Source organism: Seriola aureovittata, chromosome 18 (assembly GCF_021018895.1).
Source record: "Seriola aureovittata isolate HTS-2021-v1 ecotype China chromosome 18, ASM2101889v1, whole genome shotgun sequence".
In the NCBI taxonomy this organism is placed as follows: Eukaryota; Metazoa; Chordata; class Actinopteri; order Carangiformes; family Carangidae; genus Seriola; species Seriola aureovittata.
Window position 1 is genome coordinate 4,079,657 of NC_079381.1, and position 61,171 is coordinate 4,140,827.

Sequence of the window (61,171 nt, forward strand, 5' to 3'; positions counted from 1 at the left end):
ACAGTGTGACTAAGCAGCTGTTGATTGAAATATGCTGAACTTTTTTTTCTCAGATTCAGTGCACTCAGTGAGTTTCACATTTTAACTCCTCGTAAGCACTTTGAAAAAATTAAGTTTTGCTCAGTTAAACATATTTGTGGCAGTGAGGAGTTTCTTTCAAGATGAACTTGCTTACAGAGTTTTACAGTGCAATGTTTACAGGTGCTGAGAGTCGAGCTTTCAAACCCACCAGCTCCCATATAAGTAAGATTTGAAGGGACACCTCTGTTACACACAGATTTAGGTTTTTACACCAAATACCAACAACGGAGTGGCTTAAGGGCGCTTGGTCTGTGACTTTAGGTCAAAAACGGACGATGGAGGTGTCCTGTTGGAGATATCCAGCTTAAGAAATGCTTTCAAGTAGAAACCTGCTAAACGCCACTGTCACTCTGTGACTCACCAGTGTGTGTTGACGGGAAGCTTAATGGTTGCTGTCAAAAATCACTAATCAGACATGGCAGATAGATGTCGCTGTGCAGTGTCAACCTGCACTAAACCCAAGATGAACAATTACAGGAGCATCTGGCTCCAGTTATGACACTTTCCCTGACATGCATGGTAACCTGTAAATGTCAGTGTCATTTGGGAACAGAAGAAAAGCTACATGTAAGAGAGTTTGACATGTTAGATTTCCAGAAACTACAGAGAAGAACTACAGCAGTGATATTCCCAGGAATAAAATACAAAAGCTATTACTTATACAGTATGTCTATGTTGTGTAGCTACCGAGATGATTCTGTCTTTGGAAACACAGTAGTGTCATGCAACGGACCAGCTAAACAATTTGCAAAGTTTTAAGGATCTGCACATAATTTCTTGAACACATTTGATTTTGTAAAGCTTGTCCCTGCAGAGCGGCTCACAGCACGACAGCAGAGGAAAACATCCAGCAGTGCAATGAAACGGCAGCTTTACAGTTGCTTATATAGAAGCAGAAAAACAACTGAACGAATGAGATTCATCTTGAACAAAAGGGTAAAAAATGAAGTAGCACAGGGAGAGATGCTGTATAAAAACAGACCCCGGTAGGGCTTTATTTTTTCATTTTCCTCTCCTCATGGAAAAATATGACTCTGTATGTTAGAATTCAGCAGAGAAGTGACATTTATCAGGCAGAGGATTGCACACAGCCTACAGATATCAACACTTCCTGACACCAAACAGCTTTATCCTCGTCCCAACACGGAGCTGTGGGGACTCACCGCTGGCTGAAAGCAGATATGTAATCATGCCGCAATCTGGGCCAGGTTTCTGAAGATGCTAGTAGCCAAAGAGGGGGGGGCTTCTTTATCTGACTGTGAAGGAGAGCTGGTAGTCCACTCTCTTTCGGATTTTAATTCTCTCAACTTAGCCCTTAGAGATAGCGGAGGCGGTTCTGCTGTGATTTAATATCACACCAGACTTCTTCATCTTGCCCAAAATGAGCTATAACCTGCTTGCGATGGTTAGAAACACAACACTGAAACATACAGTAGGAATTACAACACATTTCACTTAGAAAATAAAGAAAGCAACTGCAAACTTGCCTTCCCTCAATGCACCCTCCTCCCGTGCTGACTAAAACCAGATGGAAGATGAGAATGGTTTGATTTTCCACACTGAGGATTTTACCCATTTTCATCAAAAGAACTGAAATCTATCTAAATGTCAGGGGAAAGAAAACAAAACATGGACGAGCACATCACAGTTTGATTTTATTACTCTGTTCAGTGATCGGTTGGGAAATGTGCTGTGACCTGTCTGTGCTCTAACGGGACCTGAAGCGCTGCTCAGCTCCACAGAGAGAGGCACTCAAAGCTTGTCACACTCATCTGGAAATATCAGCCTCTACACATACCCACAGTCCACAACGCACAGCATCTATTTTTCATGGATTATTTCTACCAGGACGTTCCTACTTCTTTAAGTATAAATCTTCCTTGAACTGTGAGAAAAGCTTTTGAAGAACCGAAACTGTGTGTTGATCAGTCTAATGAGCAGTTAAACCATGTGACATCACCATCAGCCTAATTAAAGCCATTGAGTAATCAGATGGAACACTCAGCGTTTATTGGCTGCTGTTTCCTGACACCTCTCTCTGCTCCCACCGTAGCGAAGCGCCTTTATCTCAGCCAGTTCCAATACCTCGACTCTGTATCTGCTGATACTGTGAATGCTACTTTTGATATGTGATTCCAAATTAAATAAAATTCAATCATTCATTCATTAGCCATTCCACTTATCCTTTTAGGGTCACGAGGGGTTTGGAGCCAATCCCAGCTGACATCGGGCGAGGGCGGGGTACGCTCTGGTCAGGTCGCCAGTCTATCACAAGGCTCATATATAAAGACAAACAAGACTTCAAGCTAACATTCACTCCTACGGACAATTTAGAGTCACCAATTAACCTGAACCTGCATGTCTTTGGATTGTGGGAGGAAGCTCGAGTACCAAGAAGAAACCCATGCAAGTACAGGGAGAACATGCAAACTCCACACAGAAAGACCCAATTCAAATCAATTTAATTCAATTCAATTTTATTTGTATACCAACATTATCTCAAGGCACTTTACAGGGTAAAGGTCATAAGATCAAGGTCATGTGCCGTGCAAATATCTGGGATGTTTTTACATCTCTTGCTGCAAAGAGTGTTCACCTCTTCCTTTTGTCTCTTTGGTCTGTGAGTTTAGTCCAGGCACTTGTGTCTTGTCAATCCGCCAAACGCTGGTGTTCGAGGTAAATGTAGGCGCCTTTCAATTAGAGGCATCACTGTGGCTTTTCCCCAGCTCCTCCAGGAAATGCTTCTTGGTGAGTGTCTTTTTCAGATTCCAGCTTAGATTCACCTCAATCCACACTATAAAAGCTCTGCAGACTCACACACCTAGGATGTCGCAAAAAAAACCACCACCACCAGAAGTGCAGTCATTCTTTTCCAGGATTATGCGCCAATAACATGTGTTGATGACAGCCAAGTCAGGTTGGACGCCTGATCAGGCTCTGTGTGTCATAAACAAGTGGTGGATTTATTTCTGGATCTGTGTACATGGGTTTACTTGGATATCTGTCTGGTCTTCTCTTTGAGAACCTGCGTCCCCCCATATTGTTTTGATTGGCTCTGTCAGGAACAGTTCAATCAGGATTTGATGTGATCATTGTTGGATATGGTGTATCTCGTTGGCCCTGGGGTCATCCTGATAACATTCTTCTCCTCTCAGATGGGGATGAAGACCAGGACAAAGTCCCATACTTTGACTGAAGGTTACAGGCTCAGCAGGACCCTCCTCCCCATCACTTGCTTGTTCCTCTTCAGTTGTCTCACGGTCTGGATCATATCCTGCGCTGTCTTCCTCCCTGAGATTTGACAACCAGTCACAGTGGTTGCTTTCTGGTGTCTGGCCACAGGGGGCAGTAATGAACTCATTATGTCTAGATAAATCGAAGAAGATGACAAACTTAGTTGGACTACTACATGAAGCTATATAAAGATGAGATTTATGCTTTATTGTCAGTGCTTTCTAACATCACGTTTGGTGTAAGAGCTAGTTAGTTAGAGTGTTAGAGGTGTTAGCGGAGGAGATGCTCTCTGAAGAGATGAGGCCTCAGGAGATTCTGGAAGAGGGGCGCTGCTGTTCTGATAGCAGTTTTGTAGCTTGTTCCACCACTAAGGAACCACAGATGAGAACAGTCTGGACTGAGACCGTGCTGCGTGCAGGGATGGAAATACTAGACGATATTCCCTGGAGGAAAGCAGTGGCCGAGAAAGAGCATATGGTTGAATGACTGAGTTCGAGTAGATGGTGCAGACCCAGAAGTCACTCTGAAGGCAGCATTAGTGATTTGAATTAGATTTGCGCCATGGCCATGGGTAGCCAGTGTAGTTTGAGTTTCTAATAATCACTGCTGTTTTAGTTTGTGTCCCATTTCCATACTACAGTACATATTAATTGTGTTAAATAGTACTATATGCTATTCATTATGGTATGCTGTTGAAATGAATGCAGTGTGCACATCTAACACTCAGTGGTTTGAGTTCTCTGACAGAGGCAGCAAATAAAAGTCAGAATCACAAATCAATTCAGTGCTGAAACAATTTGCCTAGTGATTGATTAGTTGATCGACACCAAAGTAATTGCCTATTATTTGACAAACAGTAGGTTGTTTAAGTCACATATTAAACTAAGATTCTCTGGTTCCATTGTAAATGTGAGGAGGGAAAATGTGTAAAGCAAATATCTTTGGGCTTCGATCTGTTTATGAACTTGTCACGTTGGGCTCTGGGATCTTCTCAGTCTCTTTTTGTCTATAGAGCCCAGGTGAATGGCATCAGCTGATCACCCTCCCATGTCAACCAGTTGCCTGCTGAGGGATCATTAATCAAAAATAATCTAAATCATCTATCTATTATATCTATCTGGGTTACTAGTGTAGTCTTACTCAAGTCTTACAGCTGTTGTGTTTGTTTGCTGCTGAAACCTTTGACTTCTTTTTACACCTTGAAGTTCAGACATGGAAATTTAAAAAAAGAAGACAAAACACCCAGAGGCTCTAAGTAATCCTTTATACATTCTCAACATATATTCAGTAAAAAACAATATATTTACATTTTTACAGACATTTTTTTTTTTTACAGTACATACAGCATTTACATATAAATATAGAGAGATTTACAGCATTAAAGTCAGTGCTGTATAAACTGTATTTGCAGAATGTCAACAAAGAATAAATCATTTCGCTAACACACTGCACCAGTAATGGTCTGATTTTATTTCATGTTTATAAGTAGATGCTGTCCACCTTTTCAAGGACATGCAAAAACTGCAGAATGATACTTTTAAAATTTCTATTTTACAGTAGGAAAAGTACAACGTTATCAAAAAGCCCGAATGTTGTACTGCTTCTATAAAATGGACATTTTTCAATAAGCATTCTGCAATGATTCAACTTACACACAGTTACAGTTTTTTGGACACTGCACCTGGACAGGAAAGATGTGTGTGTATTTTGCACATTAATAATGAGATGCTGCCTGTTAATTACACAGATAACAGAGGTACAACGTCTATCTGCGAAGTCTCTGTGTCATTCGGTCCTGAAAATGGGCAGATTTGATTCGTCTTGGGGCCCAAGATGAGAAGATGAGAGGCCGCGGGTCTGTCCCAGGGCTCACACTTGCAGTCTTGAACATTTAAGCGGATGTCACGTGCCACCAGGCGGTAGACAGGTGTGTCCCAATGTCAACGTGGAGTTCACTTGATGCACTTCCTTGCCCAGTTATTGGCAGTGATGCAAAGCCTGTTAGTTTGACGACTGATGATTTTAAGACATGTTGGATTCAGCTTGAAAATAATTAATGTCCAAATAAATAAGCACCGACGCTCCACAGAGAGTTATCACTTAATGTCAAAAGAATATTCATCTTTAAGAATATGGCAGAATAATGGATGTCTGACATTGTAAAAAGGAACATTAGTATCCTCTATCAGACATAAACCATTCAACATAATAGCATATGTGTGCTATATATGTGTTTTATATACAGTAGGCTGAATGCCTTGGTTGATCCTGATTAAATGTTCCACATCTTCCGAGTAGGGACTTGACCTGCAAGTGTGAGATTTGGGAATCACAGGTAAACACTTGATCATGCCCAGAATCCTCTGTGGTATTTTGTGTCACAGCGCCCCTCTGTGGACAAAATACATCACACCCATCTGACTGGCTCTTGGATCGTGCTTCATCATTCTATCACCATCTTCCCACTGACTCTTCACACTTCGTATAAAGCAGCAGGAATGTTTCAAAAACAGAGCAGATGTCTGATTAATCAATGTCTATTGGTCCATTACCACATATTCTATTAAATCCATATAAATCTATTTTTTCTTAAAGTATGTTAAATAAATGTTTCATAAGCAAACAAAATACCTGGTGTCAGAATTTTAGAAAAGTTACTGTCCTTGCTGTTTCACATGAAGCTTTGTGGTGCATTCAGGTGCAGCAACAGGTGAAAAAATTATCTGTTGTTTTATCCACTGAATAGTCAGAGGTATGATCAGTTTTAATATACTGTGACAGTTATTTCATCTGTGGGAGTTTATCTCCACGTGCTGTTGACAAGGATGGATTTCAGTCGCAAAGACGCCCTGTCTCCTTGTTCTTCTTCTTCTGGTTTCAGTTGTATTTCTTTGACTGTTGCTCAGTTGCCTTAGCTGTTTGTGAAGGGCTTCTGCAGGCAGAGCGAGCCATGGTGAGGAAGAGGATGGCTGTGGTAGTGTTCAATCAGAGCTGACAGAGTTGGGAAGTTCACGTCGTTTTCCAGAAAGATGGAGGCCTCCTGTTAACAAAGCAACAGTGAACAGGAGACTTCACTACTGCCACACTGTCATTATGCCTCATCTTTATGCATACTGTAGATAATTATATGTTTTTTACGTATAAAGTCAAAATATGATGGAGATCAGCAAGTTTCTCACCTCTTCAAACAGTCGGTAGTTTCTGGCTTTGCCTATACTGACATCCCACACCACAAGCACCTGGATAACACACGTTATTTAGTTTGTCTTAGTTATTAGAAATCAGAACAAAATATCAGCAATATGACTTCAGTATGAAAAATAATGGCCATTTTTCAGAAAATAAACATTATTTAGACCCTGACGTGAACATAAATAAAGAGCAGGCAGTCACAGCTCTGACACAGCACAGATTAAAACGTGAGACGAGATACTGTATAGCATGTTAGTATTGACATAACTTGTATCTTGTCTTTCCACACAAAACTATTCCATCATAGTTAAGTGAATGTCTTCTTATGTTTTACCTTGGAGGTTTTGGTTCCAGAGTTTCTGATGCCGTACAGTCCGTCCTCTGGGGGGACGAGGCTTTCTCTGAATAACCTGCAGGTACAAACATCATCACAGGTTAAATATTGTGTCAAATGCATTTGATAAAATTTTATTATATTTTTTATTTTTATTCACAGTTACTTTGAATACATTATTGGTTTGAATTGTAATGAACTGCAGCTGCAAACACAGGAAATATGAACAACTCATAATACAAATGCAAATCAGGTGTTAGTAAAACATAAACTGCTTCATAAACAAGGGGAGACGCTGTCAATAAAATAATTGCATGACATGAAACCCAAAGAGAAAGCTGTTATGTCTTTTGCCACTAGAGGGCAGAAACAAACAGAAAGTGTAGGTGTCATACTTCTCTACAAAGCTGGTTTCAGTCGTGTCGATGAAAACCGAGTCTGGCAGCTGCACCTGAGGACAGAAACAACACGTTTATTGGAGCATTGATATCAGCTCAAATAATGATAATTATACAGTAAAAATCTGAATGAGAAGTTTGTCAGTGTGTAGAAAAGATTAATAGCTGTAGAAGATGACAACGTCTGAATAAAATAAATCTATATAAAATAATATCAATGTTCTGCTTTCATGAACATGTGACTACAGTTTCAAAGCAAAGAATTGTGTGGAACTCAAAGTTCCCACAGTGAGTGTGACGCTGAACTGACACTGAACACATGAACACACATTTTTAAGTTACAGGTGTAATCTAACCCTGAAGTGTCTGTTAGTTTTTCCTCTGGTTTACAAAGTGCAACAAGCTGATTTCACAAATATAAAATCTCATTGATTCTTATTTGAGCCAACACATTTTTTAAAAACTGTTAAAACTGTTTCCCAAACATCATGATTTACAATCTGAATAAATAAAATAGTTCAATCGTCTGAACAATGTGTTTTAGGAAAGGTTTTCTGTTAAATATATAAATATTTCAGTATTATTTCATCTTATTTTGAAATGAAACGCCCATTGTATTTCTACAGTTGAGGAAAATTGAAAAGGGGTTTATAAAGCCTGATATGCAATGTATATAAGCATGTAGGAGTGACTTGTTTCAGGTGTCAGTGGTTAGAGTAGACTGCAGTATGGTGAAAGTAGATTTTAACTGAGCAAAGCTGGTCTGTGTTATCACATGTGTTAAAGCATCTTCATTTCAGTCTCTCTTACATTCTCGTAGTCTTCATCGGAATCGTCTCCTCCACCACGTTTGTCTCGTCTCCCCCTGAACTCCGAGGGCGTCTCGTCTCCTAATGAGCGGAAGCTTTGGCCTTCTGGAGATGCTCTTCTGGTGGGAAAACGTCTCAGTGAGGCAGCTTCAACCACTCGATTCACACTTTTTTACAGACAACATTGTTTCTGCCTCTTGAAATGAATTTCACTCCAAAAGTTCTAACTTTTGTTGTGTTGATGCTGTGGTATGTAATGAATGAGATTTTTTCCTACTGCTTTTCTACCTTTCTATTTCTAGGCTTTTTAATAAATAACACACACCTTGTAGATCAGGCAGTTGTGAAGTTGTTGAATATTTTTTCAGTTTTGAGGGAGCTATGCTAGTCTTTGTGCTAAGCTAGGCTAAACACTTGTCTCTGTATTGCACTACAAACAATAGGATTTCCTAAATGTTGAATTGTTTATAGAAGTATAGATATAGATTTTTTTGAGTGTTTGAGTCCAGCTTACTGAAGTTGGGTTCCTGGCTGCTTGGACTTGATTGCAGGCAGCTGGGGTTTGACAGTTGGCGGTGGAGGTCTGGGGACTCCTGACTTATGTCCCGTTTTGAGTATAGGAGAGAGTGGAGGGTGGATGGTGGACCCTCCAACATTTGCAGAATGAGGAATCGGCAGCTTGCTGCGGAGGTTGCTCACAATCCCGTGGTGGTTGTTGCCCAGTGACTGGCTCCCTCCAGAATTAAGTGAGCTGTGGGCGGGACCATTTAGGACCATCTCTAATTTGTCACAGATGGGCAGAGTGGCAGGGGATTGGACTGAACTGGCCAGCAGAGGCCTCCAGTCTCTCTTGTCGTTCCCGAACTCCCCAATGAATGCTGTCCTGTTTGGAGGATTTCTCTTTATGTTGGGCGGAGGAGGTGGAGGGGCGGGATACGAGGGCTTTTGCAGGTGGGGAGCGAAGGGGAGAGGAGGAGGTGGGCCTTTGTTGGGGTCCTTTAGTATGGAGGGAGGGGGGGCAGAGGGAAGGGGTTTTTTGGGGAGCGGGGAAGTGGGGATTCTGAGTTGCAATGGGATGGGAGGAGGCGGGCCTTTGTGGAAACCTGCACTAGAGTCTTGACGGAGCTGGAACGCTGCCGGCACTGGGGGAGGAGGGTAGGAGGGGGGTGGTCCTGTGGGTCGACCTGAAGAGGCAAGACAAAGAGAAATCAGAGGGATGTCTTGTTTTAAGTAAAGTTTATGTTGTGTTTTGTTAATGTTTGTTTCCATACCACTTTCCCTCAAATATAACTACATATGAATGATTTTACTATAAACTATATAAATTAGTACAAAGAAGGCTCCAAAAGGTTTACATTTGTTTTCCAATATTCACTGAAAAATCTTCCAACTGTTTAAATGGGGATCAGTTTCAACTGATTGTCATTTGGATTTTATGTGTACAGTTTCGACAGTTTTGCTAAGGCCCTCTGGTGGTGGGGATCGCTTATGTGCCAGAGTCACTCAAAATAAAATAAAGTTAAATTAAATTAAATTAAATTAAATCACAAAAAAAAAAAAAAATTTTTGTGTTGCAAATTTGATTCTTATTCAGAATTTGATTTTCTTTTATATCGTTTTTTCACCCTTTTTTGAAAAAACATACTTTGATAAACCATAATAAATTACAAGATTATTTCTTTTTAAATTAGAAAACAAAAAAGAACCATTAAGATATCAAGAAGAATCTAGTGTCTTTATGTGTGAACTTCCAGTTGCCAGACTTATCCTTGAACTTCCCTTTATCCTCTGTTATCTGCTGCTTCCTTCAGCTTCATCTTTTCCCCCTCTTCAACACTTTCTCCTCAGCTGTATTTCATTTCCCAGCACTTCTCGCTTGTATGATTAATAATCAGGGACAATGACACTCTGGCGTCTGGATCTCTGCATGTGACCATATACACAGGTCAGCTAAAATGGAGCATGTGGTGGGTGGTGTTACCTGTAGACGTCTGCGAACAGTCATTGTCTGGCTTCAGATAGTCTTCCTCATCGTCATCATCATCCTCCTCAACATAATCTACACACAGAAGGAAGAGTTACAACAGTTTAAAAACACATAGCTATATCATGTGTGTTTGGTATATTCATTTATCAAGGTGGCCTTACCGTCCTCTGCGTTACTTTCAGTGTGTTTAATATCCATGGGCTTCTCAATTGTGCCATAGAAACTGTCGGCATCTGAATCCGAGTCACTATGGCATCAAAGAAAAAGTTTTTGTGAATGAACAACATGTAGAGATGTAGAACATGCTCTAAATTTTAGCCTATATAAGCTAGTTTTTAAGTTATCTAGTTAGCTGAACTTTCAATATTATGAATACTGCCATCATTTACATTCATTTAAAGACGATTTGATTTTTATTCTTACAATTCTTAAGCTATTTTTTATATCCTAACTTATTTACTGTCCCTGTTTCCCAGCTAGCATTAGCCAAAAGCTAACATGCCCTTTAGTGTTGACATGTTTAACACTATTTCTGCCAATAGAAATCTCACAGCCATGAATTTGTAATATTTTGGCTACTACAAAATGGAAAAAACGATGGTATCATACCCTGCTTCATGTTATATTAGTATAACCAAATTGTATTTTTGTCAAATTACTTCAAATAAAATGATTTTCTCTAAAGTTAGAGAAAGAAACCAGACTTTGTTTTCATTAAAGTAAGTACAAATTTCCTGTGAAACCAACACTGACACTCACATAATGAAAAGCTGTTAAATCAGCTTTTCATGTCCCCAGTCCCAATAAGAGAATGTGGTCTGAATAAAAGACAATTACAGGCTGGTAACTCACTAATCAAGACCAACAGGCCGTTTTAATTACCTATATAAATTATAAATGAACCTGCAGAATTAGCTTCAAACTTTATGTTCCATTAGCCTGCTGGGAGTTGCACTGGCTGTCGTAACCTACACTGATTGGTTCACACTCTAACATTAAAGATGACTAAAGGTCACATTGGTACAGGCTGTGAGAAAGCAGAAGTGTGAGTAGGGAAATAATAAAGAATGACGTGAGCTTCTGGACTTACTTAAATAGACTTCTTCCATTGCATTGTTTCAGATAAATCGTGCTTTGGGTTTTGTAATTTTTATTTAAAAAAAAAATAATTTTAATGCAACTACAGTGTATGTATTAAAGATATTCTGTATTCAGTAGAGATTATTATTATTTTTATGTTGTGATCTGTGATGTGAAGTTACCTGGGAATGTGGGACTCGTTCCGGTCGTTATAGTGGTCTATCTCCCTCCGCAGGTATCGCATCCATTTCTGTAAGACAGCAAAAACAATATGCAGCAGGTGTCTGAGTGCATGTGAATCGTGTTGATTTGTTCCCTACTGTGAACAGCTGTTTAATCTAAGAACAATACTCTGACAGTTATACAAACCAAACAACAGCTGGGCTACTGGGTTTCAAACGCAGTTTCAATATTACAATTACAAACTTAAATTCAGTGTATAATATAAACATACATATTCGACATCAATATCAAAATGTATTTTGGTTATTAAAACAGTGTGGTTGTTCTCACCCTCCTCTCGTCCTCACTGGCTGCAGAGAAAAACCACGTCCTGTGTTTCTTGCTGAAGTGGACAATCTTGAAAGGAAAAACATTACTAGACGTCGTCTCCTCCGCTGCCCTCATCACTCTGTGGAAGCGGAGAAATGTAAAAGTGAGTCATGCTGCAAGAAAACTACGCTCATGAACATCGAGTGTTGCCTGTAATAGAATAAGGAGGTATTTGCTGTTTGTTTTGAGTCATGTCATTTTTCAGTCATTGGTATTGTTACATCTGTGGTATCAACTGGCGCTTTTGTCTCTCTTTAAAGCCCCATTCACACATATGGACTTAACACTGGGGTTGCAAACATTAATTGTGAATTGAACCTTGAAAAACATTTTTGCTTTGCCCACCACTACTTGAGGACTCAAAAGCCACCCAGCAGTGTGACATGGTGAACTTTGAGACGGGTTCAACTTTATGCAAATGTCCTCTGATGCACAGGAGCAACAACCTGGTAACAGCCAATTGCATTCATTTAAATGTAAAAGAACTTTAAAAAATCTAATGGGGGAAAAGCTTATTGTCATGGTCGTCCTTTCCCAGTTGCTGCTACTGCAACTGCTGCTACTTGAATAAATAAAATGTTGGATGGAAACACATCACTCTGGAAATGAACTACTTCATCGTGTTCCAGTCTTGGCAGCGTGAGGAAATAACTACCAATTTGGAGCTGGGTATGTAAATTAGGAGCTGGATCAGGAGGTAGAGTAATCATCCACTAATCGCCAGTTCCAGCTGTCCACATGTCAAAGTGTAATTTGCGGTTGCCTGTGATGTTGAGTATGTGAGTGAATGAGAGGAAAAACATATATCTGGATAAAAGTAAGGAAGCGGTGGCGATCCTAGACACTGGGGGAACAAGTCCAACGAAGCCCATCGACCCATCTATGCTACAATTTACAGATGTTCCCTGAATGCCTCACATGCAGGCAATGGTTGGACTAGCTGCAGCACACATCATTAGGGCCCCACTTGAGGGGGCAACAGCAGTGCACTGCACGGTGTCATTACGGGATGTTCAAGGGGGTTTATATTTGTCATCCCAAAAAAATGTTCCAATGTAAGGGGCCATCAGGGGCCATTTTTCCCATTTTGGGGCCCCAAGCGTTTGCCTGTTTTGCCTCTCTTGACAGTGCACTTCTGTAAGTAAGTATGTGCTGTATATGCAGTCCATCCAGTCCATTTAAAGCAAACACACCCTCAAGGTTCAGGCTTGTGAGACCAGTTCTTGAGACTCTTGTGCATGAAGATTATGTCAAGTCAAGTCAATACAATACAAATACGAAGAAGAGTGTGTATTTTTTAACATATATATACAGTGGACATTCTCACACAGTTTTTCAGTAATAACTGCTCAGGTCGTTAGTAAACTGTGACTCTGGAGAACGTGCTAAAAAACATCAGAACTGACTGAGGAGTCCCAGCAGGTGAAGACTTTCCACTGACCTGTTGTAGCCATTGAGAGAGAACGCCCCCTGTGGTGCCGGAGAGGTACTGCTCTTAAAGTAGTACACACAGCCCTTATGGATGATGATGTACCTCAGTGGCCCTGCGAGACAGGTAACACATAACAAAAATGTTTCTATCCATCAAGCCTTCCTCTTATCCTGTTCACTCACACGTGAATCTTTTTATCAACTCACATTTCATGAGGCTGAACTGACTGCCTCCCTTCTTGTGGAGGTATCCCGAGGTGGAAACTCCTCCCGGCATGGTGAGGAGGTTCTGAGCCCCGATGGCTCGCATCGGCACTGGCCAGCACACCTCTGGAGACGACATGGTTCTACAGTGGAGGAAAGGAGGAGGAGGAGGAGGAGGAGGAGGAGGATGAGGGGAGATAAGAGTGAGAAAAGAGTGTTATTATTGCGCCATCATGTTACAGATAACCTGACAGTTAAGATTCATCACAGGAGTTGGGCAAGATCATGGGAATGTGGGCTTGGATCCCAGCAGAAACAAATAACCAATGTTCATGTTCAGACTCATGTGGAAAGATATTTTATAGTATTTTGAAAGGAGAAGAAGACTGATGTGATATTTAAGGATTCAGAAAGGATTTAAAGCGACAACCTCCCAGTTACCAAACCTGCTTCCTAACCAGCTAAGCTTTCAGGACTTTTTAAGCTACACCAGCGCTCACACCAGGAGCAAGGAAGCACCCAGAGATCCTGATAGCTCCATAAAGGCTGCCAAGCTCTCTAAATCAAAGCATACACAATGATCAACAATTGGGGGATACTTTTTCATTTAAACGTTTGCACATGTTCAGGAGAAAGTAGTAAAAATCTTTTTAAAAACACCCATCTTACAGTGCTTTTTTAAAAATGGTCTGCACCTGGATCTACGTCAGCAGTAAAAATCACCTTGTTGCTTGTTCAGCATTAACCATTAAATATAAATAACAAGAAAGACGATTTTTTTCAACCAAAGCACAAAGACACTCTCTTCACTATAAAAAGACACTCCTGTAGACAGGCCTGTAGTTGCCAGAATTGGATGTTTCATCAGACTAGTGAAACAAATAGTGTAGAGATCATCTATCACCATGAAAAATAAAGACTGTATGAGTTGCGAATTCTATTCTCACTGAAGCAAAGAGCAGATACTCAACAATGTGATTCAGACTTTATCTGCGTTGTAGCTTCTTAGGCTAATCTACATTTGCTGGCCTCACTGGATTAATTAGGCCGTTTCATCTGAATCCAAACACCATCAATGTATAACTCGGTCAACTAGTTAGCAATCCCTGCAGTATGAGAAGCTATTCATGTATTATGGGCTAAGGAAAATGACATATTTTTAATTAAGAACTTCTGTATGAGTAAGCGTGCAACGCCTCTTTAAAGCCTCTTGTACACTGGGCCATGTTGGGCTGTCCCACATGGAAGTTAAGGGGCTATTTGTAAATTTTCTCTGCCGCCAAAAGTGGTCTCTGGAGTGGTGGTGGTGATTGTCGCTTTACAAGACCTCTGGCTATTGTTGTGTTTACGAGACAAGAGGTGCTACGCCTTCAGGGCAGATTGGAGATTACAGTGAGTCGCTATCGGAAAGTACTGTGACAGGCTGGGGCTAGCTGGTTAGCATGCTAACTTGAGTAGAAGAAAAGACGTGATAGAGACATGAGTTAGCATTGGCGTCGCTTTCCACCTCTGGAGACAGCTGTGGGTGAGTAAAGGAACGAAGTTTGATGCTGAACTCGCAACGTTCCTGACTGCTAGGTAAACAACTGTTAATGCTAATGTTAGCTATGTAGCAATAGCAAAAGTTACAAATAGCTCCTTTAGCTGTGACTGCAACTTGATGAAACCTTTGACTGTCAGAGTCCTACATCTGAGATCACAGCGTGAGACACATCTGTCAACAGCCCAAACATAAGACCAAATATAACCTGCATCAGAATCCTACCATTGCACATCATCATCATCATCATCATCATCATCAAGAATTCTTCCTATCATCTTAAAAGTGGAGGAGTAAACTCCCCTGTAACACCGTCTGTGTGACAGCCAGGTGTTACCTGCTCAGTCAGGTGTTGCCTACCTCCTCTTGAGCCTCCTGCTGATGCTCTGAACAGCAGCGCTCTCCCTCAGCAGGCTGACTGTGGAGGCTAACGTTGGCAGGAGGTCCATCACAGAGAAGCCAGACTGGAAACACAACCGACCGGACTGACTCACAATGCCCCTCTCCGTCCCTCTCACTCTCTCTCTCTCTCTCTCTCTCTCTGGCTGCCTTTGTTGATTTCCATCTCGCTTGCTCTCTCTCGCTCATACACACACTCAAGCTGAGATAATGCACTAATGAGAATGCACACACACATTTCTACATGAACACACACACACACACGCACACATTCAGCGCATACACATAAAGTCCTTGTCTTTTTTACTGGGGTTCAAGAGACAGTGGTCAAAATAAACATCCCAAGTGAAGTCCTTCATCCTCTAATCTGTTTATATGTAACTTCCAGTTTATCAAGAGCATCTGCAGACCGCAGAGAGAGAGAGAGAGAGAGAGAGAGGGAGTGTGGGCAAGTGTGTGTGTGTGTGATGTCTAGAAATGAAATGAAATGTCTTTCTGAAATCCACTGAGAAAAAACCTGCAGTAATAGTTGTGTGCCTGCTCACTTAAACAAAACTGCCTCCTCCACACCTGTTATACACATGTCAAGAATGCCTTTGAACGGCAGTTACTGGCATTAAGTGGCACACTACTGATTTATCATGTTACAGTCAATTAGCTTCGGTATGTTTCAATCAACCGGGTCTTTAGGGCGAAAAGTAGAAAGAGGTGTAACATGCTGACTCCAACAAAACAACCCACACTTTCAGACAGTATTTCCTCGAAGGCATTCATGCTGAGATGGAAGAGTGGAAAAAGTGAGAGCTTTGGAGAGAAGCTCTGAATGATACGTTATAAAAAAAAAATTGTCAGATGCAGTATTGGAAAAGTGGTTTTGAGATGCTGTTAGAAGATCTGACCAGCTCTTTGTTTGAAGCAAATACTGAGGCTGCACCACCCAGCCTGTGAAAAACAGGAGCTCTATCAAGTCTGGAAAAATAAGTGACAGGAAACTTACATTACTCAGTAGGGAGGTTTTAACGAAAAGACGAGCTCAAGCTGCATTATGGGAAATGTGGGTTGTATTCTTCTTGGAGCTCGATCCAGACTACAATTCATAATTAAAGTGAAGTTTACCTATTGAAGTTCTGTGGACCGAAAAGTTGTAAAAAGAAAAAATCCCAAACAAAACAAAACAAAACAAAACCAAAAAAAAGTTTGTACAGTGAGTGAGTCAAAGTTTTTAATGCAACGCACCAATCAATATAAGACTAACTGCTGTGCAAGGCCTGTGTTGATTGTGTTCCATACTAGGAAGTAAAAATCATCATTGTCATCATATCTCTGCTGCCGTCATTCAACAGTTTTCTTGTAATCCGCCTCTCACAAGTCTGCCAAATCAATGGAAGTGCAAAGGTCTGGGCTCAGAAAAATCTGAGCAAAAGCAAGTCATTCACCAAAACCATTAGGAATAACCGCCCGGAGACTATAAATATTCACAAGTTCATAGGAAATTTGTCCAATAATGGAACAAAATAATTGTGTAAAAAAAATCCTTGGCTTATAAAATCTATGAAAGTTCATGAAAGCCAGTCAGTAGTCATCTCTGTAATTTGCTGTGGGTCACATTGTTGATAAACCATGTCACCATTCTAAAGATTTTCAACCAGAAAGTAACAACTTCAGCTAAAATGTTAACACCCTGTTGGAAAAATGAGCCTCATTGAGTCAGGCTTCAAGAATGAAAAAAAAAAGCAAAAGAAAAAAACCCCCAAAAAAACAACATTTGAGGCATCAGAGTCTGGACTGAGGGAGGGAGGGATATGGAGAGCTGATAAAACATGGAAGGGAAAAGCCTTCCTGAGACACAATATCTCACCAGGCTGGAGCTGCTGTTTGTTTCAGACCTCTGAGTGCCCTGCTGTGTGTGTGTGTGTGTGTGTGTGTGTGTGTGTGTGTGTGTGGTGTGTGTGTGTGTGTGTGTGTGGGTGTGTGATATAGTACTTGTTTTTCTGACTGTCCAGTGTAATGTTTACCGATAACCAGCCGACACAGATAAACTGTGACCGTTCAGCAGTTACTAAACTTCATCTCAGTCTGGCTGAGGTCAAAGTTCACCAGCTGCTTATCATCCACATGAGGATTTCCTGAAGTCCTCGTTTAGCTATACATCAGACACAGACACACACACACACACACACACACACACACACACACACACACACATACACACACACACAACTGGCAGACAAAACTGAAACAACATAACGATGTTGGGATTGTGTACTCAGCATTTTCTTGTTCTCTACAGGAAGTGGCCTGAAAGTTTAGTTTTCGGAGGAGTCGATGGGGGAGGAAGCAGGGGGGTCGGCTTGCCTTCCAACTGACGCTTCAACTACTTACAGTGCATACACTTTAACCATCTCTGGTGCTTCCACTGACATTTCAACTGCTTTCTTCTCTTACTCCACAAAAACTGACACCTTAAATTTAAACTTGAACCTCGCTGCAGCAGGCCCCGGTTCGAGTCCCGCTTCGGACAGCCCTTTGCTGCATGTCATTCCCCCTCTCTCTGCCTCCCCATTCCCTGAAAATAAATATGTTTTGTCAATTTTGAGTTTTGTTACTCAAATATTCTGGTATGATTTGCAAAAATATATATTTTTTACCACATAAAAATATACATAATTATAAATACTTAAATAACATCAGAGCCATGTAATGAAAAATGGACGGGTGAGATCCTGTAGATTCACACTGTTCTGCTGGCAGATCACTGATAATGAAATGTTGACATGCAAAACTATCTCTCTCAGCAGGGCTACAGGATTTCTGGGTATTGAAGATTGGTTTCCTCTCATGGTAACATGCAGCTACTAACATACGAAGCGGCAGAGTGAGAGGTCCCATTTATTTCTCCTAACATGTGGCTCTTACAGCGTGAATCTCACAAAGATATTACTGTTAATATGCTGAAAACTTCACTTCAAGGTTACTTATCAAAACTGTACCCGTTAAACTTTTGTGCAGGTCCTCTTCCAGCGTTATTCCATGAAACACAGTGCGGCTTGTTGAGGTTTATCTAAAAAGAACAGGAGTGTGTTGCAGCTTTGAACCCTCTCACCCTGTTACTGGTTTTCAAGTTCTCCATCGTGAACTCTGCTGATGCTAATCAGAGAGCAGCTGTTTGACAGGAAGGGAAGCACAGGAGCTGCTTACATACCAGACTCATTCAAACATGTTTCCTCCCTGGATACACACACACACACACACACACACACACACACACACACACACACATCATAAAACAATGTGATTTAAACTGCCGCTCGTTTTTGAGGTTGTAACTGTGTTTTCAGGCCTTTGCAGTGATGCTGAAACTATTTTAAGGAAAACTATAAGCTTTATGCGCACAGAGCCGTCAGCTACGGGTCAAATGAAAGAAGATCTGAAAAACTTGCAAAGCTGTAATCTGCAGTAGACAACACATGTTCATAAATGTTCACTGTCTGCTCCCAAATTGTAAAAGGAGGATTTACACACATTACTGTAAACTTCAAAGTAGATGACGGCTCATCAATGGTGTCTGATGGCTGGAAACATGAGAGCATACTCTTCTGGGCTTTTTACAAAATGCTGTGATCATCTGAAGCGAAGAGGAAAGAGAATCTCAGCCTCAGTTGCTGACAACATGTGTCCAGCTCTAACAGTGTTTCTGAGAGGCTTTAGAGCCTGCAAGATCCTGCAGAGGGCATAAAGACAGCCTCTATTTGTACTTTGAGATTTGGAGAATGATCCATACTCACACATTTTCTATTTGAGTGCATGAGTGCAGTGTTTGATTTGGGACAACACTACTCTGTCTGAACCCACACGGTACACAGTGGACTTCATGTGAACTGTAGTGTACTGACTGAACTATCTGATTTGACGCAGCTTGAGTCTATTTTGAGGAAACATGTGTCAACCTCTTATACGTGACCGTTATGTCTAAGAAGAGAGTGGGCTGTATTCGACTTACAAGAACAGCCTGACGACAGCAGCCTGACCAAAGTCAGAGTTGGTTTAGAGAAACTGAAAGTGAAACTGGTGCAGCCGTGAGATGGAAAACCCCTGATCGATGAATGACATCAGTGGATGGTATTTTTCTTTATGTGTCCTTCTGAGAGTGACAGGGGAATACTAGACAATGCAATGCAGTCTCACTGTAGGTATCAGGGCTTTTTTTTTTTTTTAAAATTTGTCTCAATCAGCAAGCATTTTAAGATTTAAGTTCTGACCTTCAGCCTTAATTTCAGTGAGTTAACCTTGATATACACAGACGGATTGTAACTGAGGATATTAACATTAACTTTAAGCTTAAATAAAGTCATTAAACTTAATATTGGTGTCAGTGACTGAAGTCTGTCACCAACAGACATGAGGAGTCTCCCCTGCCGTTGTTCTGCCAGGCCTGGACTGCAGTCATCTTCAGTTCTTGCATGTTTTGGGAGGCCGTGTCTCTTCAGCCTGCTTTGCAAAATATAAAGGAAAGGCAGCAGGAAAAGAAAAGAAAAGATTCTGCAGACCGTCTTCACAAGTTCCTCCAATCAGAGGGTTATGGTAGCCTGTGTGTAGCCTGACAGGCAACTCCCAGGGCAAAAAGAGTCTACATCGCACTCACTGCTGCTCACAATGCTCATTGCTGGGAGGTAGAAAAGAAGTTATGCAGTTTGAAAAATATGGATGTGAAAACCTTCATATTCAAGCTGAAAATCAGTACTTCCTCATACTGATTATTTCATTGTGTGTGTGTGTGTGTGTGTGTGTGTGTGTGTGAGGCAGAAGATGTTTAGATATTTAGGTTAGAATTGTTCATAGTTTTTAGAAAGACATTTAGGTCACATATAAATATTGTTATTTATTGTTATGCAGCATTAATGTTCATTCCAGAAGGCCTGAAGGTCAATGCGCAGACTGTACTGGATATCCCACTGAGGTTCACTCATAAAAACTAGACATGTGCAAATGTTACATTTCCGTCTTTAAAAAAAACAAAAAAACAATTTTGGCATCAAGACAACAGTACCTTATCCTGTTGATTATGACTGATTTTCAATTGTAGCAATACTTTGAAAGTTTACACACAAAACATGTAGTGGAGGGATCCCTGAACAGAGTCTGCAGATTTTCCTAAACAAGCTCCACCAATCAGAGGATTAGTTTAGCCATTAGCCGAAAGGGCAAAACCTTGGTCATAAAAAGTCCTTCTGATAAAGCTTATTGCTGTGACTGCATGGTAGTGGTTGACTGTGACAAGGACATGCTTTTTAGAAACTCAGAGAGGGACTGTAACTGTAAAAGTCATGAGGACAGCAGCATTGTGGACAGTAACGTGATTCTGTCTGTCATGTGGTTTGTAAAGATGACTTAAGTCTCCTTAGAAAAACCATGAGTTCATGAGATTTATTTCTGAAACACCATGTAACCATGAGCAAAATCACCAAGCAACAGATCCATCTCCATGACAACAGAGCAAACTCAGAAGAAGACAATGTGATATGGCTGAAAGCTCTCGAAAAGTGAGCAGCATTGGAAATCCCAGCTGTCATAAGTTATTTCACACTTGTATTGTATTGTTTTCTTATTGAGCATAACTGATTTTCTGTAATGGACCAAAATGATTTTCACATTGACACATGTACATGTGACAGAGCATCACCTGTGATGGAACAGCACAACAGCTGCCAGGTGTCTGCTGCAGATATTTGTGCGGCTAACCAAACCTCTGTCTGTGCCGTGAGCACAATGTGTGTTTTAGATTCAGATGTGATCATCAGGCCCCCCGCTGCTTCCCCGAGACCTGCACATATACATAAACCCCCCCGACAGATGCAAAGGTTAGAGGTAAACCGCTGTCCCATCTACAGCAGATGCAGAGAATCGTCCGTCCTGCCCAGGAAACAGATACTGTCATTCAGTGCTGCATTACCTACGGGGATGTTTCCTGCCCCCCCCACCCCACAACCCTGAGGACCGACCACAGCGGTTCTTACACTGGTTCAGCTTCACATTATCACTGCACTTTGGGTTTTTTTTTGTCTTTTTCTCAGGGTGTATGATTAACAAAGCTGTGAAAGAGTGTAGAGTGTAAGTATTGAAAAGGTCACTCTTCCCCCCGGGGGAGCGAGTCTGGACTGATAAGATAAGAGGCATTTTCAAATCACATTCTTCAAACACTGATTCATGATTCACTAGACTCGGTATTTGGTTTCAAAAATGAATCGTTTTTTTTTAGTCTAGCTCATGCAGTGATCTTTTTATGATCTTATCTAACTGTTTTGATAATGTTGTTTTCCCCATTATGATATATTAAGAGGTATAGAGCTGGTACGCACCATAGCAACAGAAAGCTCCCAGCACTACTATGACTACTCCTGTTTGATATTTCTGTTGATGTTACTGTAGCTGAGCCCTCTTTTTTTCTTAATATTTTTTTGTCTTAAATACTTTCCCTGTTTTAACACCCTTTCTCTTTTATAGTTGTCAGAGCACATGCATCCTGTGCATGATAAGCGCTATATAAATAAACTGTATTATTATGATCATTCTTATTATTTTTAGTACATAAGATGGATTTTTTCTATTTGATATATGTGATCTTTGACTGTTCTCATTGGTATATCTGTACCAGTCAGTAACCTATCTTGCTTTAGCTGGTTTGTGTCGTTTTTAGCAACATAATGTCCTTGAATTCTTCTCCTGTGGTGAAACTACTTGGCTCTCTCTGTGACATTTGAAAACATGCTATCTTTCTGTACAGTTTGAAAAGCTCATTGACCTTAAATCCAAAATTCAGATGTAAAAAATTCTATGTTTAAATTTTGCACAGGACGTTAGTACACCAGGCGACACCAGGAAAAAACTGACAACTTTTTTAAATGTAATTTTCTATTTCTGATCCATGTTTCCATCTCTGCCAGACTTGACAAGTGTTAAACATTCTTTATGGTACATCATTAATTAAAACCCTTAATAAACTAGATCCAGGATTCTGCTGCTGGGCTGCTCACTCACTCCAGCGAACACATCACTCCTCATGAGAACCTTCACTGGCTTTCTGTCTCTCACGGGATTCAGGACAAACTCCCTCTCTACACTCACAGACCCTCCCTGACCTCCTCCACTGACTCTCTCTCCTGTCCTCACTGTCCTGCACAGGACCTGGGCTGACAGGGCCTTGTCTCCACCCCTCCACCCCTCCCTGTGCAGCTCTCTCTGTGACTGCACCAAACTCACCTTTTCAGAGCGGCTTTTAATGGTTGATTTAACGTCACGCTCTTGGGCCTTTAGTACTTCTGTTATTTTTCTAGGATAATTTTTAACTTATCATGTAAAGTATCTTGAAGATAGAAAAGGTATTAATATTATTATTTTGCTTTTTAGGCTTCTTAACAATTGAAAAACAGGTGATGATTTGATGAAAGAACCTAAGGTTTTTATTTGTTTACAGGGCGACTAAATCTTTTTTATGTTGTATATGAGAGGCAAAGACTCTCCCTGCTCCTGTTTACTGTATTGCCGTACATTTGGATTTGGTGCCTCTGATTGGTGGAATCTTTCTGATTGACATGTATACATGTACAGTACGGTGCTGGTGCTATTTGACTGAATGAATTTCACCTGATGAAGGTACAAGAACCGTTAACAAAGTAAGAAGTGTGTTGGCCACACACACACACACACACACCACACACACACACACACAGCTGCAGCAGTGGGCTCATAGAAAGCTAAAATAGTAAAACCATGTCCTCTTTCTCTACCTGTGGCTTTAATGCATGATCATCACTTCCTGTGTCCAAATATGGCAATGCCACTCCACAGGAACTGTACCACCGTCACACTTCCAAAACAGTTACAGGAAGGATTCCTCTCAGACTAATGCACACACACGCACACACACACACACACACACACACACACACACACACACACACACACACACACACACACACTCACACACACACACACACACACACACACACACACATACACACACACACACACACACACAAACACACACAAACACACAACTGTGACTTATTTCAAAGCTTAGAAATCTTATTGTAGCTGTGTTTCCTTTCGGAAGTAAAACACACAAAGATGACGAAAATACAGAGATAGTGAGTTAGAGAGAGACACAAGGAGGCGGGGGGGGGGGGGGGGGGGGGGGGGGGGAGTGCTGAGATTTGGCTCTGGCTATATGCCCACCCTCCTCCCCCCTCTCCTTGACACAGAACTGAAAATTTTAAGACATTTCCTGTAAATGTAGCCTTTTCTCTTCTCTGAATCTGACACTAACCCTACTGAGGAATCATTGCGGCAACAACTGACAGCTGACATGATAGGAGCACTAGCTTATCTCCACTGGAAAATCAAATCAATTTGTCTCTGAGGAGACAAACAGATGTTATTTGTTTTTGTCGCCTGCATCAGACTTTGCTTGGATTCGAGTTTAAAATAACCAAAAACAGATGAAAACTGGGCCGAAACAAGTCCCATTTGTACATTACACCATGATTTGGTCTCATAGTGTTCTCTATGCATGATCTAATTAAAAAAACATTTCTATGGTTTCACAGATAAACTAAACTGTTATTTCCTCTACAGCAGATACAGTATTTTCTCTTAGTTGCACTGCTGCACTAGTGGAAAGTAACAAGTACATCTACTCAAGTACTATGATTAAGATTAACTCTGAGGTACTTGTACTTTGAGTATCTCCTTATCATGCTGCTTTATACTTCTACCCCAGAGCTGTGCTCCACTAGCAGCTTATTACGACCCACAGTTATGTTTTATTGTGAGGCGACCTCTAGCAGGTGTCATAATTATGACCGGAGCTGGGGAGGAAACTCTGGGTGAGGAGGAGGTCGGGGTGGGTGGATGGGTCAACAAAACACAGGACTTCCACACAGGACGCCGCTGTTTGTTTCCTGTGTGAAGCTGAGCTCATATATTGTTTATTTTATCCATGACCTTTCAACACAACCTCCATTTTTTTTGTTGTAACCATGACAACAAAGATCTGATATGCCTGCCGCTGGTGCGTGGCCATGGGGCGTATATGGTGGTTTAAGTTGGAGGAGTTATTATTGTACTTTTTGCATCACCATATTTACCCACAACAGTAAAATGCTACTTACACATTGTTGCATCAGCATTAACTACAGACTGGTGACAAATTAAAGGAAACATGAAGTGTCTTAGTCAGGTGTTGAGCCTCCGCACGCTGCAAGAACAGTTTCATTACTCCTTGTCTCTGACCTCTACAGGAGAGATGGAGACCATTCTTCCAATAGATATTCCCTCATGTGGTGATGTTATGATGGTGGTGGAGAGCGCTGTCTAACACGGTCCAAAATCTCCCATAGGCGCTCAACTGGGTTGAGATCTTGTGACTATAAAGGCCATAGCATACAGTTCACATCCTTTTCACACCTAGCAAACCATTCAGTGACCCCTCGTGCCCGACGGATGGGGGCACTGCCACCCTGTTTCTCCACTAACTTTTCAGGTTTTTCCTTTAATTTGTCGCATGTGAGTCACAGTGGACATTTCACTCTATGTGGTATGTGTGTGTGCGTAATAATGCAAATTCAGCCTCTATAATAAAGGCCCCATTCAGTTCACTGTAGCAACATCGCACTCAGTTTTAATGCTGTCAAACCTTCCCCTGTTTGTGTTTGTGTTGCTCTGCTTCATTCTGCTCTTTGCTCTGTTACAGTAGAGACTGTATCAGTGGTATTTTATTAATCATGCACACTTGGCACTAACGCCAAAGTGTTTTTCCATTCTCCTGGTCAAGCTTTCTGTGAGAAAGGTAATTTAAGGTAAACTGGACTTTACAGTCTTTGAACATGTCACACCTTTTGATTGCACATAGCTGTGAGTGGGTGTTGAATGTACAGTATGTGTCGCTGCCCCTGCAGTGTAGGTGTTTGTGCTTTCAGCCCACTTGAAATGGACAACACATATATCCACTGTGAGCAACGTTTCACACCTAGCCAAAACTGTGCAGTTGCTACTTGTTGTGAGAAAATGCACACGTTTTTCTTCTGACATCCTGTCTGCCCAACAGGATCTCAATACAATGAACTGGAAGGTGCTATGATACAGATACAAATAGGTGCCACCAAATGAACAATTTTGGTTAACAGTTCTAATGTGTATAAAAGTGTAACATGAAAAGATTAAAAAATAACTTGATTTTCAGCTTTCACGTGGGAATCAACAGGCAAAGATAAAGTGAAATCGTGAAATCCCTCATTGCGTCACTCGTAATGGGGAAGAAACTTTACCAAATCAAACATTAGCAATGATGTAAACCTCCTACTGAGGTGTTTTGCAAAAGACACCTTATACCCAACTTAGGAAAAACAACTAAATGCCAGATATCTGAAACCACATAAAGAAATCAGAAATCCCTTTACTCCCATGAACAGGTCTTAGAACTGGTCATCAAACCAAGGTGGATAAGTAAAACCTCCAGGCAACTTGTCTACATCCATTTACTAACACAAAGTGGACATAAACGCAACAAGACGAAAGACAAAAGGTGAAGTAAACAACACAAAGGCAATGCCAGGCTCAGCAGAAGGAAAACTGAGTTCGAACTTACATGAAATCCCTTTGTTCCCGAAAACACATCCTTACGTTTGGCTTGGAGCTCCGAGCAAACGACTTCTTCCTCATGGATGGAGCGGACATGTCGATGGACATGACGGCAGCAGCACGACACAATATACCAGCATACTTTTAACCCGCGTGGAGCAACGCAGGACGGATGTACGGTCGGACGGACCGAGGGTAGAGTGGATTGAGTCGCAGATTTGAGACTGGAGGAGTGGTAAGATTTGGAAGAACAGAATCAGAATAGAGATGGATGAACGAAAAGATGGAAGAAAAAATGGAAAGCGGGATTAGTGGAGGATATAAATATGATTTAAAGAAGCGGATAGAACAGATGAATCAGTATTGTCGAAAGTCTGGTGGTGGTCTGCACCCCTGACACTCCGCCAGTCGTTTCCTGAAAGGGCCTCCTCCTCTAGCCCCGGCTTCTCATTGGTCGACCAGCTGCGGCATGCTCCTTCCTGCTTCCTCAGAGCTAGTATGTGATTGGCTGCCGGATGCAACCCACACCATTACACATATATGCCACATACACTTGGACTGACGGGACATGAGAAAGAGTCTGGGGGACTTTCCATCCCGTAAGGCTGGAACAATACAGCGGTCAAGTGTGCACAAACACACACACATACACACACACACACACACACACACACACACGTATATTGTATACACGTGTCTACAAATATAACCTGAATATTAACTGTTCCTGTGTGAGGATGCAGGTGATCTTTCATCTTACTTTCAAGTTTGTAAAATCTCAAGTATGTAATTGTGCTGAAAGTGACCTCAGCTGTCTCTACAACTTCCCTTTGTCCTGTTGTCTGGAGTTGTGAAGTGGAAGGAGCAGTTGATAATTTAAGTACTCTTCAGTCAACAGGAAAGGAAACTGATATTGGCTTGGACGATTCTGCAAGACCCTGGATTAGGTCCAGTTATGATGATTTTTTTTTTTTATGCTCAATAACAATGTTTTACTTTTCACATCTCATCTGTGCATGGCATCTGCAGTTTGGTTAAGGCTAGGGAAAGGTTGTCATTATGGCTAATGACGGGACATGAAGACCACTTTCCCGAAAGAAAATCAGATTCACTGGGCGTCCGCTCACCACCTCGAACCACACGCACCCTTTCTTTGCAGCTCTCTACATACATACACACTACTTCTTGCATTGGTACTGAATGCTGACATTGGATGTAAATCATAAGGTGACTGAGCTGTCTCAACAGTGAGACACAGGAGTCTCCCGAATCCCAAACTGAATTCAGTGATGTATGATCAGATTTCTATAAAGCTTAATCCCTAGCTTCAGATCAGTTCTGAGAAAAACTCAAGTTTATACAACAAACCTGTATTTCTCAATCGTAAAATTGAAACACTTTCCGCATTTCAGTCACATAACATGACATGAGTGGTCACATGACATCCAAAAGCACTGCAGTGTATTATCTCCCAAAAATCCCTGAAACTTGGCCGCTGTCGGATTGAAGGGGTTTAACCTTTCCGTCATTACATGCACCAGATGCCCTCGTCACCTTCAGTTAAATATTGCAACTGTCTACTGTGGTGGATGCAATCGTCCCAACAATTAGCAGCTGCTGGAGATCTGTCCCCATGTTGCAATTGGAATGATATCTTGAGAGGAGAAAACTCAGCTTTACTTGTTTATGAGCTCCATTGTGTTTTGTAGACTTTTCTAAAATATAAAAAATCGCTTCTGTTTTGTGCAAAACTGCAATGGAAATGACTCAAACATTGTTAATGTCATTAGCAACACCTGTGCTTTTCCTACCATGGCAGATCAAGAACTCTGCCGAGTCTTCAGGCCTGTCACTAAGCGTGCACAATGAGGAAGGCTTCAGCGGAAACATTGGTGCCTGTTATTCTTGTGCATCACATGATATTTCACTCTTCACTCTTTTCAGCTGAAATTGGAGACGTTAAACGACGGTAAACATCGTTGATTTATGTAACTTGCTGCAGTAAGAAAGTACTGTCTCTCGCTTTCCCTCACTGTCAGTGTGGAAGAGTAATATACATTAATGTAAATACATTTACTCAATTACTGTACTAAAGTACAATTTTGAGGAATTTCAGTTGGGCATTTCCAATTTATACTACCTCATACTTCTACTCAGCTGCATCTCAGAGGGAGGTATTATACTTTTTACTTTTCACATTAAGATTTGACATACAATCACATGACACTATAACAATAAAATTCTACATATGTACTGATGCATTAATAGTGATATAACAATGTCATATAAAATCTTCAGAGCACTATTACAGTAAGAACATTTTGCTGACACGTCTTTTACACTTGCAGTGGAGATTATTGTACTTGTACTTTTACCTAAGTATCTGAGTCACTGTCTCAGATCCACCACTGCTATCTATCTACACACCATATAAAAGTTATATGCACCATATTAAGCCTAGAAATTTTGTCCTTCACATCTATATACACCTACTGTAAATCCTGATAAACCCTGCACATCTTATACCCATCCTATAGTCTGTACACGTCTTACACACACTCTATACTGTGTACTGTCATGTTATACACCCTGTGCACCTCAGTGTGTCATGTACACCTCCTAATAATATGTTCTGCATACAATGTATGTAAATATGTACATGCCATATACACACCCAGCCCTTAACAGACTGCTGGTGTGAAGACAAAAACAAGCTTTGTGTGGCGTGAGCTCAGCTGTAATTTACAATGACCAGCACAGCAGCACAAGTTTAATTCCGGTTGCAGAACCTCTAACCACTATGTGCAGATGCTTAAATAGTGAAGTGTTAAAATCACCACCACTAAAGTTAGAATATGAAACCAACCAAAGAGCAGATTGTCCTGCTGCTGCAGCTCATTGGCGCCATCAGATTGAAGATTGAAGGTGAACAGAGACTGTGTCAGATACAGTATACAGTCGCTTGTTCTCAGCAACATTTTACCATGGGTGTAGGCAGGCATCATGCGGCTAGAGAAGCAAAGAGGGACAGTAATATGATCATCGTGTTACAGGTGGTAAATCTAGTCCTAGAGGGTTTTCTTAAGGCCGAATTCTAGTTTTTTTTTCAGTGTGATTCAGTAATTTACCTGATCTATCTCATAGAGACACCAAGTAGAAAAAAACTTCTAATCAGGTGTGTCATGTTCATCTTTAGAGGCGTAAGTTTGTAGAGAGGGTGTTGATGGTAAAACAGTTGTCTATAAGATGCAGATATTGTTTGGAGACTTTTAGTTACAGAAAGAGGAATGAACTGATCCGTCCAATGTTATCCTTCTCTTCCTTCAGATTCCCCAACATGCAATAGAGTATGATATGGATGGCATGGATGCCCAGTCAGTCTGCCAGCGGCCCTTGTGTGGGGAGAGTTGGGGGTGGGGGGTGGGTGGGTGGGGCAATGTGCAGCGATGTTCAGCGATGTTAATCTTCCCCACGTGTTTAACTTAAACTAACACCATGATTATCAGCACTGCCATGATTAAAACAGTGGCAGACTGACTGGGCATCCCTGCCATCCATATCATACTCTATTGCATGTTGGGGAACACATTGCTGCAGCTGATGGGTCAGGTTGTGCTTGGTTGCATTGTGCATCTGCATGATACAGTCATTTATAGTTGCACCTGGGAGAGATAATCTTTAGTTTGTATTGCACATGGCTGAAAGTCAACCAGGCCAAATGTGAGTTTGCAAAAGCGGCTGTGATGTATTTGTGTTATGTGGTTGACCTAGAGGAAGTTCAACTAGTGAATGCTAAAGTGTACTTCTTGGATCCGGTCTTGATCACCCCGTTCATTAAGAGCAGGAGTGGCTCGATCAGGCAGTCAGTTCTCTTTTCCAAGAAGTTAACTGATTGATTAAAAGATTCTGTCTCTGTATATCAGATCTGGGGTGGAAATTTATGACGTGGACAATGAACTTACCACACATCCTTGTTTAGTACAGGTGTAAAATATTAGAATAAGGTTTTTGCAGCGCCATCAAGTGGAAAAACTTAGAGAATATTTTTGCAGGGTATCAAGGACTTCAGGTTTTAACTTAGCGTGTGTGTTACTGCAATGACTGGCAAGCATGCTGTTTAACCACAGAAAATGGCTGTCAGCTCCACATCGCCTCTGATCAAGCTGATAAAGATACGTTATGTTCACTTCAAACTACGGACTGTACATATGAGACAACTACACAGGTCTGCAAGGGTGTAGCTGTACTGTAACAGACATCGGAGATACAGTGAAGTGCGTGGTGTGACATATGATATTCATATTACTGAGGCCCACTGGTTCCTGTTACACTGTGTCCAGTCTAAAACCAGCCCTTTGTTTGTTAGCAAGCAACACAACCAGAATGAGTCAAAGCAAAAAACTCATTTGAAACCAACCAAGCAGGTTCAACTCACTAGTATCTAATTAATTCAGTGACTGCAAACTGAAATCAGTGACAACTGGCAGTGAAGTCAGTATTACAGAAAAGGAAGCAGCACTGTGTGTAACACCAGCAGCGCTCGTGCTGCTGGTGTTACACACAGTTCAGTGACATCCAACGCTGCTCATTGAACATCTCAACCCTCTCACAACGGTCCACTCACAACCATTTAGTGACCCTGACAAGAGAGATTTTTGTAATTTTAAATTTGTTCTACAACAGAAATGGAAAAAAAAAAGTTATTGTCAAAATCTGCACTGACAACACTGAACCTCAGAGTGGCTGCACACAACTGGAGGTGACAGAAAGTGAGCCTCACTGACCGACCTGATCGTTCTCTTTATTTATATTTCCCGCCTTCTCTTTACACCCTCCTCTCTTTTCTTACTGGTCTTATGTTAGGATCAGAGACTATATTTTTTTGTCTTTTGAGATGTTCATTAAGTCAGATTAGGCAACCACAGAGTCAAAAATCCTCGTTGTGACTGGCTGTGGCCAATCACAGCGTACCATTTTTCACGACTTGCCTGATCAATCAAGAAGGAGGTAACAGTGCTCACGGACTGACTTTGATGTTTGAGATCTTTCAACCTGTTAAATGGTCACAGGTTCACTGAAATGAAATAATACATTGCTTCTCTTTGCTTCAGCATGTTTACAGTTGTGCATGGAAGAGGCTTGCATCATAGGATATGTCTTAGAAGTTGTATAACTAGGGTCTGAAAAGGAAGAAAAAATTCTGACACCTTAGTCCTCATAATGTGTCACATATGCAGCAACAGTTGTCTTCCACTATGATACACAATGCAGGATAAAACATGCAAGCTATAGCTTTACTTTTTTCAGTAGAGGAACCATCAGCCTAACAACAACAACAGGAGGGCTTATAGCAAGTTGAAAACAGGATGCTAAAGTACTAGTGCTGCTCACCATGTTGTGAGTGAGTGAGCCAGCACTATTCACTGGATGAAGCCCATGAGATGTTCTTGAAAGCTCTGGATGATGGACCTTTTAGTTTACATAATTTTTCTACACATACTGTTCCCAAAGGTTGAGAATTAACTTTTGAATTGTATTAAGAACACTCACCAGCTCCTTTATATTACTCCAGCAGAGTGTAAATCCACTTAACATCCACATCAAAAAAAAAAGGCCCAAACATTTGACATCCATTTATAACGGAGACAACAAGAGATTCATCTGCACAAAAACACATACTCTCTGTGCTCTAACTACTTCACATGGCTCCAAATAAACCAGTTCAAAGTTTATAACAATCTTACCACAAACTAGTCAATAAAAAACGCTATGAAAGAGTGGAAAACAGAGCCACATGCTGCCATAACCTCACAGCAGTGCAACCACCAGCATAGTTTAGCATGACTTAACACATCTATATACATCAAGTGAACCCATATGTTTTTCTAAATAAAAACCTGCATGCCTTTAAGCTATTTTTCATTCTTTATTGGACAGTGACAGATAGACAGGAGAGTCTGGTAGAGGGAAGGGGGGTGTCATGCAGCAAAGGCCCATCGGTTGGACTCAGACCCTTGGCCGCTGAAGTTAGGGCCAAACCCATGTGTTGCATGCTCTGCTAGGTGAACCACTAAAGTGCACCTGCACATAGCAGCTCTCTGCAACACTCTGCTGACGAATGGTGTTAACTTCACTACTCACTCAACTCTATCATTCACTCAGTAAGTCACTCACTCACAGACATCAGGGGTGTAATGCTGGATTGTGTCTGAAGTTCCACAAGGTTCTGTGCTTGGACCAATTTTATTCACTTTCTACATGCTTCCTTTGGGAAACACTCCATAAACATCCATTGTTATGCAGATGATACCCAATTATATGTATCAATGAAGCCAGATGAAACCAATCAGTTAGCTAAACTTAAAGCATGCCTTAAGGACAACACCTGGATGACCTGCAATTCTCCGCTATAAAACTTGAAACAGAAAAAACTGAAGTTGTTACTTGACCCAAAACGCCTCAGAGACACATTATCTAATGATATAGTTAAATGGCATTGCTCCTGCCCCATCTTTGATCAAGATATGTTCTTTAACTCCAACATAAAACAACCTAAACAAAAGAACTGCATTTTTTCACCAATTAACATTGTGTATATTGTCTCAAGAAGAACTAGTCCATAAATTTTTGTTACTCCTAGGCTGGATTATTGCAATTCCTTATTATCAGGCTGCCACAACAAGTGTCTAAAGACTCTCCAGCTGATTCAAAATGCTGCTGCACAAGTACTGGCAGGAACTACGGAAAGAGATAATATTTCTCCCATAGTAGCTTCTCTTCACTGTATCTCTGCAAAATCCAGAATAGAATTTAAAATCCTCCTCCTCACTTATAAAGTCCTTAATGGTCAGACACCATCACATCTTAAAGAAGTCATAGTCATACCCTATTACCCCACTAGAACACTGCGTTCCCAGAATGCAGGCTTACTTGTGGTTCCTAAAGTCTCCAAAAGTAGAGTGGGAGGCAGAACCTTCAGCTCCTCTACTGTGAAACCAGTTTGGGTCCGGGAGGCAGACACCCTCTGCCTGTTTAAGAGTCGCTTTAAAACTTTCCTTTTTGATAAAGCTTATTGATAAGGCAGGCTCAAGCTTTGCCTTAAACCATAACCTAGTTATGCTACTGTACGTGGGGACTTCCCATGATGCACCAAGCTCCTCTCTCCTCCTCTCCCTCTCCATCTGTACACACTCATGTCCCATTAATGTATGTTACTAACTTGGCTTCTTCTCTCTCCTGCAGTTTTCTGCTTTCTCATCTCCCTCCTCCTTTCACTTTCTGCAGGTAATTCTGCCTCCAAACCACCTACTGCCTCCACGATCCGCTCAGCACCCTGCTATAAATATTAATATTATTATCATTAGCATTATTATTAACATTGGCCATCTCTATGTGGAGCTTGCATTGTGCTATGTTCTCTTTTCTCCTCCTCTCTTTCACTTTCTCACCTCCCTTCTCTCTCTCTCTCTCTCTCTCTCTCTTTCTCTCTCTCTCTATATCCCCCCCTCTCTCTCTGTATCCCCTTTTCCCCCTTTCTTTTTCTCTCTCTGAGGTTTCTTCTTGTTAAGGGAGTTTTCCCTTGCCACTGTCACCAAGCGCTTGCTCATGGGGGAATGTTAGGTTTCTGTAAATGATATTGTAAAGAGTACAGTCTACACTTGAGATAAATTCTGCTATGATTTGAATATGATTGAAATGGACTTAAATCCAACAAAAAGTAACACACTGTATGAACTGCAACAGCTTACAAACCAGAAAAAGTCATCTGAATGACTTGCATATCTGTAGAGAGCTGCACTTGCCGTGCACACCACTGTGTCTTTCTGGTTAAACAAACCCAGCAGCCATCTTTTAACATATTCTTTGAAAAGCCAAATGGGCCATAAAGTGCACATCTTGAACAAACTGTTGTTAAATTTAAATGAAACTTACCCATGGATCGCTGCATCAGCTGTGTAACTCCTCTGGCTGTGTCATCAGGGGTTTGAGTCCTGCAGAGCTCTGCCTCAGCCCCGTTCACTTCCTGGCGTGGCGTTTCAGAGCTACTGTATGAAGTGTCATGACACCCTCCCTTCAACCACAAGAGAAATTGGCTGCAGCGCTCATTCACAGACAGGCAGACACACAAACCAGTGAGCCAGCATAAAAACAAGAAACACGGCTCCACTTACCAGTATGAAAGCTGTCCTCAGCAGTTTAACTCTTTTATGGAGCTATATTAAACCTAATTTGACTTGTATCTGCAGCAGAAATAATAAAAGTGTGACAGCATTACACATGAATCGAGTTTGACAGGCTGTATGACTGCAGCCAAAACTTCATGAATAACTTCCCCTTTACAGTGTAGATGGATCTTAACGCCTGGTCAGCAATTATGTCATAAACAAACGCCCACACACTAGTTAACCTGCTATAAAAACCAAAACTAGCTTTGAGTGTAGTGAGTAGAAAAAGCATTGATGCAAAAAATAAGTAAATAAATAAATAAATAAGAGTCCAAACCCCAACAGGTAGTGTTTATTGCATGTGAAATTATGCAAGATGTTGGAGAGGATGAGAATATTGTTGTAGATGTGTTGCTTGTCAGACAGCCTTATTAGTGGCACAGATGAAAATGTACTGTTAGCCCTGTAGGTGGCAGGAAACAGGAAAAGTCATGAGTTGATCAATTGAAATCAGAAAGATTCATCCTCTGGAGAGCATGAATGAACGTGAACTATGTGTTTTGTCTACACTAACCTGCACATCTGCTCAGTAAATCCTGATTAATTCTTTGAGAAAATCAGAAATTAAAAGGAATCAATTTATATTTTATACTCTTTGGTTTCATGATAGCACCCTATACTTTTACTTTAGAGTTGCCATTTAGAGTTATCTTGACCAGAGTTGTTTTTACTTTCATTATTACTTACAACATATCGAGTGTATGCTTAATATCTTACATGTTGAATGTGTTTCCTTCCTCAAAACACTTGCAATACCACTTAAGTATTTTAAATTTAGCATTGCTTACAACCCGCTTACCATCTTCATCCTCCATGTCTTTGCTTGCACACTGCAACATATTGTAGCATGCTACGACCACCTGTGGATCACTGGAGAAGGAATCGTCTCCCTTCCTCTGAATGAAAACTCTTTTAGCCTTCAAAGCACAATGCAGCCCGATTATGTAGGAAATATCTATCTGGTGTTGTATCAATACAATCAAAACCTGAGCTGCAGGTGTCTATGGAGGGACTCTTGTTAACCAGTCCCACTTTTAGCTAAAATCATCGCACTTGTTTCACTTTATATCTTGTCAACCACTCTGTTTGTGTCGAAGGCAGACTGCACATCCTTCAGCAGCACTTAAGGGTATAATTACTTTTGTCACTCTACATTTTGAACCTCAGTCATTTGAAAGGAAGACTAAATTTACTGCGGCTCTCCTTTGTCAGCATACAGGCAGTAATCACAGCGTCTCGGGGGAACTATAGCGGGGCTACTGTGAATGCTCTCCACCGCAGCTCATCTGCCTGCGGCGTCTGTGTAGTCTGGGCTTTGTGCTGGTTTGGAGAACTTGGAACTCTTTGCCACAAGATAAACAATCCCTCTTCTAAAACCAGGGTGTTTAACACACCCTGTCTTTGTGCCGAGATTTAAACAAATATATATCCTCCCTTGAAGTAAAGCTGGTGTAACATAGACGCAGAATAAACCCTTTAAATATTGACTTAATTCCATGTTTAACCTGACTTTCTGAACACACACACATACTTCTTTGTGAGGATACTCATTGACATATTGCAACCATTAACCCCCCTTCACATAGACTGTATATAAAGATGGACATAGCCTCTGTGATGTCACTCATAGTTTTCTGAAGAGCAGTTTTGAGTGGGCTGCGCCACCGTCGTCATCTTGGCAGTGGCTGACTCCGCTATCTCCCGGCTAATCCCAAAATGTGCAAAGAGGTGGGTGTGGGGGGGGTGTGTGTGGGGGGGTGTGGGGGGTCAAGCATACGCTGACCCACCTGTCACTCTGAGCCACGCCCTAAATTATGCAGATTTAAGGTCTTAATACAATTTAAATGGGAGAGTTAATAATAATAAAATAATAATAATAATAAATAATAATAAAAAATAATAAAAATAATAAATAATAAAAATGCACCCCTCATACCGTTGTCATGAAAGAGGAAATTAGCTATAGAAACTTGTTGTGTTTTTTGTACCAGGCTGCAAGCATGTTTATTTCTGCTGTAAAGTTGGACATTTTAACATGGGAGTCTATGGGGATTGACTCACTGTTGGAGCCAGACTCTAGTGGTCATTCAAAGATGTGCAGTTTTTGGCACTTCAGTGCTGGCTTCATTTCTGAACCCCCAGAGGTTGCTGCCTACACTTAACCTAAACCCCAACCATCAAAGCCGAATGCCAAACCCCAAACCTTACTGTAACCCTAACCTAAATCTAATTCTAATGTGAACCTTAACCCTACAACAGCCCTTTAACGTTGTGAGGACGGGCCAAAATGTCCTCACTCCCAAAGTGAAAAACTGAAACTTGGTCCTCACACACATTTAGAAATGCCTAGCTTCTATGAAACTAAAGTGAGAGATTTAAATACCTTTGCTTGGATGTGTAATCATGTGGTGATACACAGTCAGGTCAGACAAGGTACTTGCTGTGTCTAAACTTCTCCCCCTCTGCAGCTGCAGTTGAACAGAAAACCAGAGACTTCTGGGGAGAAAACCATACACGCCCATGCAGCATGGCAACCACAGCTGTCCCACAAATGTTTGAGCAACAAAAAGAGGACAAAAATGTCAAAATCAAGAGCAGTGTGTGCCTCAAAATTTCATTCATAATCTCTCTATTTTATGGAGACAGTTCACCCGTTTGGTTTTATCTGGTTCTCTTTGTGGGAGAATCCTGATGATTCAGCAGCACAGATGATCCCTGAAATATGTTGCGGTTTTAGACCTGATTTAGTTCCTCCATTTCAAAAATAGCATCCCGGCTACACAGCAGAAGCAGCCAGGGTTAACATGGATTTATAACCAGTCATTATATTTCCTTCAGCTGCACAGTAATATCTGCCTGTGTATTCGACTGGATGAACCTCACTGCCTCGGAATTAAAGTGGCAACCCACAAGACCCTTAGTTTTATGTAGTTTCCCCGTCTTTGGAGCAAAGCTCTCGCTGCTGTGGTAATGGATGGGAAAGCAAGAAAGAATGCAGACTTGTGCCTGTTTTCACCCTTAGTCTGGGAAATTCCAAATATGCAAACCTTACCTATTTCTTGCTGGGTTTTCAATCATTTTGAAGCTAATATCCCCATACAAAAGTCATATTTCTGTTATGCAGATGTAGCAAAATTCAGTATGTAGTTACTGATGTTGATCTAATTACATTACAAATTTTGTGAAATGTCACTTTTTTCATGGTGTGCATGTATTTGCTTACAGTTTGTGCTTCATAGGGAAACTGATAACAATGCCACCGGGGGTATTAGAAACAACAGTGTAGAGCGGTCACAGTTTACTGTGAGTGTGAAAATTACATTTGAACTGTTTTTTATTGTTATTGACACTAATTATGTAGCTGCTTCCAAGAAGGAGACATAATTTTCAGTAGGAATAATATTATGTTAACATAGTGTGTTAAATTAACATCAGGTTAAATGACTTAAAGTGATAGTTGAGGTTCTTTGATGTGGGGTTGTTTGACGTACTGATCTATAGTTAGTGTACAACTGCAGTAGATTCAGATCAGCGCACTCCCAGTTTAGAGAAGCAGCTGACATAGAAGCTGAGTGATGTGCTGCTGCGAACGGGGGCAGCAGAAAAAAATTATTTTAGCCACTTAAAAAAAAAAAAAAACACAGAAAAAAAGCCAAAATCAGTTTCATTTTGACCATTTTCACAACTTTATATTGCCGTCAAACAGCCCTTTCCTTTGGAACTACGGTATTCCTACACACAAGCACAACTACGCTTAGCTCTGTCTGACTCAAACAACTCATCTGTGTAATTTCGCCTGGGTGTAGTAATACGAGTTCTAGAGGAAAGTGCCATTTGATGGCAAGATAAAACGGTGAAAAGGAAAAATAAAATGTACACTTCAACTGATATTAGGTTTTTTCTGTGGCTACAACACGTTTTTACATACATGACAACATCTTACGCTCCCGGCTTCTTCTCTAAACTGGGAGCGCGCTGGTCCAAATCTATTGCAGGTAATACACTCACTATAGATAACTACCTCACACAACCCCAAATAACCTGAACTATCACTTTGTAAATCTAAATCAGCTTCAACCAGAATCAGATGAGTCCTTTAAATTTTAGACGGATATTTAGTAAATGAACTAAACTAACTCTATTGCTGTAGCCTGATGGAGTGAATGTGCAGATGATAGTTAATCCAAATGAACAGATACATTTATGGTAAATTACTCAACAGCTTATTATCATTATCGTGCAAATCTTTTGTGCTAATAATAACGATTGCTTCATTGTTGAGCCCTAGATGCAGACTTGGAATCAGTTAAGTCAGTGGTGGTCAACTCTTCATTGAAGTGCAGCTGGTGGACTGCTAACTGCTAACTGGCTGCAAAAGCCACAGCTACCTGTGGCTAAAGAAGTGACTTCTGCACAACATTATCAAAATGATACCTGCAGGCGATCCTTTGAGGATATTTATCAAAACGCGACAGTTCCACTTTTAAAATTTGTCCTGTCAAAAAACAAATCCACACGAGTGAGAACTAACACGTAATTCATTTGAATTCATTTGAAAGCATTGGAAATAGCCTAATCCTAAATCTTGTTATAGAACCAATGTGGTTCTGTTATTTGCAGTGTCTCTGCTGAATGACTAGGTGACCTAACATTTGTAGTTGTGGTAACATCACTACAGCCAGTTGCATTTCAATACCACAAATGTCCCCATACCTTTATTCACGTATGTGCTTCCTCATGTTACTTCTCACACAGCGTCATGGTTATCTGTTCATGATAACTCACTGATTTCCTCCATTAACAAAGGCTGAACTCCATGTAGCTGCTTCAGTTTCAGGGTCCTGGTATTGTTCTTTGCTGGTTCACTGTGACACTGTCAGGGCTTACTGCGAGATTTGAATCCATCAGAGCCGTTGTTGATGGCATACGTTAGTCAGAGCGGATATGGTCGTAACATTTTTTGACATTTCTGTTTCTATCTTACAAACTAGTTGTGTCTGCTATTATCTCTGTAACACAACCAGATCATGTCTGTGGTTTAGTCTCAGTGTGTGTCTGTGTGTGTGTGTGTGTGTGTGAGCCAAGTAAGTTATTCTCAATCATATAAGTGATAAGAATCTTGCATGTGGAAAAAAATGGAAGGACTAAATTGAGCATATATAGAGTGAATCAAGGGATTCATAACTTGTTCCTGATTGGAGAAATGAAAGACAATCCCTGGTCTCCCACTACACCTCTGCTTTTCCTTCTATGACAGGTCAAAATGTGTCCCTCTGGTACCGCCTGTGCCATTTAAACACTGTGAATTCTGAATTTGACCAGATCAAATATGAACAGCTGACAGCCTGCACATGCTCATACAGTCTTTATTGAGTTTTATGGTTTATTATAAGAGTCCATCATATGGTATAATGTCCAAAACCATGTGGAAATTTGGCACGAGGCAGTCCAACTGTGATCTCAGTTCCTGCAGCTGTAGGTATTCTTCAGTTTACTTTCCCACCATGAGTGTTCAGATCTTCTGCCATCAGAATAAGGTCAGTGTGCACCACTTCCTCCCCTGTCGAGGGGAATTATGGGGGCACCGCTGCTGCTGTGATGAAGGTTTCAAAGCTCTGATAAACAATATGGAAATATATTTTTGATTGAAAATTTTTTTTTTTTTTAATTTCTGTGTGGGAGTTACCAAACAATGAGCGATTTGCATGTTGCAGTTTTCTACTGAAAAAGGAGACCTGGGGAGAGGGATAGAAGAAAGGTGTAGGCGTATGTGCAAACGTGTGGTAGGTATGTGGAGAGGTGGGTAGTGTGTGGAGGTACTGTAGGTAGGAAGACAGATGAGTATAGAAACTGCTCCGGTTTCTCATTGTCAAGCAAAGCATGAGAACACTGACATTTTACAGATGCCATTTTTATGCTTGGGGACTTCCTACACATGTATATCATTTACACCAAAATTTGTTTATTTATCTTTGATACAATTAACTAGAAAAGCATTTAACAGAAACTCTTTCAGTCATGCTATAAAAGACTTTCTCTATAATTTGCCCAGCTGAGCTGCAGGGAGATGGAATTTTCTTTGATTTCAAACTTTTACAATTCCTCTTGTTTGCAGGTTTCACAAATCAAAATGATGCAAATAATTAAAAGTGCCTACAGTTTATTAAGCAGAGGTAAAATCTCTCTCGTGAATGATTCTGTTCATACTGTCTTTCTTTCTCTACCTGTGAATAAATCCAAGTTTTTTGTACTTTAAGTTAAAGGTCTCCCTTATCAATGTACATCTTATATTATATAATAGATGTTTTTTGATTATAAAGCAGGTCTTGAAAGTATCAAAGCGCTCAGTCCACAGAAGATTGGATCTGAAATTCAGTCCTGGGGACACAGTCAAAGTCCTAAGTCAGTTTCAAAACATTTCTTTCATGACTGGAAGTGATTAAATCGCATGCGGTTTTAAAATTCTAAAGGTATATTTAGTCCTGACTTGGTTGTCCATATGTCATTGAAGTGGGTGGGGGGAGTCATTCTGATATATATTTTTATATATGTGTTTCCAGTGACACAAGATGTGCAGCATCAAACTAACCACAGAAATGACAATTTCCTGTGTTTGAAGAATGACTGCTATGGCCTCAGACCACTGAGGTCCTTATCAGTGTGTCCATCTGTGCGTTGTTTTTTCGGAGGGACATATAGAGTCATGTCAACAAAGTCACAAGTTGATACTGTAGTTATAAATAAAGGTTAACATATATTGAGCTAATAACAGCATAGAATTCAGCTCTGCACACTCTTTGTTTTTCAAAATCTATCGTTAAAGTTTGATCGTGAGTCTGAATTTCAGATTGTTTTGCTCTAACAAGAGACATATTGGTCCTGCTGATGTCATTTTGCAGTAGTGGTTACTTGGACCCATTAATTAATGCGTTTCACAACATTTAAGGTAATACGTTGGTTTTTTTGTGGTCATTTTCTGCCTTTCTTTGATAGAGACAGTAGAGACAGAGAGGAAATGCAGGGAGAGAGTAGGGGAATGACATGACATGCAGCAAAAGTCCGGCCAGTCACAACTCAGGGCATTCAAGCCCATGTGGCGCGTGCCATTAGGTCGCCCCAGTAATAAGTTGATTTAAGTCGACTTTCAACCACTTGTACGGCTGTGTCACCATATTCGTGGCTGTTTGTCTGTAACTACTTGTCACGGGAGTAACCAGGTAGCTGGCGAAGTAGGCAGGAAAATGATGTCTCCATTCTTACTCCCACCTACAAAGCTCTGATTGGTTTGGCTGTCTGAAGTTGGTGCTAAACAACTTCAGTGGGTATCTCCCAGTGAGACCCGGTAGACCGGTAGTCTCAGTCCAGGTGTTTGGTCCACACCAGAGCTGGACTGGCAGCTTTCACGCCCAGATTAAATGTACTGAACCAGTGTGATTTCACCCTTGACTTTAGTCGTCTTCTATCACAACTGATACAATGCTGTTTAATACCTTGTCTGTAATTACATCTGGTGGCCTAAGAATTCATAAAATCATTCACCAGTGTTCACTCCCCTCCTTCTTCTTCTTTCACCCTTTGAAGGTTGGATTGTTTCTGTTGTGAGTCTTGCATCTTGTGGTATGACCATGATCTTCCACTTTTGACTTGGCAGCCAGCTGCAAACATGCAAGCATGTTACAAATGTAACCACCAATGGCCTCTTCAGCCATTGAATGCAAAGCTCTTCTTCTGCAGCGACCACATTTTCACACGGTCTAAACACGAAGAGGGGCCTCTATATAAAGACCATTTACAGCCTTGATGTGACTGTTAACTATGTTATATCCATTTTACTTTATATTACATCATTACATATTGGTCCTTTAATTGACTTCTCTTGAATCTAAAAAAATTAGAGCATTGTCTGTTTGTGTGTCATAACAGAGAAGCAGGGTGTCTATACGTGTGTATGTATGCTTATGTGTGTGTCAAAGGGGATGTTGCTGTTTCCCCTGTAGTGACAGTAACAAGTGGCCATCCCACGTGTCACATCTCAGCTCCTCCTCCCACGCTTCTCACAGAGAGGAACAGGCAGCGCTATTATTATCACTGACAGGAAACATGTTGAACCACACCAGCAAACTGAGCCGACTCTCACTCAATCTCTTGTCTCGCTGTCTCTGACTCATCTCTTCCTTTCTGTTGTTTGGCTGATGCTCTTTTCTTCCGGCTCTCTCTCTGTCTCTCTGCTTCAGTAACTTTCAGTTTTCTGAGAGTTGTTTTTTTTTTTTTTCCATATCTCGGTATCTTGCTCAATGCATCCAGTTGTTCTCGGTTTCCTTGTCTTGATCATTACTGTACATGACCCGAAAAGACCCACAATTCATCCAGATTCCCCTGATTTTCTCAGTTACATCTACTCATGCAGAGGGTTAAAGATGTCCGCCTCTGACATCTCACATACCCCTGAATAAAAGGGGAATTCACTTTGTTTGTGGAATGAAAACAAGCTCTGATAGGGGACTATTTTCTATCATTTACATTTATTACACATTTACAACTGACTTGCATAGGAAAAATAAAGTTTTATCAACATCACAAAGGTTTATGTTAAAAAAAATCATGATAGATTTTTTTATGGCCCTGTTTGCATTAGTCTTGCACAGGCAAGCAGAAGACGGGGGGGTGTTGCCTTTTTAATATTTATCTTAAACCACCATCTTTAACTCAGCCTCACCAAATGTAAATCTAACAACATGTGAGATGTGGGACCTTCTTAGTAAGATGTCGTTGCTGTTGGATGTGTGGATGCCACAAAGTGTTCAGGCAGCAATAACATTTAGTGTATAAATATATTCTGTTGAAGACACTCTACTACATTTTTGCTTAATAAACCGCATCCAGCTGTCTTGGCTTCTCTGATGGCTGCTCTCTTTCACAGTGATAATGATAAAACATATTATTTGCATTTTAATTTGACATTGTATTGGCTGGTCCTTCATACCCCTCACAAAAAGATTTGATAAGAGAATTGCTTGTTTTGTGACACAGCTGAAACAGTTTTTTTCAATTAGTTGTTAATGTGCTGGGATGGATGTCTGCGGGTCTTCACAAACATATCTATCATGTCTTCAATTATAAGCTACAAATAGTAGACTGTAAAGTCATACATCTCTCTTCAACGTGAGTCCATGATCTTCAAATGCAGACATCCACTTTACCACGAACACTCCACCTCAATGGTAAGTGTACATCAGTAAAGTCCAGGATTTATTTGGTTGCTTTGACTCTTCTCGCTGCTTTCTTGTGGTCCTGGAGACACCTACTGTAGCGAGACCCACCACAGAGGGGGTTTTGAGTCCTTTGGCAGGTGTGTATACAGTGTGACTGTGGACAGCATCACAACTGTGCAAGATACAGTCACAAAACTTAACAGGTGTGTAGTTGAGATCAGAATAAAGGCTGAGTTTGAAGATGGGTGTGATGAGTGCGGTCCAACCCTCGAATTATCACAAGATGGTATCTGGTTTGTACTTTTTTTTCTCTTTGTTTTCACAGTTGTCACGTTGTTGCGTTGTGTTTGTATTGTATTTGTAGCCTACATGCCTGGCCTTGCATCAGTCACAAGCAGTTAAAGAAGTTCATTTTAAGGACATGCAGAGTTATAGACCCACAATTGACACTTTGTGACTCTTCCCACCATCAAACTATCAAATTGATAGGAAACAGAGACAAAGGACCCCTCTCTCACAAACAGACCATGCTGTTAGCATGTCAGAGAGACACAGAACCAGGCCAAAGGTCAAAGAGTCAGCTCCAGAGGATCAATAAAGCGCAACTCACAGTAGGCCGGTCTTAACACTCTGCTCATGACTCAGTTGATGTCGAAATATAGCAATACTCAATCATCTAATTCGTAGATGTAGTATCATTAGCTGTATAGCCATAGTGTATAGCCATAACATATTCTCTCCCACCATTGCCAACTCATCACACTGCTCATTTCCTTATTATTTTCATCTTTATGATTATTACACCTTGCATTTACTCTGTAGATAGTAGTTTAGTTAAATAAACTCCTTTATTTACACCCAGTTGTTGTCCTGTTGTATTCTTTTGACGTAGAGACTGGAGATCCATTGACTCGAGAAGTCATGGCTTCCGATATGAGATTAGTAAGTAATTCATTGTTGTCCTCCCAGAGGACTGGTGCCCCATTTCAACGAGAGTAAATTCTAAATAATGACGTTAATGCTACATATTGTATTTGCACATTATGTTGTACGCCTTGTTTGCATTGCTGAAATAAAATGTAGCACCACTGGCCCCAGAGAAATGACATTTCATCCCTAATTGTAAAAGGATGGTTTGACCTGATGTTAACGTCAGAACTTTATCAGATTTACGTTTAGAAGGTAAGACGAAGTGTGCTCTCACCTTCATGTACAACATTTTAATCAATCATCATGGTCAAAATTGTTTTCTTAGCATCAGAGCACAAATAAAACTTCTTCATAGTGATTTATTTCCATTGATTAACAGAATAAAAATGTGAGGGAAAGTCTTGTTTCGTTGTTTCGGTTGTTGAGTGAAAGCTACTGTACATGGACATTAGATTTCCTCTGACTGTCATTGGGATTCAATCCTTCATGTTCTTGCTCAGTGCTCGTCTTCAAGGTGCTTCCCCACTACTCTCTGCAGCACCGATGGTCACTAGCAAACAGAGAAAAGAGGAAGATCAGATGGACGGAGGAAAATTCACCTTAAAGAAAAAAAAATTCCACTAAGTCAAAAAGTCCCTCCACGTGTGTTGAATCTCACAGTGTGAAGAAAGTCTGTTGTTTAAGTGTGAAACATGTTTGTAATGGAAACATAAAAGAAAGGTCAGCAAAGTTATTGTCTTTAGCTGGAAACAATGATGTTTTTGAATCAATCAAGTCTGACTACATCATTTATTAAACCGCCCATGTGACATCTGAGCAGGTGAATGAGAGAGGAGGCTGAAGAGGAGGATGCTGCCGTCTGGTGGCAAATGGAGTGAAGAGCCAAAACAATGAGGGTTTCCATTTAAGAGAGGTGAATAACAAATGAAAAGTCAAATCCAGAAGTAAACAACTGCACCATCTAGTGGTTAAAGTACATGCACTGCACAATCTATATCCTACATCCTTGTCCACAGCCTCGTTACTTCCCGTCTGGATTACTGTAACTCTCTCCTCTTCGGCCTCCCTCTTTAATCCCTCCATAAACTTCAATTGGTCCAGAACTCAGCTGCCCGTATCATTACTCGTACCCCCTCCATCCACCACATCACTCCTGTCCTATCCACAACCTCGCCCCCCCATATCTGTCCGACCTCCTCCATGTTCCCACTCCCTCCCGCTCCCACAGATCCTCTTCCTCCACACACCTGTCTGTCCCCTCCGCCCGTCTCACCACCATGGGGAGTAGAGCATTCAGCTGTCTCTGGAATCTACTACCACCCCAACTCAGAAATATCGATTCATTCCCCCGTTTCAAATCACAAGTCAAAACACATCTGTTTAAAACTGCCTTTTCCATCTGATGCCAATTGCTCTGTCACTTTTGTGTTGTTTTTATTTTTATATTTCATTTTTATTGTCGCTTCTTCTTAATGTGTTTTCAATCTCAATTTGTGTAACTCTGTACGGTGTCCTTGAGTGCCAAGAAAGGCGCCTTTAAATAAAATGTATTATTATTATTATTATATCCACAACTTCATACAGATCTCTGTCGATGTTAACATAACAGTTATCAGGCTTTTTTAGAAAGTAACAACAGTCAAAATATGATGTCAGAATTGTTTTAAGTTCTAAGTAGTTGTGGTGGAAGAAGTATTTAGTTTTGTTACTTACAAAAGTAGCAGTGCAACAATGTAAAAATACTCTCTGAAATGTAGTGGAGTAGAAGTATAAAGATTGAACAAGTAAAGTACAAGTACTTCAAATGTACACTTAGGTACAGCACCTAAGAAGTTGTACTTATAAGGCACTAGCATGCTAACCTAAGGTGGATCATGTTGATTTTTAATGACTAAACATCCTGTAGCTGCTCAGCAGATAAAATACATTTTAAACATCCTTCTCTCCTCTCCTCTCCCATATCTCCTTCTGTCCTTTTTTCACCCTCACTATTTCTCTCTCTCTCTCTCTCTCTCTCTCTCTCTCCTTGCATCATCTCAAGCTCCTTGAAACCAGATTTTTATAGCTTTGCTAAAACTTTTCAGGAAATGGAACAAAGTCCAACTAAAAAGCCATCGGTGATTAAAATAGTAGCTTTGTGGAGCCAGTATAGCAACAAATAAAATGGAAAAAACAATAAAATCCACCAAGAAAAGACAGTGTTTCCTCGAATAAAACTTTTACATGCTGACTTTATTCTGTAAACACCATTACAGTGTAACCAAGAATAAGTCTGTGTCTAGTATTAAGGAGGAATTATCCCTGAAGAGCTCTCACTCTGCACTGCATAAAGCAGTTAATAATATAAATGTCATAATTATAAATGAACAGATTAATGTGATAGAAAAGAGAGAAATAATAACTCATAACTGTTGAATGTTTCTTATCTGCAGCTTAGTTTATGTGTTAGTTTAATGTTTAAGACCAGATCTTAAACACTAAAATAAAACAATGTTAATTACACTTCACCTCAACCTACATGAAGTCTCATCTTAATCCTCAAGGCAGGATACCAGGATACCACACAAACACACAGTAGTTGTAGCTGGCAGATGTACGTGGCATCCACCCATCCACCTTACCCCTCCTCTGGCTGTTCACAGACCTGACATCAAGGAGTGTTTGAATTTAGCTGCCTCTCTCTTTCTTTGGATACTCTTGTGTCAACTCCTGCAGGCACCGTCTGGTTCCTCAGTAGGAAAGTTCATACTAGGATTTTACACACCAGTGTCACTGTGTATCACTGTGTAAATGTAAATATTAGATATAGAGCACTTAACTGGAACACGCATTGTTCCCACATTGCAGCAGCATGTTATGAGACATCTGTGAGGATGCACACCGGATGGGTTAGGGTTAGAGTTAGCAACACCACACATGAACCCTGAAAAATTGAAAAACTGAATACATCAATAATATAAATCAAGTGATCAAATTAATTAAATGTTGATTAACAATTAATTCCATGAATCTTTCTTCCGCTCTGTCTGCAGTGTTTGTGCTCTGAAAGACATTAGAGCAGGAAAAGGGGGCAAAATAAGCGGGTTCACTGTGCTGTGTTTACATCACTGCCGATCGGAGTCAGAGCCGATAAATACCTGCATCTACTGCAGAGTCATTTGACCTGGGTGTGAATACTGATTGTACCATTTTCCATTGCTGACAAACGTCTGATGTTGCTGGGTTTTGGCGGGTTTTTTGACCAGTGGAAAAGGAACTTTAAATGGACACAATAACTAACATTGCTCTGTTAAAATGAGTTTGCTCTAAGCTATCGATACAGCGTGTGAATCTTTCTGCCTTTGGGTTGTTTTGGATCCAACACCTGCAGGATGTTTTTCTGATTTGCACATTGCTGCTGTTTGGAAGGCAAACAAAATCTGCTTCCTGCCTGTTTGATTAGTTCATTCTGAAAGTTCTGACGTAGCTGTGGTCAAAATTTTCTGACGGAACTAAGAGTGTGTCATCATTTTTCCATATTTTTGACTTTTTCACCTAACACTTGTTTACCCAGACTCTGCAACATTAAGTGTTGGACAGATAGACCATATACTGCTGCTGTCATGTGTTCATGAGCAACAGAGATGGGACAAAATAAACATTTTATTTAATGGCTGCGTTTATTATTATATTATTGTAAATGTTCACACCCTTATTACTGTACCCTCCTCTCTCTTCTTCTGCTGCCTGGAAAGATTCACATTTCACATCCACAAAATGACTTCAGGGGTATAAATAGACTTGCCTGGGAATTTTTATTTCAACTGCCGACTTGTGCATTTACTCACATAATGATGACATTCACAATAATTTAATTACCTGTGACTTTATAAAAATAACGAGTGAAACATGAAAAGACATCTTGAGGAAAATGTTTATTTAGTGGAGTATTTTTGGGAGGAAACTCTTCCCCCGAGTCTGACCCAAACCTCCGCTGACGACACACACCATCTCAGTCGCCCACTCACATAAACAAAGGTGAGGAAATCAAACACGGAGCTCATTCCAGTTAATGGAAAACATGTCATCATCTGTGCAGCAACATGACAAAACATGGAAAACATGGTGAAAATAGATTGCCCACCGTCTGTTCTTTCTCTCCATGTTTTCTTTTCTAATTTTCATTTATTCTTTCTTTCTCTTTTCCCCTCCTTTCCCTTCTCTCCTCTGTCTCTCCACATACTGTCAATTCTCTCTGTTCTGCATTGGAGGGAACAGTTGACTCTTTTGTTTGTATTTGGTTTGTTAATGTTCACACATGCCCAGTTTGTTTAACTGTCCTGCTGCCAGGTAAGAGGTTGTGGAAGTCGTATGATGGACTGAGTGTTTAAACCAGTTAGAAGTTAGTTACTATATTAATACACAAAAACGTATGGAGTTTATAATGTATGTTCTCATTACCAGAGCAATGGCTTTCAAAACCAGTGTCAGAGAGAAATTGGCAAGAGTACAGCAGCTGTCACATTGCAAAATACTACTATGAGTATGAACATTACTATGAATTTTTTGGTAAGTAAAGGTAAAACATCCTGCTCCTTCTACTGTTTTCATGAGTGTTACGTCCCTTAGTTGGAGCTAGGGGTGACAGGAACTGTAACATGACAAATCAAGAATTAAAACTGAGTCAATGAGTGCTTGAAGGTAGTTTATTGCAACCTGAAGGTCTCAACAAGGAAGTCCAATGTGGGGGAGGAAGGGACAAAGGTGGTGTGCCAAAGAAATGAACCCAATAAAACAAAAATGAGGCCTCATCTATCTAACAATACAGTGATGGGACCCACCACTAACCTAATGTTTCTAGACAAAGAAAAACTGCGTGTTGGGATGTACAGGGTACCCCAAGTTATGTAACTCCTTCTTCCCACCACATACCTTCAGTACATCCCTTAAATCCATAAACACAACTGGCAGGCTGATCACTATCAGGCAAAAGGAGAGAGAGATCTCCTCATTCAGGCTCCCCTTTTATTGGAGGACTCGAGGCAGATGATTGGCCACTGGGACAGCCAGGAGCTCAATAAGCCATCCTCCACTAGTCTGCTCAGGTGGAGCCCAATCACCAACCAGCACCTGGAGGGAAACCAAGTGAGGGAGAGACAGAGAGCGAGAGGGAGAGGGAGAAAACAAAAACAAACAGCCTGCCCTTGCCTGGCACATAACAATGAGAAATTCTTTGGGTCTTCAGCTTCCAGAGCCCACATCGGCTTCAGCTTGATGCCATGGATCTCCAGACATATTCACTGAAGAATACCAACAACGCCACTGCTGCACTGGAACTTTTACTTGTTTTCTGAACGTAGCTCGTAGTAACTCGTACTTTTGGACAACATCATGCACCTCTCCGACTAAGAGGACAATATCAAATCTATGCTCTGTAGTACTCAGAGCGGGCTGCATGTACATGTGCAGGAGGTTTATGGGCATGTGGAGAAGCAACTGGAGTTAAACGAAGCGTTTTACAAGTTTGTGATTCTTCGGTGTAAACAGGTTTGAAACTACACAGGGAAACATTTGGGAATCGCCAGCTCCTCTGCTGTCTGTCTCTAAGGCAAGTAAAAGAACATCTTCCTGCTGAAATTTGTCGTACATTTTGCCATCTCACTCAAAGCAGACGATACATGCTCATATTTTGCAGCACGGCATGAATGACACAAACTGTCCACCATGTGGGACAAAGAGGTCTAAAAGCCTGATGTGGACCATCTCCAGTTTTCGAGATTCTTCAACTTGCTGGCCAAATGAAATTCCCAACTCTTGAACCCATTCCATGGAGGTGCTAATAGCAACTGAGGCAGTACAGGGTGATCCTTATCACCCAGTGAGCACCACAGTGCACGGGCTTGATGTGATGTCGTAAACAAGAAGAAAAAGGAGGAAAAAGGAGTCAGTCTTCTGCTTTTTCTCTTTGTGCATGTCCACGTATGTTGCATAACAAAAGGAACAATGAGAATATTGAACAATGTCAAAACTCATTAGATGTCACCGGGAAACTATCACTAACGCTAGCACATACTGGTATTACCACGCTAGCCAAAGAGTGGTCTGCGTATTAGCAGCTTGCTGAGAAAAGAGACGGGGGCATTCAGACTTTAACTTGCTATCTAACTCTGACAATGCTTTATATATAGTTGTATATAGTTCAAATAATAATAAATAAATAATATTTATTCAAATAATTAAAACACAAAAATCCTACTGGATGGTAAGGCTGTGAATCAAAATTGAAGAAAAAAAAACTAGGCAACCCAAAACAGGTAAACAGTGCAAGGTACAAAAGAAAGAAGAATCCAAGAGTCCAAGAAACAGAGGCAACATAAAAAGGATAACTAACTGACTTCCAAGGAAACACCTGATGTTGTCCTGGTATGAAGTTTAGTGTTTGACAAGTGGATAAATCATTGGATCACTAAAGTCATTAGGATTCATCCCATAGGGACCATTAAGTTGGAGTGACAGATGGACTGATGACTGACCGTTTATAGACTGATTTGCAAATTATGTTTTGATGTTATTCTCCAACTGACAGATTTTTTTTGCAGAGGCAGGGTAGTTGGCAGCTCTGCTCTCACACTCTCCTAACATCTATTACTCATTGTACATTCTTTCTCTGTTCTTCACATCCATACCTGTGTGTTCGCACATTCACAGATTAAGGTTACTGTAGGTCGGCAGCTCCAGTGAACCGCACAGGCGGGCTTCAGGCCACAGGTCCAGAGCAGTGTCCATGTAAGGTCACTTCCACCCTCAGAAACAGGGCGTCTTGGTTGGGCTCGGCGACTGGGAGTGCCAGCCTCCTCTGCTTGGTAGTCTGTAATTACGCCACTGTAGGTTGGTCCAATGAGGGCAGGAGCCTCGGAGAGCCACATTAGTGTTAGTTCAGACGTAGAGGAACTTCCTCCAAACATGTTTCAAATTAGAGCTGAAACACATGTGTGTAAACATGTAATCACATGTTCATACATGTACAGGAAGACCATGTCAAAAAAAACATATACTTACACTTGCCCGTGCCCATGTACATGTATGTGTTGGCATAGAAATGTGCAAAAACCATGCATAAACTATACATTATCCACACGTGTTCACAAGTGTTTTCATAGTATAAAGTTTCATTTGTTAGATGTGAGGTGAGTTAAATTTAAACATATTGGACTTATTTCATTGTTTTGTTTCTGTACCCATTAAAAACTCCTAGTCTATACAGTTAGGATCACTGTGCACTGTTGCCCTAAAATTAGGAACTGTGTATAAAAGGGTTCTAGAATGTGTGCACCCTCAAATTAAAGAATTGGACGCCTATAGTCCTTATTTCATTAATTTTCATCTGCATGCATCACTGGGTATATGATTACATTCAGGTCATTAAACCATTTGGTTAACAGTTGCCTCTCTGTGTGACTGTGGATCTCTCTCTCTCCCTTTTGCCGGTGCACCTGCTGCGGTGACTCTGTGTTTAAAGGGCTGCAGGTGAAGCTCTCTGATAGGCTGCGTGTGTGATTGTGTGAATGCGTGCTGGGAGGAGCTGATTGGCTCCTGAATACAGCCTGTGTTCTGTGTCACAACAAAGCAGTCACCTCCAACCTTGCAGGAGTGTTGACCTGAAATCTGCTACATTTTTATCGGATCACTCGTTCAGATCCACAGTCAGCCGACGGACTCACCGACCTGTTGTTACCGGAGCTCCAGAGAGAAGCCTGAGAGAGGAGATTTAAAACTACACTGAGATGGCTTTTGATTCTTAAAACCACAAATATATCTTCTTATGGATCAACACTTCAAATTAAACACTGCAAAAGTGTCAAATGTGGAACCTTTAATCAAATGTTATTATCTTGTTCTTCACTATTTGCAGGCAATACAAACCATCTGAATTTCGTATAATGGGTTGTACAGACAGAGACACTCGAGAGAGACAATGATCTAGGGTTTGCCAGCCTGTGTTGTGCAGGCAGCAACGTTTCCATCATCTGATCGACGGCGCAAGTGATTCAAAGAAACATGACGCACAAGATGAACTGTTACTTTGAAAATGACTCAACAAACACTCTACTTTTCCAGTGTAGGAGAGACAGCACAGCAGACTGTTATTCAGCTCACAATATCAAAATATGTGCAGTCAAGGCTGAAGTCACTCCAGAACACTTACTTTACTGTTCATAAGCTTGAACAAAACTTTAAACTACAATGGCACTCAGTAGAGTTCATAACTCTGCCATGACCAAACATTCCAACTCACGTCTGTCACACCCGGATTATTATCTGGATATGTCTGATTTATTTATTTTTTTTACATTCTGAGTATTTCCTGAGAAATAGTTAAAAATGTCTTGCGATATAAAGGAATGATTAAAAAAAATCCTGGACCTGCCCCTTTAACTGCAACAAAATATTATGTGTACTTCCCTGGCCCATAACCCGTCGCTCCTGCAAGTTCGGCATAAGTCGGTTTAGTTCTTTTTGCGTAATCCTGGTGTCAAATAAACAGACACAAGTGAAAACATAGCCTCCTTGTTGGAGGTAAAAATGAATCCAATGATTGTAAATTGTTCTTTTATGTCATATTCAGTGGTCATAACATTAAGTCCTAAAATAACCCTTCTACACAATCACTTCTCATGTGTGCCCTAGTAATGGCATGTATAGTAGATGATATGCGCTGAGTGGGGTTAGACAAGAAAAAAAATAAACAACAGATAAATATTGTACAGGCCAACGTCACTGTCCACCCACCAGACCTTCTTCTTGAGAAACTGGGCCACCGCCTCTTCCTTTGAAGGTCTCGACGGTGTTGGCTGGCCGTGGAGGCGGGGGCAGGGCAAGCTTTGACACTGGTGTCCTGTACTGAATTTTTGTGTCCCACCTCTTCTCAATCACACTTCAGTGGAGAAGTGAGTGAATCAGCGGACTTGTGTGGAACTTGAAGAATCTTCAACATCCACTGTTTGGAAAAAATAAAAATAAGAGAAGTTTGGAAGATCAGAAAAAGCAGCAACCTCGAGCACACACAAATTAAATATAGACGTCCATCCCAGAATACTTATTATTTTGTAAACGCTGGCAACGAGGAGTTCATATAAAATATAAAGACACTTTCTTGGTTGTGGCCTTCTCACTCTTCACAGTGTTTTCACTGTTGCTCAAGATGAGCCTGCTTCATTTGTGGTTTGTCAGGAACCTATGAATAAAATGGGTAATTAGATGTCACAATACATAAAGTCTCACACAGCCATAAAAACTTAAGGTCTTTTCTGTGTGTTTATTTAGGCAGGCAAACACCCACCTGGATCATAAAATCAGTGTGTCACATCCACTTTTTCCCCTTTAGTCATCATCTTCTTCTAGAAACCTGTGAAGAAAAAAGCTTTTTTTTTTAATTTTATTTTTTATGGTCACACATAAATATTGGTTTCATTGCTTCTTTCCCAAAAAATAAACACAATTTAGAAATGTAGTTTTATGCTAGATGTCAAAGTAGTTCAAGTCATGTGAAATCCAGCCTTCAAAATAAAACTGCACATTTTTAAAGTGGGCTTTTAAGGTGATCATCCCAGGACACACCTGTGCAGTGATCATGCTGTGTAATCAGTGACTTGATACGCCACACCTGTCACGAAGCAAAGCAGAAGTGTCACTAACACGGATTTAAACACATTTGTGAGCAAAACCTGAGAGAAAGACGCCTTTTGTGTGGGTAGATACAGTTTTAGATCTTTAATTTCAACTGGTGAAAAATTAGAGCAAAAACAAAAAGGCAGATATGCAGCATTTTTACTGGGACGATGTTTAATGCCAACTCTCCAGTGGATCATTACTGAAGAGCAATAGAGACGTAGAATATAAATACAGCATCACTCTTTGCCATACTGGTAGAAATGTGCTGACTGGAGGCGCGGTGGTCAGTGGTCAGTGACAGAGCATGTAGGTGTAGTCCTCTTCTTCTGAATCTCACTGATGGATTCATGACATGTCTGAAAAAGCGTCACCTCCCAAACCACGGGACAGTACAGAGACCAGTCTGGGGTGAACGGGGTTACAGCTGAGTCAGTTGCCAACTGTATCAGTGGTTTTACAGTCATTTCCCAGAACAGAGGGCTCTCCAGTTGACAGGGGTGAGGTCGATACTGTAAGTCTGAGGGAGAGTTTCATTTGTCTGAAACCAACAGGAAACAAGTGAAAAATAACTCATACGCTCATAATTGTCTCACATTTTTTAACAGACATACAGTATTTGTCCTGGCATGTGAGTTGGCTCAGTAACGTATGTGGACATTAAATATATGAAGTTATTTATAAGTTGTGTCTCTATTATGTTTCGTCTACAAGTTTATTTTTAACTGTGTAAAATAACCCGAAAAAGCAAAGTTATCAGTGACCCCCTGATAATGATAATACGATAATGATAATAAACGTTATTTATATAGCACCTCTCAAAACCAAGTTACAAAGTGCTTTACAATTAAAAACCCCAACAATAAAAACAATAGTAAAACAATAAGCAAATAATTCAGATCCCAAACATAGTAAAAATTATAGCAAAGCCAGCGGTTCAGAAAAAGCCTAATGATAAAAGTAAGTCTTCAGAAGAGATTTAAAAGAGGATACTGAGTTTGCCTGCCTGATATCTCCAGGCAGTGAATCCCACAGCCTTGGGGTCCGAACTCCAACTCCTAATGAAGAAGCATTATGAAGAATAAAGAGCTTTACGACAGTCAAGTCTGGAAGTGATAAAAGCGTGGATGACCTTTTCTAAGTCAGAAGGTGAAAGGAATGACCTGAGCTGGGCAAAGCAACACTGCATTACTTTGGACACCTGAGCATCAAAAGAAAGGTCTGAATCAAAACAGTATTTCATCATTTTATCAAAAACAGTCTTTTATGTTATCTTATGTGATTTCGGATAGAAACAAATGTCAGTCGATATAGCAGCAGACTATCAAATATGTCTCAAATATAAGTCTCAAAAATCCAGTCTCCTTTGACTCTATTAAGAGATATAGCCGTGTCAGAAGAAATCAATAAGTCTAATATTAAAACACTTTCCTTAATGTCTTTTTCCTTTTCTGTGAAGTTTGTTCAACAAGTGTTCCAAGTGGAATTCACCAAATTCTCTTAGCTGCACAAACTTGTAAAAAATCACTTGTTTCAACTTGATGAAAGTCACATGTTCATCAGTAGCTTCAGGCTCTCACTAGAGCTCCGGAGAGAAACCTGACAGAGGAGATGTAAAACTACACTGAGATGGTTTTTGGTTCTTAAAACCACAAATGTAAAAGTGTAAAGTGTAAAATATGGGACTTTTAAGTGCAATTTGGAAGTATTTAGTCTTTACTTGAGTATTTCTAATTTATTCTACTCCATACTTCAAATCAAATGTTTTTACGGTCGTTCCAAATCATAAAGATGGTGGAGACACGGAATTGTTTAAAAACTGGTGCACATTTTCAGACAGTCTCTCCAGGTAGACATTCATAGTGTCGCACTAAGTTCTTCACATGAAAAGTGCCACAGCAATTCTTATTTTCGTTTTGGTATATAACAATAACATCATCATTGTAAATTTGAAAATTGCTTTTTACAACTCCCACAATTTGCAATCTAAACCCAACACAATCCAGATCATTGGTTTTGTAAAGTTGCAGACACACACCCCCTTTAATCCAACGTCTGAAAGGTGTGGTGGGAAGGGGTTACCTGGGACATCAGCGTGGCAAGGCCTGTGGAACAGTCAGACATGCAACATAGAACCACTTCCTGCCAAAGCTCATTGCTCATTTAGCGTCCTTTCTGTATATGATGCTCTTTGTATAATTTTCGTACAACTCTTTCTGCTCCTTTGTCTCCTTCTGTTTTTTTTGCCTCTTTATCCTCAAAGATTAAATCATGTGTTAACTTCCTGTACCTAGTCTCACTGTGAGTTTTCCACAATAACAGTCTGATTTCCTGTATTTCCACTGGTTTGCATCAGTGTGCGTAGCGGTTAGCCGTACATATTTTTACCAACCTGAAAGCTGTTTGGCAGCACAGGACTGTAGCTGGACTGGTCTCATGAGTGACTGAAACATGAGGTTTATGTGAGGTCACTTGCAGGTCTCCTTCACTTCCTGCATTATTTTAGGATGATGCATACACATACAAGTGTACGGAGGCCCTCTGTGGTCACAACATAAATTCCTGAGGCCACATTGAGCTGCGCCGGTCGTACAGTGTGCTTTGGAGTCTGCATGAGATGCCGTGATTATGTCTGCTGTGTTTCCTCTGCCTTTTCGGCGGACAGGGCAAAAATGCCAGCCCTCAGCCTGACCATACTATAGGTATGGAATCTCATTGTGACCGCAAAACATATTTTTATTCATACATCAAAACCATGATTTATGGGTCTTGGCTGAATGTGACGGTGCTGGCTCCGCACGAGCTGCTGTGACAACCGGAAGAGTTACGTGGAGATACGTGAAAATGTTACATAACTGTTCACCAACCTGAAATCAGTCTGATTAAATAGACTGTTGAGTAGTTTTATTCCCAATTCATCTTTTGTTAGATCCAAACTGGTAGATCCACATAATACTGGTAATATTCGGTAAACATAGATTTATATAATTCAGCAGGGTTTATATGGTCTGTCATGCTTTATGTAGCTGTGTGTCCACAGCTGTATTAATTCAACTTACAGTGCATCTCTTCAGTCAGACAGACGATTGGAAGTGCGACTGAAACACATCAAGTGTAGAAAGGCTGTTAGAGTCAGCAACAATTGGGGAAAGAGAGAGAGGGGATGACAGCCTCTGTGGTTAGGACTAAGCCTGAATACTTCCGCCACCAGGGCGCCCCCAAAATGGGTTGTTTGTCAGTTTGACAGCTTCATGCTGTTCAGAAGAACGAATCAAGGCAAGGCAGAGCAGCCTTGAGCTCGGCTGTGATACTGATTGATGTTGACCGGGAGGTAGACTCTAAGGCTCTGTTCAGGTGGTATTAACATCTGTCTCAGGTGATCCAATCACAAGTCTTCCGCTCTAAGTTCAGGTGCGAACGCACCCAAGACGCATTGGGGACGCACCTGAGATCCAATCATTCAGACCACACTCAGAGGTGGTCTGGACCACATGTGGCCACATTCATGTAGCAGTGTGAACGCAAACGTGTCCTGGGCTACATTGAAGGACCGCCTACTCCAAGTCGTCCTCTGCCACAGTCCGATTAGTCCCTTCGCAATGAACTGAAAATATTTCACTTTTTAAAATGGCTAAAACCTTATTTCATTGTCCAACTGCGCGCAGTGCATTGATTTGCTCGACCCCTCCTTGCCCCGCTCTCTCGCTCCCCGGCGTGTCTGTCACAGTCGCACTGGCTGAAAACAGCAACACCTGCATTTGGAGCAGCGAAGTGAGATCCGATCACAACTGGTCACTCGAGACGCACGTGGAGAAGCCAGGTCTGAACAGTGTTTTTCACACTTTGAATCAGTCAGGTCAAAGATAGGACATAAGGATAATGCATTATGTCAGTAGTTGTGGCTCGTGACTTCCCAAACCTTTATAGAGCTGGGGCTAATGGATAAATGCGGGTTGCAAATACAGTAAAAAACACAGACACTTATCTGCTGGATCTTTTATATATTCATATATGTCTAAGTAACCAACTGTGTGACCTTGTTGCACTTTTAAATAGATTCAGATTTCAGCAGCAAAATATGAGACAAAACCTCATAAAATGATAGTCATGCAGGCTGTGTCATGTCTTGTGGCAAAGAATAAAGACACAAGTGGCCGCATACACAAATACACATGTGATACTTAGAACGCACATACCTACATGCACTCACACACACACACACACACACACACACACACACACACATACACACTAGTATGTCTGCAAGCTTAGACACATAAGACAAACATCTTAAGGTTCACAAAAATACATTTGACATTTACAGTTTTTCGGGAACAGACTCATCAAAGAGGAAGAGTCTGTTGTCATGTGCCACTGACCACACTGCTGCCCACACACACACACACACACACACACACACACACACACACACATCACTTGAAATCCTTTTGTATTATTACCACAAGCGCTGAACGTTGAACCACAGAGACAGTGATGCTGTTTAAAATATCTGAACACTCTCGCACGGGCAAACAGCGCCAAGTCACACACATGACTGCAGGTTGCAAACTGGAGAGTCAAGAGGTTATTTCATCAGAAAAGACTCTTGGAAACCTCACGCAGATTAAGTGAAGGTTTGCAACAAGATGATGAAAAGTACATATGAATGTAATACTGTCCAACAATGTGGAGAAAGGAGGAAGCCGGGCTTTAAAGAGTTAAGGAAACGTGTGACCATCTGTTTACAAGAGGAGCATCATGAACCGCCGTAACCATCCTTACACACAAAACAACATCTGAGTCACATCAAGGACACTATAATCTATTTAAGGTTCTCACATGTGACTTTCTTTCACACAAGATATGTCTCTGTACTTATGACCTTTGCGCAAGCTGCGTGTTTTCTCTCGATCTGCAGTGTTTTCATTCAGTATTTTTTCATAATGCAGAGGAAGGAACTACAACTATCTGTAGATTGCATTACAGTTGTAGCAGTTGTACAGGGGATCACCACAAAGTATTAAACATTTATTAGACTATGTACGTTTTGATGAACAGCGGTTACTGTGACGGCACGGGTCAGTGAACTGACTCAGTAATGTCAGTTACACCTCAAAAATGATCTATAATCTGCTAACATTAGTTACTATAAGCCAATGAGAAAGGCTTTAGCAGGAAGAGGCTCAGTGCTTTGAACTGAGTAAGGGTGCATTTAGTTGCTATGAATTCAGCTTTTGATGTAAAAGAGGAAATACTAATATAACTGACCTTTCAAAAGTTATCAAACAGCAGCTGTCACAAGTGTAGCCTCATCTCAACGCAACAAGCAATGGTTTCATAAGAAAAACCATAAAGTCTATTTGCATATTGAGATAAATATGCCTGAAACATACAGATAAAACTGTTTTTTGCTTCCTTCACCTCTGTCTGAACGCATGGGCAGCAACAGTGTTCATTGTATTATGAATTAGTTTAAAGTATGAGTATAGCCTGTAGTAAAACAGTAGCGCTGATGGTGGGTAAGATGCAGGGAAGAGTGTTGCATTAATAAAATGTGTTTTTCCTTGCCTCACTGTTACAGTGTCACTGGCTGTGTGATATTTAACATCTTGCCTGACACTCGTTTTGCTTTCACAAATGGGCCTTTTTGCACAGCTGCCATTTTCACACGTACCAGCAAGACAACCACAGATGTGTGTAACATCATTGACAGGCTGCATCCCACTTTGCTGTCCCAGTCTCAGGGTCCTGGTACTGCCTGTGCTAACTCACCATTACTAAAATGAAGCTGAACCTTTGTTAGTGTTGATAGTAAAACCTGTGACTCTTCTTCTATTTCCTGCTGTGAAACAGACCTGTATAAAAAAAACTCATATGCATCAGATTCCAACGTGTAACTGTTTTAGGTTCATGTCTGCACTGAAGTCAAAAGGTGATGAGTTAGCTTGTTTTGTTTTATTGCAGTTAAGACAGATTCATTTGTGACCATGAACATTTAAGTGGCTGGGAATTCTGAGGTCCATTTGTTAGCAATTAGGCCAAAAGGTTTATTTCTGTCCGTGTTTATATGGCTTAAAATAAGTTCACACAGTTGTCGGTCAGTGACACTGTGACACACACTTTGTAATGAAGACACGTGTATATCATTGTGTGTGTGTGTGTGTGTGTGTGTCATGTCTCTGTGCGTGGGGGTTTAATAGCAGATACAGTAAATGAAGATGCGGCTGAAAGCAATAAGGTTGCAGATGGTTTGGGAGCCTGTAAAGATGTAAATAGAATCACTGGCTGAGCACAGAGTTCAACTCTCAGTAGTGTGTGTTAATATTAGATGCACTGTTAAAATACTGTAGCTGCGTCGTCCTTAACACGAGACAGACTCACCCCCCAGGTTAATTCTCAACGTGACGGTCGTCCATTGACGCCAGTGAAGATGGAAACAACAAAGATAGTTGTAACAAACTGGTGCAACATTCAACACAAGTCGAATGGGATGATTCACGGACTGAAGACAAGACACACGCTGTATAAAAGCATGGGTATTTGATTGAGTGTTATACATATATTTATAATATCTGTAACACACCTGCAAAAATCTTTTTAGAAATGTTTTTAACGTCAGCAGAGAAGTCAAAGAGAGAGAGAGCCGTTTCTGAAAATCACCATCTCTCATAAAACATTTGGCGAAACTGAGTTTGTTTCTGTCTCTCCACGTCTCAGACATCTCCAAACAAATTACTTTGTAATGATATAAAAACAGGCTCTGCTCTTTTTTTTCATCCTCTTCTTCTAGGAATTGACTGAGAGATGTAAACACATGGGAAGCTCAGCCCACTCGCTTTGGTTTCCGAGGGCTGGGTCACAGCTGCTGTTGTGCATTTGTTCTATATTCTCCACCTTTCTGTCTGCGTGCTGCCGTGGCCACACGTTAACTGCTGTGACAGGTTTAATAAAAACCTGTGATCTATCAGGGAAACTGCTGCTGCGGAGCGTAGCAACAATGAAAAAATAAAAACTGATAGTTTTAGTGAAATGAGTTATTTAACAGGCTGCACCTTTTATTGAATATTCTCAATACACGATGAATTTTGTAGATTATTAAATGTTTCAAAAAATATAAAAAGCCTGTTGTTGGAGTGAATTTATCAGACACTGTATATATTCAATCAATCCAAGCAAATATCTTTTAATATCACTTGTATCTTCGGATGAAAAGCTTGTTTTTCTACAAGTTTCTACAGTTTCTGCAGCTGAAAATGTCCGGCTCACTCGTCACCACCCCT

The 61,171-nt window shown here is 40.8% G+C and overlaps 1 protein-coding gene across 3 annotated transcripts; it reads right to left on the reverse strand.

Moving 5' to 3' along the window:
* Window positions 1-4,565: 4,565 nt before the first annotated feature.
* sh3bp2 (SH3-domain binding protein 2) lies at window positions 4,566-33,876 on the reverse strand. Of its 3 annotated transcripts, none has more exons than XM_056404484.1 (13): window positions 33,809-33,876; window positions 13,306-13,445; window positions 13,109-13,211; window positions 11,629-11,746; window positions 11,298-11,365; window positions 10,197-10,282; window positions 10,030-10,107; window positions 8,563-9,232; window positions 8,050-8,167; window positions 7,237-7,292; window positions 6,842-6,917; window positions 6,495-6,554; window positions 4,566-6,355 (listed from the first exon to the last, which is right to left on the reverse strand). In XM_056404484.1, exons 2-13 carry the CDS (start codon window positions 13,439-13,441, stop codon window positions 6,227-6,229), a joined length of 1,698 nt encoding a protein of 565 aa, XP_056260459.1. In that variant the 5' UTR covers window positions 13,442-13,445; window positions 33,809-33,876; the 3' UTR covers window positions 4,566-6,226. The 3 variants fall into 3 exon arrangements, with proteins under 3 accessions (XP_056260459.1, XP_056260458.1, XP_056260457.1); XM_056404483.1 differs by lacking the exon at window positions 33,809-33,876 and adding an exon at window positions 25,884-26,288 and having other exon boundaries at window positions 8,050-8,164; XM_056404482.1 differs by lacking the exon at window positions 33,809-33,876 and adding an exon at window positions 25,884-26,288.
* Window positions 33,877-61,171: the final 27,295 nt, after the last annotated feature.

Bases quoted from the DNA above. Each gene is read 5' to 3' on its own strand.
- sh3bp2 (XM_056404482.1), bottom strand. From the start codon at position 25,984: ATGTCCATCGACATGTCCGCTCCATCCATGAGGAAGAAGTCGTTTGCT. The intron at 13,446-25,883 runs GTAAGTTCGAAC...CCTCCACTGTAG, and splicing joins CGGGAACAAAGGGATTTCAT to AACCATGTCGTCTCCAGAGG. The intron at 10,108-10,196 runs GTAAGGCCACCT...TTCTGTGTGTAG, and splicing joins TGAAAGTAACGCAGAGGACG to ATTATGTTGAGGAGGATGAT.